The sequence below is a fragment of the Seriola lalandi genome, unplaced genomic scaffold (genome assembly GCF_002814215.2).
Source record: "Seriola lalandi dorsalis isolate HSWRI2012SDOR001 ecotype SW California unplaced genomic scaffold, Sedor1 jcf7180002054959, whole genome shotgun sequence".
Lineage (NCBI taxonomy): Eukaryota > Metazoa > Chordata > Actinopteri > Carangiformes > Carangidae > Seriola > Seriola lalandi.
In genome coordinates this window covers 1,170,660-1,239,453 of record NW_019525510.1, presented here as the reverse complement: position 1 = coordinate 1,239,453, position 68,794 = coordinate 1,170,660, and the positions used below count along the sequence as shown (strand labels likewise).

Here is a 68,794-nt window from a genome sequence, read left to right as displayed (position 1 = left end):
TCCCAGTGTCTGCTGTTTGGACTTTTGTCGTCTTCATGGTCCTCCTCTGGTCTACTTATCGATTCCATAAAGATCACCGTATTGATTTTCCAGTGGCCTCTTGAATATTATGTCTGTATAGTCCATTGTCCATTCTAAAAAGCATTTGAAGAAATTAACAAACTGAACAAATCACAGAATATAATTGCACTGTAACATATTTGTTCATCTAAACTGTTTTACTTATAAAAATACAAGACTTTTTAATTCTATTTTATGTATTTATTTTTTATAGCAGAAAGTTTTTTTTATCAGATAATGTTACTTCCCACGGCTTTAGAGCAAATAATCATAATTCACTAATTTCTGACTGAATCAAACATCTTTACTTTGTCCTACTGTTTATGGTACAACAAAACAAAATTATGAATCCAATTTACACAGACCATGCTATTAAACACAAATACCACATCAAACTCATGTTTTACTGTAAAAATGACATCTCGTCTGCTTTTAAAACGTAAGAATTTTGTTTTTACTTACAGTTTTCACAGCAGACATTTGGACTTGTCACAGGTGTAAGACATAACAGTGTGACTGTGAACCAACACAACCAAGAAAAACTGCAGCAGTTAATTGGAATTCGTCCGTCAGTACTTTTACATCTGTGCTTTCCTCATTCTGAAAAGTCACAATGTGTGAAAAAGACCTAAAGACCTGCACTAGAAATGCATCAGTGCATCAATGTTTGCACATTAAATAAGTAAGTATATAAGAAACTGGCAGATGACCTTAATAACACCTCATTATAAAAACAAATTCAATTCAACCTTACACTGAAACACAGGTGAAAGCACCTCATATATACAGATTCAGGTTTAATCAGCCAGAAAGCCAATGAAGCAATGGAAGTGCATGTTGGGATGTGGGACAGGGTGTTGGAATTAACTATAATTAATAAGTTGATTTGAATGTCATCTCATCTCGGCACACACAGAATGAGGATAAACAGTGCACATATACAGCACAGCACAACAACCGCCGAACGTTTACTTTAACTGAAAATGTTTGTTTCTTTTGGGAGCACAGTGTTACAGAGCATTTATTTATACCTCTTCACATTGACTTAGTACAACCACATACCATCAATTGTTGGCCACAGAGCAGCTCCACCAGAGGAGGTCAAAGGTGACTGCATTTTTCAAGGGCATCTAGACAGAAGTTATTATAGGAGGGGAATTGTTAATTGGTTCATTCATCATATTCTTCCAGGCTTTAAACTTGAGCTGGCAACTCTGGAGTAACGACCCAACATTTTTTGCTGTTTCAGTATTCACAAGCTGTTGCTGTGTACCATGATCTTTATGATCTTCACCATGCATCTGACCCAGTAATCACTGAATCGTTTCACAGTCAATTTTTGAAGTGCCTGTGTGATAACAAAAAAATGTAATGGAATTCTGCACTGTGTAATCTGCACATAACCTGGACCACCACAACCCCCACCTCCACCTGCAAGCAAAAATAAATCTACCTATAAAATCAGCTTCAACAGAAAAATGTCTGAGTTTGTATTCGATTCATTTAACCTAGCAGCAGAGAGCAATTTTATCACAGCAATGCAGATTTTTAAGCAGTGATTTCATAAAGCCACATTCTGCACTGAGTGTCACAGAGCAGCTGAAATGGCTGTAGATTTTTTTTAATACAGTGAAATGTTCTGTTTTGTACCTTAAAGCCAATGTTGTGTATTGATAGTGGGAGCATAAGTTTACACTTTATATGGCACGGGAAAGGAAATTATTGCTCTCCTAAAATTGATCTGGGCTATTTATAATGATTTATTTTACCTACTTGACCTTTTTAATTTTCAAGCTCATTGGTTCATGATCTTGGAACCCAAACAGAGTCGATATAGTTTGTCTCCTGGGGCCCAGTGTCATTCCAAAAAATAAACTCTTCATTTGAGGACTCACCAGAAAACTGCCTGAAACAATAAACTTCCTTACTGCTCGACCATTTCAATTACTGCAAAGGTACCGGAGAAACAGCTATAGTGAGGGTCCACGGTGTTTACTGCATATTTACCTTCGTAAAGCAACGCTGATGATTATTGTTGTGGACCCTCTGTTTGTTGTTGCATCTCAGACTCAATCTATTCTTACTGTTTGTTTATTGAGTGTTGTCGTCGGTGTTAAATGCCAGCATCAGATTAGACTGATTATAAGACCGATAAATGAGGCGCACATGATATTGGTTGTCATGATGTGGTGCTTTGGTTGATACATTCAAAACAGTGGGTTTGTTTGGTCTGCCCTGAAGAATGAATGTCTAATTTCTCCACAGTCACAGTGGGAGGAGTATATAAATGTGGTGTATGAATTCATGCCACGGTCCACTAGATTTTTCTGATGTGGTATGTAGCCTATACATGGATGTGTTGGAACTGACTGAAATTATTCACATCTGTTCACTGCTAAGAGGTATAAAGAGGAAAGAGTAGCATCAGAAACCTGTGAGTTAATGTCTGTATGTGAAAAAAAGCCACCTGGCTCTAAAGATTCCCCCCTTCGCCTGCGTTCCCGCCGCTGCCCACACTGAATGATTAGGTTAGTTTGTTTCCTTGTGCAGGGCTAAATGTCAGCATCAGACCAGACACGGGGCTATGTATCAGAGTAATAAATGACCAGCGTCCTCCCACACATTATTGGACACAGTGACACAATGTAGGTGTGTATGTGTGAGAGAGGGTGTGTGTGTCTATAAAGTGTGAAGAGTAGAGAATATATCTGTGCAAGTGTGTAAGAAGCTGAATGCTCCATGATTTCTGATTTCCTACATATTTATAGTTAGAGCACACAAACATTTATGATTAATTTTAAATGTTTACACGAACATCTCCAAGTTTTAACCTCCTAATATTTTACTAGCTAAAATTTGGGGTAATTTTGTAAAATTTCTACAGGTTATTAGTTGGGTTTCAGCAATTCAGTAAGCCTAACCCTAACCATTAAATGGTTCAACTATCTGTTAATTGAATATTTGTATATATATTGTTGAACATTAGTTTAACAATCAAAATGTTTAAAAAAAATTAATGAAATATTACAATTACTCTGTAAACCCTCTGCAGGTAGACATTACTATTTTCGTCCTTGACCACCACCATGTGGATATCTTTCTCAGGGTTTCGTTGGTTAGGGTTAGTGGATAAGTTTAATTTAATGTGTGCAGAGATTTGTCATGTCAGGGAGTAACATTGCACATTCCACATCAGTAACAGCTGTGACTCACTTATACTGCCTTACGTATACAAAAAATGATGAATGATAAAGATGTGTTACGTTATGTTGGTTGTTATGTTTGTGTTTTGCCTTAGATTTGTTTTATTTCATATAGACGGATATGACCACATTTAAACAAGCAATCGACAATGGTTGCCAAAACTGAATTACATTACATTGTTTTGCATTAACTGAAATGTGATATTACTGAGCTCCATGTTTGATTGATAATGACTGATTGTGACGTATCAGATATGGTGTGCAGTGCTTCATTCCCAGTCCACTGGCTCTAATTTGAATAGACTGTATTGGCTTTGTCAACCAGAGCATGCTTTTAATTTAACAATTTTGTAGCTGTGTTGGGACCATTAACTTCTTAGAAGAAGTCCATTAGTAGAGGCCGGATGGGTGTGTCTGTGTGTGTGTGTGTGTGTGTGTGTGTTGATAAATTTGGTGGTCAAAGTATCCCCAGAAGAATATAAAACATGATGTTGTCAGTTTTCTGTATGTTCGCTTAAAGTTTGACAGTGATGGTAAATAACTGCAGGAGAATTTAAGTTGCACGTGTAAGCCGGTGGAGTGAAGGCTTGTAGTGTACTTAAAGTGGATTTATACTTTTAACTCTGTGTTATGGTGCTCCTGCTTCAGGAGCCTCCCAAGTAATATAAACTGATTCATACTTCAGTTTGTACACAACTACACCATAGCTGATTGACATACTTTCAAGTCACAAAATGTGCCTAGTATTATTGAATAGTATGATTACAGAACCTTTCATCAACATGCTTGATGATATTGAATGAAATTTCAGAATGAAATAGCAGGAAAATCTGAATTAAAGCAGTGCAGTAACCATGTCGTGCACAGTCATGTGAGGCTGGCTGTCTGCCCGACTCTCTTCTGCTCTCTGTACATCTGTTTCCTCATGTGGTTCAGTGAGAACAGCTGAAGAGGAGAAGTGAAAGTCAGGGGAAAAACAGCAAGATGGAGATGGACAGAGATGACGGACAGTCACACAGATCATCTCAAACTTTATACCAGGAAAAAGAGATAGAGGGAAACACAACTGTCAGCAAAGACCGTGAGAGTCTATAAAGTAGTTGATGGAGAGGCAGAGCGTCTCAAATTTGTATTTACGATCAGCAACACACACACACACACACATACACACACTTTATACTTTATAAGAGGAGGCTGAGTTAATGTGAATGAAATAGGCGGAAGACAAACAATAAGACAGTATTTGCTTTGAACTTTCATTAAAGTAAATATTTCTTTGCATGAATTTTAATGTCAAGACACATTTTCTTAATGTCACCCAAATCTTTAGTTGCATAACCTTAATGACATAATCCCAAAGGATTATTCACACTGCAGCTAACTGTTGATGGGTGACACTGTTAGAAAGGTTCTGTGCAGTGTGAGAAACTGATAGCATCTATAGTCAAAGTATTAGTGATGACAGCATTTGAAATGTCCATTACTGTGGAAAATAGGGGATGATGCTTCATGCACAGATCTTATAATGTGATCATAACTGTTAGGAATGACCAACAACACTAGACCAGTCCAGTGTCTATAGGAATTAACATTATATTGGATAATAATAATATATATATATTTTTTCTGACTGTGGAGTAGTAGCAAGAATAAGAGCTGGTGGGGAGAAACCAAACAAGTTATTTTAAGCTGTGTGTTGGTGGAACAGAGCAACATGAGCACTACATCCAGACCATTCGCAACAGCTTCTTCCTTCCTTGTTGGTGATGTAGGAAAATAATTTTCTCCTCTGTTGAGGTGGTAGGAGTAAAATATTAATAGGTTCTATTCAGCAGGAAGTCCTCGAAGCAGCAGGAGAAGCAGGAGTAAGAGCAGGAAAAAGAAAACAACAAAGAAACACCAAACCACACTGGACACTCCCCGCACATCACCAGGTTTCAGTCTTTTTTGCATCGCTTTCCACACAAGTTCCTCTGAGTAAAGGAGATGAACTTGGTTGAACCAGAGCCACATAATGGTGAAATGACACGCAGATAACCTCTGTGTATGAGAAACAAGTCTTGCTTCCCTCTGTAATGCAGGTTCCTTCAGTTCAAATAATTTGTTTTGCAGTTTTAAAACTGTCACTCACATAATGAGCGACTGAACAAGGTGATCAAACGTGTTCATTTGCGTTTTCATTTGAGGGTAACAATGAAAATTTGTTTTGATTTAAAATCATGATTTTAATGCTGCTCACCAGATTTCATTTCCTACAGGAGTATATTGGTATAAGAACAGATGTTTCTTCCTAACCTTTACCTTTGGCTTTAATTAATTTGAGTTCACTTATTTCTTTTGATTGTAAAAACAATTTTTTTAAAAACAGTATATTAATTAACTTTAAGAAATTAATTTCAGTACAAAAATGAATTCACTTCCCATTGTGTTTTTTTTTTAAATTAATATTATAGTCTTAATTCAATGACTTTGAAAGCCACTACTTTCACTTTCAATTAATTAGCTTGTTTTAAGATAGTAGCAGCAGTAATTTTACAATGTCCTCTGGCGGGTCCTCTCTACTTTTCCCTCTACACTGTAGTCACAGTTAGACCTTTCACAAACTTCATTTGCATACTTTTGCATGAAAAATTTAGACTCTGCTTGTGGCTCAGTGTGAGGCATGCCCTCAAAAACACACAGTGAGATATCAGCCATTATTTATTTAACAGCCCCCCAACCTCTAAAAACTGCTTTACCGGAAGATCCATTCAGAGCTACAGTCAGCTCAAAGATAAACAACTCATCAAACAGCAAATCATTTTATTGTCCACCCTCGAACAGGCAAAACCTTTTGTCAACATACCGTACTTCTTTTAATAACTGTGGTTTTGTGCAACTCCATTGAATTTGAACTTTCCCTTGAACTTTGAATTGGCATCTATATATCATCTTATTCTTTTGAAGAGAAAACACTGGTACTTTAACTAGTCATGGTAGTACCATATATAAAACTTTTTGTCATGTTTAACTAGTCATGGTAGTTATATAAAACTTTTTGTCATGTAATATTTACAACCTCTGACGTGTGGTACACAGTACAGGTAATATGTATGGACTTTCTTTGGTTAGACTATAAGTATGATGCAGTATGCTTAGGATTCATACTATACTATATACATACTATAAAATACAGAGTATATAAAGTAATAGTTATGTTTCTATCCAAGCTGGGTGAATACATTCACGTTTCATAATCAAATTCCCTTGATAACTTGGATTGAAAAGTGTCTCTGCTAAAGGACAGTCCTTTTAACTCATCACCATTAGATATTTGTGGCTTGATGAGGCACAGAAATTAAGTTACCCAAGTGGAAACCAACTGTCTGATCAGACTTTATTTAAAAAAATATATAGTCTCTAAAACTCAGACCTTATATGTTACTCTATGTTGAATCTGACTTATTTCCATGATCACTGACAAAAGAAATGTGTCAAAAAGCCTGAAAATCCGTGTGTGAATGCAGCCTCACTGTAAGAAGCAGGGTTAGTACAAATAAATAAAAAAACTAAACCAAGTGAGTACATTCATATCATGTTTACCTTCAACCCACCAGCTAATGCCTTCACAAGTTACAGTGGAACAAGGACCAAGCTGACACCTCAAAACCCCCTCGCCTATTCAAAGCCAAACAGAACGTATCAGTGTGAGAGACAACCCAACATGTTAGTGACTTTTTTTTGTAAATTGACTGTTCTGCAGCCAGCTGAGCATGAGCTGGACTGAGTGATCAATCCATCATGGAGTTTTATATCTTTGGCCCTGAATTGGAAAATATGCCATAAGTCATGTCAGTGTCTTTCTGATCCTTATGTTCAACGTGGGCTACTATGTAAACCTTGGCAAATCCTGTTTGGCCTTGTATCCTGTTGAATAAACAAATGAACTTCAAAGAACCAACTTGAAATGCTTGAAAATGAAAAAAGCAGTGATGTAAGTAGGTAATGTGCAATCACATGAGCAGACAAAGGCAGAGAGATGTGACATAAAAATCTACTTCCAGAGAGTTCAGGTCTTTGGTCTCAGTTTCCATCTTCACACCAAACCAAACAAAGTTCATCCTACAACAGTTAGTTCTGACCAAATAATTAGATCGGACAAGAGGCATGATGATGAGTGCTGATGTAGAGTACAACAGCACTGGGTCTTTTAACTACATGTATCACTCCGCTTAACCGTTAATTAGCGTTATGTTTACGGTCGGTATCTATCTTGGATTGTAACAAACTTTGCAAAGATGAATATACTTCCAGAAATAAATGATGTATGGTCATCAGAAGAGGATGAAGAGAAGAAGCCTGGATACTTCAGCGTACACTGCAGTGCGATATTGCTTAAGTAGCACATTAACTTCACATTATTCACTCATATCTCTATCATATAAGTGTGTATCTGTAAAATGTAATACTCCACAGGATTATATGTTGTAGGATGTTCTAAGGCAATTCCATCTACTCTACATCTTGGACTATTTTATTTTCAATATTCAGCCCTTTGTCTCACAAAGGATAATGCTTTGCATTTTCTCTTCATTCAGCAGCAGACTTGAGTTCAAACATGGAGACAAAGTTAAAGCTCTGATTAACAAATTAAGAAAATGTCTATAATGAGCATTATAGGCAACACTTCTTTAGCGGGACAGATCATGGCCGTTCAGTGGGCACTTGTGATATATGCAGCATATAAATTCTTATTATTCAGGCTAATATTAGAAAATAATTCATTATGAGTCTCAAACTTCAGAGTATGTCCAGTTCTATATACAACTAAGGCAGACATGTCCTGCTTTCACACAACAGAAATGGTATCCTACAATATCTAGCACTGCAGGTTTTTTGGCAACAGTAGTGGTTGGATGATAAGATCAGAGGTTGTAGAGGAGTACAGAAATGTTTTAATTGGTAGTAGAAAACACACAATGAACACCGGTATGAAAGTAAGTCAGTGCTGTAGATTTGATGTCATATCATAATACCAGAAGCAAAGTGGTTGTGTTTATCACTGTGTGTATCCCTGAGACTGTCTGAGGCACAGTGCAGCTAAAAGCACATATCTGAATGAGCTCTTATTTAACACTTGTACATAAGTACACTGTGGTTAACACATAAAGTGATAATTATTCTATTTCTACAGTAAGTTTATAGGAAAAAATAACAATTGAATAGTAAACTCCATATAATCTGGTTCCTGAAAAATTCCTTCTTCCCAATAAAAAACAAACAAACATTATTTCCCCACAGTGCAGTGAGCTTGTAGTAAACCTGCAGTTCAAAGGCAGATTCCCACAGTGGCTGCAGCAGTATCTTGATTGACTGGAGTGATTTAATCAGCTGTGAGTGTTGGCTGGAGCAGCTGTTCGCTGCTTTCTGTTTATTTATTTTTTTTGTCTCCATCAGTCGATCTCTGGCATACACTTAAACCATTTGGCCATGCGGCCCTGGCTCTTGGCTTGTCTTTCCTGTGGGTGTGAGTCCAGTAACCCATCCATGTAGTGACCGTACTCACTGATGGCATCTTCCACACGAGTGATATACAGCCAGCTGACTATCACACCAAAGAACTAGAGAAAGTGAGAGAGAGACAGAGGCTAAGTATGGGGAGGGGAGAAGGGAAGGTCATCATGGGTGCTTCTCATTTGTCTTAAATGTCTCTTTGTTTCCCTCTCTTGCATCTTACCCTCACGTCTTAGTCCTTTCCACGCAGGATACAAGGAAGATACAAGAAGAGAGGAAACATGATTTCTAAACCGTCATCTGAATCAACATCAATTTCTGATGACTACAGTACAGCCGAATCACTGTCACCCTGCAGGTGTAGTGATGTCCTCGAACATGACAAAAGTGAACGTGAAATACCTCTGCATCTGAACATTCAATACAAACTTGTATTTATATTGTAAACAGATCCATCAAACCACCTTGCTCTGACACTGAAAACACATAAGCCTGATTAACAACAGAAAGTGTAAGAATAATTAGTAGCATATATGCGCGGAAATGCTAAATACACACGATACAGGTTAAAATGGGGAAATTACCAACAATGAAAAGGAAAATCTTTATGATGAATGATGAAAAATTTTGAATTTTGAATTGAATGTTGAATCAATTAACACAGATCCAATACTTTTTAACTAAATGGTGAATCAGAACACAAATTAAAATCTAAACTTGGTGGAGATGTTGCACCAGAACTGCATCTGTTTTGTGTCCCGTTATCAGACTGCAGTGATGTCATATCAGATCGGTCCAATCAGAAAACTTCTGTGAAGGATGTGTCCTCGCACCTCTGAACATAAATAAGGGAACCGAGATGTCCTCCATTATGGTGGACCAGATTAATTCAAGTCAGCCGTAGTGAGATGAGTGAGGAGACATGAAATAGGGCAAATGAGAAGCACCACATGTATGGACTGGATGAGTGACTGACAGCTTCTGCTCACCAAAGCCCATTGTGCTTATTAAAGTCAAGCATCATCTCTATTCATACATTCATAGCTGCCAGTGTGTGTGTGTGTGTGTGTGTGTGTGTGTGTGTGTGTGTGTGTGTGTGAGTGTCTGGATTTTAATGCGTCATGTGAGTTAAAATGAGATGTGAGAAGACAGAAATGACAAAGTGATGAAAAATAGCTCCGTGTCTCTCACACCCACATCCTCTGCTGGATCTGGTAAAAAAGAAAATGGATATGAAGGGAAATGGCAGATGTAGTGTATGAACCTATAATGTGTAGATGTTTTTTTCCCAATGCTGGACAAACAACAAAGTCAGACAATTTCAAAAGGTTTGTGGTTAAAATGTTCACGTAAACTCAGATGTATCATTTGAATAATATTATTTTTGTCATCAGGTTGATGTATCAAGAATTTTGCATTAAAACTTAATGAAATGGACTAACATGCAAAGCATTTTGGGAAAATTGCCCTGCTTATTTTATCACTGCTAATGCAGCTGAGTTGTCAGATGTACCTGGGGTAAAGTAATTTACATTTCCTCCTGCTCATCGGAGCTGCTTGCATTAGACAGGCTGTTGAATATGGATGAATCTTTTATTTCACTGTGCTACTGATATTCACAAACATACTCAAACTAAAGTTGCAATTGTTAATTCCTTCCAGCAGTTTTAGCAAACTTCTTTGAGTATCAAAAAGTTCAGTTAAAAGAAAAGAAAAGAAAACAGGTTAGTAATAATCATAAATCATCATTTACTGAACAATCATGAAATGGACTTCATCTTCAAACTCACTCAAAACACAAAAGTCCACTTTTCTCTTCAGGGAGACCAGTAAACCTGCCTGTGTCTATATAGATAACAGTGCACACACTGAACTTTGACTTGTAGTTCAGTTCTGCTTCACATACAGTGAGGCTCTACACTGTAGGTGTTTCTGTGTGTTTCTGTGTGTGTGTGTGTGTGTGTGTGTGTGTGTGTGTGTGTGTGTGTACCTGAGGCAGGAGGATCCCTAACAGCAGTCCAGCCATAATCTTATAGTTGTCCATCAGCCAGATAAAGAAAGCGTCGGTGCAGCCTCTGATATGAATCTTTTCAATCAATGACAAACGCTATCGGAAACAAAATAAACAGTTATATAATAGTTACAGCCAGTACCTGAGAAAACAATAATCACTTGTTTTACCTGTTTTATATTACCTTTCACAACATTAAACGAATACAAATAACTGTCCCATGTTTTGTATCTGCCAGTTTAATTATCAAAGTGGAAATGGATGCATTTTTTTCTTTAATTTATCATTATGAAGTAAATATTGATTGCACTTGTAATGGCTATAGAATAATGACACCATCTGTGTTTACATTGGTTCCCTAAAAGCCTAATTTATGGGTTTACGGTAGAATAGTCAAAGAAGGTGAAGACTGAGAGTGGTAGAAACTGAATCAAAAATCAACCTCGGATGGACATTCACTTGATGGAGAATGCCATGGTCGCACTGGGACAGAAATTCAACCCCAGCCCTCCCCCTGCCAGGAGCAGCAGGAGGGCAGGTTAAGAGACTGACCGGGCCGGTAAAAACTTTATGGATTTTTTTTTTACAGTCCACTGGCCCACCGAGATTCATCCTTCTAATCTTGATGATGGCCAGTCCAACTATGGACAGAGCTCCAAACTTCAGCTGAGCCTTATTTCTACTAGATGCATAAGGAACAAAACCTGCATATTGACTAATACAACCAGGTGTTTTTCTCAGCCTTTATCAGAGCATTGAGGTCTGGGTTTCTGGTTCAAATTGGGATTCTTGCTTTGGACAGTAGCCCTGTTGAAAAGTTGTTCTTGTAAATGTTTAAATTGTAGCTTGTGAGGGTAAAAAGACATCTGTCATATAAGTCAGTCTTCATTATCTTACCTCTTCTGCTAGCACCATGTAGCCACACAAAGTGTTGGCCACTTCATTAGGCTGGAGGCGAGAGAAGCAGAGAGAAACAGGAGATAAAGTTAAAAGTTAGACCTAAAAGGTAAATGGGAGACAGACAGTAGCCTGCACAAAGCTTTGAGCTTCAAGGGGAGTGAACAGCAGAGAGAGGACGACACGCTTTCAGTCAAAATTTATCCTTAGAGGTGGGATTTGTAAAATTTTTGTAAAAAAAACAGGAGGCAATCTGTAAAAGAGACACACACCAAGACACACACTTCAACTGCCTGAGACTGTTCGAAGAGTGTGTGTGTGTGTGTGTGTGTGTGTGTGTGTGTGTGTGTGTGTGTGTGTGCATGAGCATGTGAACAAGCCATTTCCACTTTCAAATATTGAAATATATTCATGTATTCAAATAAGATAAAATAAACTGCCAGTCTCTCATGACTGTCTGGCACAGGTAGAAGAGGAGGGAAGGAGTGATCACCGTTTTTAAGTCATTGTTTCAATTACTTTATTTTGGAGATTTTTAATTCATTACTATGGAATTGGTACGTTTACAATGTGAGGAAAACTCACAATACCGTCACCATATTTCCCCATGAGTCATCTATGAAATATCACAATTCCTTATTACTGAAGAATCTACAAGAATCGGTGTACAGCTATGAGCTTGATACATAGCAGGCGATGCTGACGCTGCTGCATTCATTTCATTGGAGTCCTCCATCCAAAAAGAAACACCATGCTCAATCAAGTGTAGTTAATTGCTGCTTCATGTTAATTTAAACATGCAGCCTTGAAATTCAAGCATAATTACAAAGATTACACTGGAGCTACACCTCATGGACTGTCATTGATAATGCATAATGTATGGATGTGAACCTAAATATGGAAATCATATATCATCTAAATATGAATGATAAACCTTTTATCTGAATGATTAACAATTGACCTATAAGAAAGACATCAGCTGTATCTATTTCACATTCGTACCAATGGACAACATTTTGAAGAATGGAGTGCACATGCATTTAATAATTATATATGCTGTCTCTAACTTTAACTGGCACTTGGTACTTGCTACTTCTCACATAATACTTAAGTATTTTAAATAAAGTTGTCAGTCAAGTGTAATATGATATGCATTCTGCTTCTGAGCTTCTGTTGCCTATTATGTGTTGTCTGCCACACAGGGTTGTGTTCGTCATTTTTTCTATCCATCAGCTACTGTGTGTCACGAACAAATGTGTTGTTTGAGCAACGCGACCTATGAACCATATTATCTCAATGTAAGAATTTTGTCTTGGTATATTCACACAGAGAGAAGATGAATCCTGGTGGCAGTGGCTCTGCCTGTTTTAATAGTTACTGACAAATATGGGAAAGTGAATAACAAGAGAATTAATTATTGGTCTGTCACTGTTCCATATCTTAACCCGATGAAAACAGCAGGACTGAGTGCAGTAAAAATATTACACTGGCTGCCTTTAGGCAGTTTAACAATGTTTCCTCTTCAGTTAACACAAGTGAGCCACACAGCTACAACATTTATAGAGCAAATACTAAATACTAAAACAGTGGAATGAAGAATAAATTACAACCACAGAAAAAAGGAAATGAACCAGGAAAAGGAAACGAGACATCACATGCTATCCCTTAATAGGAAAATAAATAGTTGACATTTTTCTCACCTTGTTATCAGAACTGGCTCACAACAATGCAAACTTGTGGAATAAGAAAATCTTAACTGTATGTGGACTGTAGGTAACTGAATTGAATATTTACTAAGGGTGAAGGACTGGTGGTGTCACCTTCATGAGTTCAGCCTGGGGAAGTGTAATCTTGTTCATCAAACTGTTGTCAGAATAAAAGTCTTGTTTGTTCTCTCTTTATAAACTCAGGGAGAGTGTAGGTGTATAAATTGAAGGTAGCAACTGTGATGTTTTGCGTGGGAGAAAATTGCCTGTGAGTGTGTCTGGCATGGAACAGGCTTAATCACCATTATAAGGATGATGAGATGCATTTTAAATGCAACTCTTTATTATTACAGCTATTACTATAATGACATACAAACTGAGCTGACTGTTCAGGGCTTCACAGACCTGTAATAAATAAATAAATAGAGACAAGAATGACTCTATCCATAATGTTAAAGATACTAATATCTAACACTGACCTTCTAAACTGGTTAACACACATATACAGTATCAACAGTAGTAATATTACCTACCACAAGAAACGCAGACAGTAACAACAGTATATGCTATTGTATGACAGCAACATCAGATATTGTAGCAGATAGCGTTGTAATGACACTAACAGTAAAAGTGATAGTGATACCGACCTTAGTAGTAACGCAGCAGGTATATGGGACACCGCAGGCCAATGGACCAGGTGCAGAACAATTGTGGTACATGTTGACCGCCCAGTCTTTATACTCCTGACCTCCACAGCACTTAAACTGCCAGAGATGAGAAAAGTGGAGAGGAGAAAAGAGGAGACACAAGTGCAGAAATTGGAAGGAGAAAGAGAGTGAAAAATAGAGACAAAAAACAAAGAAAGAGATGGAAGAAGATGTATAAGGTGAATGAGAGATAGAGAGAGGGTAGGCAGGAATGAGAGAGAGGGGGGAGATAAAAAAGTAAACGACTAAACATTATCACTGCTGTGCTCATGCAACGCCAGTAACATTTTGCTATGAAATGAACCATAATTAAAAACAATCTGCATGTAATTATGAGTCTGTTTTTATAGTGTGTGTTTCTCTCTCTTTTACTTTGGCAAAAATCTGTGTACAGGTGGTGGTAAGGCTGGGCCACATGGTTTAAATCAATCATCAAATCAATTATTACAATATCAATATTATTTGCTCTGAATCATTAATTTGGACATTAGAAATTTGTAAATAATATATGATCAATACAATTGGTACAGTAAAGAAAACAGTGAAGTTAACAACTGAAAATAAAACCCAATGCAGTACAACAACCCTGAAATGAACCCTTTCCCTGGTCTTGTGGTAAATTTGAATTATAGGGTGTACCTCACATTTTACCATGGATGAAATAATAAAAAACACAGATGTTATCCAAACAAAGACCCCAAAGCTCCATGTGTCCTCTTGCTCACATTAAAGAAAACTAAAATCCAAATTCAATATAAAGTCTCTCTCACATTTCCTACACACTCAGCCAGCATTTGAAAGCAGCAGCCTTACAGACTGAAGTGTTTCCCCTTGAGCCAATAACACTTGCAGCCGCATACAACAACTGATACCTGACAACCTCGTGCTGTTGGTTCACAGGCACAAAATACTGTGACACCAATTATTTTTTATTGCCCTCTATTTCAGCCATTACTGACAAACCCTCAAAAAACATTATTACTTCATAGGAACAACAAATGAGGTTTGTTAAGGTATGATTATTGCTTTTGGCAGAGCGCTTTTGAGTCACATTGAAACAGCTTCATTATTTGGTTTGATTGAGTGTTTCTATGTAACACTGTTTGAATGCTGTTTAGATTACTGCTCTGTCCAGCAACCATGATAATGTAAAACAGCATCATCTGATGCAAACAACAGAGCATTTGTCATAGAGGACATTTTGACTTCTCATGGCAGTAAAGGCATAACATTCATGGGATGCAGCTGTTATTAGTTTTTAGTGTCTGTTTATAGGATAGACATGACAACCACCTGAGACCAAATGCTTTTCAGTATTTGAATTAAAAACACACACGCACATACGCACACGGATACGCACACAGCCTCAAATTATAACACTCAATCCAAATTACACCAACCCCCTAATGTTTCAGTAATCTGTAATCAGTAATTTCTATTTGATTTTTTACTTTCACTGGGTAGATAGCAGCTGCACAGTTGCCTTGGAGAGTAAAAACTCTGAATAACCCAGGAGCTTTAGCTGTGCTTTGTAGTCATTTACTAAGGCAAATATTTTATGAGCAAGGAGAAAGTGAGTGAGAAAGGCAGTAAGAGAGAAATAGAGGACAAACAGGATGACAGTAAGGGGATGAGACAAGAAATAGAGAGAGAAGATGAATAAATGAATAAAAATGAGGCTGCTCTTTGCCAGGCAGCGTGATCAGTATGCTGACATGATGCCAGTATGCCAGGAAGTTACTCCTTCTTCTCACTGGCATGACACTACAGAAAGCCAGCACTGGGTCAGGACCCAAACAAGACTCACAGGACGGCAAAGCAGTTATGATGTGATTAATGTCTGCAAATAAATCTGAAAACATTACAAGTTGAGACTAAGTTTCCAATTTAGCAGGCGCAGCTGTACGGTATAAAGCAATCTAACAGTCCTGCAGTAAATCCTTTCTTCGGGAAACTTGATGTTGAGTGCAGTTCAGCGGACCAACCTGAAGCACCAGTCTCTCAAAACACTTGAGACTGCAGCAGAAGAGTGAAGGCCCTCCATCCTCTAGGACCATAAAGAGACTCTCCTTGCAGTCACTTTCAAAGTGATGACTGGATTACAGAACAGTTCACTCAGTATTGTTATAGCAAAACACAGAGTCAAGTGAAATGTATTCTCCTCTGTTTTCATCCCTGTCTCAATCAAACACTGTTTCTATTAGACCCTGAAACAAAGACTGCTCTGCTGGTTTCACAGATGGACCTTTATTGACCATTTTCTCTTTTCTTTTTGCATATTTCCTGTGGTTTTCTACCGTCTTCTTCACTGTTGGATGGCAAATATTCTTCATATGTCAATTAATGGGAGAAAATCCTCAGAGTAAGTCATGTCTCGCAGAATTAGCAGAAGGAATGACTGATTTTGTAGTCAACTGCCTGAGTGACTGATGATCGGCTGTTCACTGGCAGACTGGCTGAATGAGTAACTAACTGGATGGCTAATTGGCTGCTCAGATTGTGGGCTGTATTAGACACAAGTCAGTCCATCCTGTGCTCCCTGCCATGGCACCCATGTAGCAACACTGTGGCATGCATGAGGCTGAAAATTAAAAGATGTTTTTTAAATAATTTTGCTAAACTTGCCGGCTCATTCTCTCCCCTTCCACCTCAAATTGTTTTTAGTGGCACCATAAGGTATTAGAAAAACTCACACCTCAGAGTTTATATTAGTGAGAGCTGATTCTGTCTAAATTAACAGTAATCAAGACAACGACCAAAGGATTTGCATGAAATGTAAAATAACTTTCAAGGCCGAGTTCAATGAAAGTTCAATATGTTTTTCTGGATATATCAACATTTGTGAGCTTTAACTTATTGTGTGTTCTTTATGTCACACGCTGTGTTACTATTGTTGGCTGGAGCGCAACAGCCGGGACAACGACTGTCAGTGACTGACTGACTGACTGACTGACTGACTGACTGACTGACTGACACCGGGAACCCACTGCCTTAGATACTTACAAAAACAGTCTAAGTGTCAACACCCACTCATCCACAGAGTTGATGAATGCCCAAATGTAGCACTCATCACTGGCACAGTAGCAGCTCAACGGGTAAAGCATTTTCTTTGTCACTTTAATAAACACTGGAACGTCATAAAAATAATCTCCCCTACATCTATATGTAATATGAGGACTGGTTAGCTTACATATAGCCTCCTGCTTACAGATGCAAAACTTAGTGATGCTTTATGAAAAACCAGGCAGAGTACCACTGCTACATAATAAGAAGGAGGAACTCATATCTTACAGTGATGCTCCTCTTGAGCAGCAGAGGATCTACAGTAACACGACCTGAACAAACAATCTATCGCTCTACATAAATAATGGACTGTTCCTGCCAGTGTCAAGCCAGCATCCTATCTAATGGATGGACATAGTCTGTAGACCAAACTGATCAATCAGGGCTTCTCCAGGTCTAATAGATGAGGCCAGGTATCAATAATAGATAAGTGGAGTTATTGATTGGTTCTTCAGAGAGAACTGACCTATAGATTTTAAATAATGTAAATATTATAACACTTTGATTCTCTTCATTTTATTTTTGTTTATTGTCAGTTTTTCCCTTTGGTTACATCATTCCACCAATTGGTGTTTAATACTCATTAACATGCATGAACAAGTATGAATGAAGCAGGTTTTTCTCTATGACTCATATTATTTCAGGAGCCACGGTGGCAAACTCTGTATTTCTTTTTTAAACAATGTGTTGATATTATCAAATGTATAATATGTAACTTTTCTGCATTATAACAACTAGACCTATGTCGGCTATAGATTTTGTTGAGTTACATTATTCCAAATGTCTCCATCAATTTTCAAACCAAGATAAATCGGTAATTTTAATCAAGGTAATGGTTAGTTTAATTTAGTCGCCTACCAATTGCATCATTTAAGCCACATTCTGGTTGTTTTTAAGAATATATTTTAACCAGATGAAGGATTTTAGTCATTGGATGTAGCTGGATCTTAAGTTATCGGAGAAACAAGCCGAGCACACGTTAGTGACAATCCTGTCAAACTGTTCTATTCAGTGTTTTTACCGGTTTTCATCACCTGCTCCATTTGTTCTGGAGAGGAGGAGGCGAACTCTGCGAATCATTCGGCTCCGGGGAAAAACAAACGGTGGACATAAAATTTCATATTGTGCTTAGAAAAATACTTGACAAAGTCGCATACAAATAACTGGATGATACAAGTCCTGTATATGACGTGTCAACTTGGGTTTAAGAGCTAATCTCCAAAACAGCCCCTGCAGGACAATTAATGACATCTAGATCAATAGTGACTCAAAAAGCATTTCCATTATTTTCCTAAAAAGTGTCTTGATTCTAATAATCCACTAAACACACATGAAAAAAATCTTTCAATAAAAACTGTTGATAAAAGCCAAGTCCTCTGTCCTTCTCACTGACTCCAAGCCAAGGGTCTAAGGATAGAGGCTGCTGTGTGCTGTGCAGATTGTAAAACCCTTTGAGGCAAATTTTTGATTTGTGATATTGGGCTATATAAATAAAATGGACTGGCCTTGAGTTAGATCTCTCAGGTCTCAGGTCATGCAGTGGTTTTATAACTGCATAAGGTTGTTGTGTACACAGTGTAGACATCTGCTTCAAAGCATTGATAGTTAGATGTCAGGCTTTTATGAATCATATTGGAGAGTGACAGAAGAACCAACCGGTCGAGGCAGATGGCCACCCACCAGGAGTCCAGTTCTGCTCGAGGTTTCTGCCTCTTAAAAGGAAGTTTTTCCTCGCCACTGTTGCCTCGCGCTTGCAGTTGGTGGGGAATTGTTGGATCTCTGTAAATAATATTATATAAGGACTAGACCTGCTCTATTCGGAAAGTACCTTGCGATAACTTCTGTTGTGAATTGGCGCTATACAAATAAAAATTGCCTGACTTGACCAACAAGACTAAGATACGATGAGTCTGTGTGTGTGTTTGTGTGCATGTGTGTAAGGTTTACTAACACACACACACACGCACACACACACACACACACACACACACACACACACACACACACACACGTGTATGTATGTATGTAAAAGGATACCGGGTTCAAATATTAAAATTTACATGGTACAGTTTAAAGTGTGTTTTGTAAATAAAATTGCCTTGGCTTGCTTTGCCAAAATGCCAATAATGCTGCCTGTGATGAATCAAAAATGAACTTATAAATATGCATGACCATTTTTATGTCAAACAACCACATGCCAATGGGGAAATGAAGTCAGTGTCTGTCTGAATGACTGAATAGCTCTGTTGTTTGCGGTGCCGTAAGACTTCTTGATATGAACCACAAAATCCTACTGCAGCAGCTGTGAGAACACTCATAGCTGTGACTCCAATATAAATTTTGAATAAAAAATGGTCTGAACTATTTGAGTTGCATGGTGGACGGGTGTCTGGAGTTGCTAAGGTTTTCTCTAATGATGAAAATGAAAAATGTCAGCTTATTGCAATAAAACATTGCAATACTCAACATTAAGATTAGTGTTATGATTAACTAGAATGTAATTGTGTGGGGAAAAGGGCCGTCACTGCCTCCCCCAGTGTTGAAGATACAGACGGCCATTTCTGGTCAAACAAATGACACATTTCCATTAGAATAGCGAGGCGCAGTGGATATAGAAAGGCCATCTATAAATGAACTCATCTCAGGATATGATATGACCTGCCACTAATCTATAGATTTGTGTGTTGGATCCAAGATGAGATTTTTCTCATTTCCCGTTGTTGCAGACCTGATACAATTTACACGTCCTGTCCAAAGAGCTCTGGACCAAAGAGCACACAGGTGGGGGTTGTCACAGGACACACTGGGTTAAAGGGATCAGTAACCATCACGTGTTTCTGAAGCCCAAGGTGATGTCATCCAGTCCAAAACAGTCCAATTTACAATCACTGAAGACGAAGACGAGCACCAAATCCTCACAAACGAAAAGCTGGAACCTGAGGATGTTCAACATTTTTGCTTGAAAAAAATGACAAAGTACTGATTATGAGACTAGCTATCAGCAAATCAATTAATCATTTCAGCTCTACACTCATTCATATGAAATGTTATCTGAACACATCTAAAACCAAACCTGGTCTGAACACATGAGATAACAGTGACAAGTCTGATTCAAACACTGAAATACCTGGCAGGAAATCTGATGGATAAAACAACAGCAGCTGTACAAAAACATCTCACCCTTGATGATAGGATATAACTTGAAATTATATTTTTAGTTTTCACTGAACTTGGTATTTTCCAGGAAAGACTCATGTGACCTGGTCAAATCATAGTTGTCATTCCTAAACTGAAATTACAAGCACTAGAAAATGTTCTACTGCCTGGAAATAAGGCTGTCAATAACTGACAGGAACACAGAATAACAACACAATAAAACATTAAAACAAAAGTACTTGGTCAGGGAATATGATCTACCTCTTAAAAAGAACAGGGCAAAAACAAAACAAAAAGTGCAGGTTCACTCTGACTGCTCGCACACACACACCCAAAATATCTATGCAGTCACCAACCCACACACAACAAAGGGATTTTCAGCAACAGTAGTAACTGATGTGTCACCATCATAGTCTATGATCACCATTGTCTGTTTTACTCAACACAAACACACAAGCAAGGCAGAATTCAGACCATTGTCGTCACAAATAAATCCACAAGCCCCATTTGCTTGTGGAAACGGCCTCAGTCCGCACAAAGGTTTTCTGATTGTCCAAGTCCTCCAGGAAAACACTTAAATCTCTCCTGCTGCAGGACATTTGAGCACACCATCAGCTTTACACCACGACAGGAAAAATACAGAAGTAGCTTTACACCACTGCTGCCAAATGGTTCTCCACCATCACTGAAGCGCTGTTTGTTGTTAACAGAGCGAGCAGATCACAGCACAGGTAAGTTAAGCTCTTCAAAGAGCACATCACAGGATAAACATGAAAAATCTGCCGCCAAAGGAAGCTGGCCTCCGTTTATTTGGATTGATAATGAAGTGGAACAGTTTTTGAAGTGAACAACCAAGGTTAACCGACGCTGTGGAGTTGTGTCAAAATTTAAAATGCCAAAGTCATATTTTGACCGATACTTTGAACTGCACAGCCGTCATGTTCTGAAGTCTCTCCAGCAACAACAACTATTCCTGGCAGCACTGATACGACTGGCACAGAGTCTCTTAATCAACTGAGACATTCATGAATGTCTTAATCTTGCAATAAATGCCCTTAGTGTGGTGAAGCTCTGAACACATCATTGGCATGATATCACATTATATGTAGAACCTGTTAGCAAACAGTTGCCTAATCAACATTATCATCATGGAGTCATTGTGATTGGCAACGTGGAGAATTTTAGCATAATATTTACTCTCTTCTAGCTCTTTTTTTGGTCTCCTCCTCCATCCTGAAGGAAATATCTGTCTCTTTAGCTGCTAGATGCTCCACTGTGTTCACCAGTTAGTCGCCAACATTGTGTGTCTGCTGTTAGGTGCCGAGCGGTTTGTGTACAGTGGGTTTTTAGATCTTCTTCAATGAAAACGGCTGAAAGTTGTGGGCCAGACAGACAAACAATAAGTTTAAACTCAGTATAAAGGCTCAGAGGAGCTGCAGATTCTGGTGATAATTGTGTCGGTTCTTCAATTGTCACATTGTTTTCATATTGACACATTGTTATTATAAAATACTGATTATAGTCACTTTAAGTAAGAGTTTAATGCTAAAGTAAAACTCATCAGAAGTGTGTCAGTGTGGTTTGATCAGATCTGACTCACATCTCTATAACTGTCATTACATTCAGATTTAAATGTTGAACATTTCCAACTGAGCACAGTTCTACAAACCAGTGAGAGAAAACCTCCACAAATCCAGAAATCTTTCATGTGAAATGGCCGTAACTGCCCTGACTTCGTCAGAAACAATAGTGTGTTCTTGTAGGCTCATTGGTCATAGTAAATAACCAATATGAACGGTAGAATTAAATCGCCTTAGCACACTGGACATTATGGGAAGGTGCCTGACGAGTCTGCCAATCTACAAATGTGAGAAAGTTAATGCTTTTGGATTCAAGTATTGAAAAGCTGACCAGGTCCCCAGCAGGTGCTTCAGCTTCCATTTGCTTAACCACCAAATTAGCTGCCACACAACCATCTAAGTAACTACTTCTGAGCCTTCAAGCATCTTGAATATCATTTAATAAAGTCACAATCTCGCTCCGCTGGTGACTGTTGCGCTGGTTACCCACATATTCCCTTATAATTCAAGGTGTGAAGCCTGCAGACTGAAGGAGCATTTTACTTTTCTCTTCTGTTAACGAGTGGAGTTTGTTCAGGCTGCTTGTGAATTTCAATGAGTGATCATTCTCCTGCCCCCAGACCCAGCATCCCCATGTGTTTGACAAAAGTTGGTAATGAGAGCCTCAGCTTTAGGCTGTGTTTGTGGCTGTTTGATGTACTCTGGGAGCAGGTGCACCGTGATGGCTCGGCACAGTTCTCTCATTATTTTGGACACGACTTGCTGTGATCATCTTAGTTCACTCGTGGTTCTTTCTACTCACACAGACCTTAAATCAGCTGTCTGTACTGTCTGCACTGCATTTGCATTGTAGCACATTTATAAAGCTAATACACACCTTTCTGTCGTGTCTTTTGTGGACAGGAATGTTCCTCTGTGTGAGTGACATAACCTTACCTTCCTCTGAACAAAGTCCATGATATTTTTGAAGTCCAGGTCATCATAGTAGTTCACTATGCCCCTTCGGATGTTCTTGTTCAGTAATTCCAGCGTCTATAAGGGGGAAAATAAACAGTTTTGGTGGCGTTAATGATAATGGAGGGCTGTCATGTGACCATGTTCCTTTTGTCAGCGACACAGCTGATCTACCATTAATGTGTCAGACAGGCAGCTCCGCTCTGGAGAGGAAATGCTGTAATTAGTCAAGGTGACTGATCCAATGAACTGGAATATTAAAATATGACAGTCTGACAGCTCACATCTGTCAGTCACAATCTGGTGCAGCAGGGTCACATTAGGTTAATGTATCAATCTATCCACTGTCTGAGAATAAATATTTGAAACTTGGAACTCCGCTATGTATACACTCATGGAGAGCTTTTCATTGAATGTTTTCATTAAGTGAGCCGTTCATTTATTCCACTAATTTCACTTCACTGCACTCTGTTTCTAATGTATTAGTTTTATTTATAGTTTAGGCTTTGGGCTTTTTTTCCCCTCATTCTTGTTCCCACTAATAATAATGAATTGAGACCGCTTCCCTCATGAGAGTCAGAGATTTAAGGGACTGAGCTTTTCATTTAATTTCTTTCCTTCGTTCTCAGAATATATCACGTCTTCACAGTGAATCTATAGGGGCAAGGCAGCCACGTTTAAACCACATTACAATGAGCAGATTTATAGACTTGGAGTTCATCTACTGAGGCATTTCCCTGCGAGAAAGATGAAACTGGACCATTATTAAAGAGCTCACTATTAGCTCACATGGCATTATCATCTTAAACATGGTGTTACTGGAAATGAGATAGCAAAGAAAAATCCATCTTTATAAAAATCTGCTTATACATCTGAAATGTTATTAATATGCACACATTTCTCATTCACTGCTATATTATTTAAATCTCAATGTAAATGAGATGACAGTAAAATAAAATAAAAAATGACATCAGTAGCTGGGACATTATTGCATTTAAAAAAAAACTGCCATTAATAACCTGGAATGAACAAATACAATGTGGATAATTTAGCTTTTCTTTTGTCAAACAGACACAAATATTAAAATGCATTACATGGCACTGTTAAAAAAGTTAATTGACAACAGGCCATTATTATGTTTAATGTCACAGTCATGTAAGTGAGATGATTGAAGGCATTAAAAAGACACAAACCCAGAAACTCAAGCTGGTCCCCACAGAGCCACATTAAAACATTCATGAATGAGAGAGCGTTTTATCAAGAAAACTGATGCAATGAATATCTCAGTAGAGGACTGTCGGTATCATACCACTTTGCCTCTGGGAATCCCGGGCACATTAGCTGTAATCCTCCACCAATATCTGTTACATAAAACCTCAGTTCTCAAGGAGTGATTTTTGACCCAACAAATTCATTCATAATTTTGATTTTAACCACGAATTTCAACATGTTTTTCATTTTCAGTGTTATTCAGCACACTGTAGTAATTCCTACACCAACAGCAGCTCTCCTCCTAGTCTGGATGTAAATTCAAAGCCATGTCATGCAGGTGTGAGTAAGAGAGTTATGACAAGAAACCATTTCCTAATTCCACTCTAATAATCTACTTTGGACTGGGTTTACACTGGTTTGGCCACTATGTACATTTTGGCCACTACAGGCAAAAGCTTTAGGCAGTTTTATTCATATAGCTCATTCTCATTAGCATACAGTAAGCACAGTTTGTATTTTTCCAGTGTGCCAACAGTTAATTCGTGTTGTTCGCTATATATAATAAACATATTATACTGTATAAAAATGATCTAATAGTTTTGGTCAGAATTGTTAAGTATAAAACAGTGAGTTAAAGCACAGAACACTGTTTCCTTTACATTCAAACTTAAATCAACAAAGGTGGGAGTGTAAAGACTGTATTTGTTATAAATTAATTTTCATAACATTCACCAATGATGCGTTGAATTTTTGTACCATGGGTAAACATGGTCTGAGCCTCTGCTGTGGACACTGTAGGTTTCCAATCATCTCAGCATGGTTACCGTGTTGTTTACTTTGAGGATCCGATGGAGGTTCACCTAAACTGAAACAAGCTCCTGCCTCCTGCAGCTCCGCATCCTACAGCTTTCTGTTTCTGAAACCATTCCTGCTTTTCAATATTTAAACTGATCCTGTATGAAAAAAAAAAAAAACACCGAAAAATATCTCAATGCCTTTGATGACCAGAGACTTAACACCGTCACTAAACCTCATGATTAGGATTCACTCTCTGCAACTGCCTTCAAGTTCCTACCATGAAGGGCTTTTAATCTGAGGCAATAGCTAGAATTGTTTTGTGCACATTGATGGCAGATTAATCAGATACAAGTTCATTATAGCGCCAGTAGCAAATGAGAGGTTCAAGTCATGTTGTGCGATGGGGATTCACTGGGAGGTGGTCTAGACTCCATGGCTGGTTGCCTCAGTGGCAGAGAAAACACTGCATTTTGAATCATCCTCCTGCAGTGCATCACTGAACAACCACAGTGGTTACTACATTCAATTGAGTAATTTCAAACAGTGAAAATACCCAATTAATAATGTCCAGTCTTTACATGTCGCATTAAAGTTTTTCCTTCAGTCTTGTTTTTTCACAAAAAGTACTGTTCATGATCGCAAACAGAAGCCGCTTGCTGAGTCACCACGACATAAAAACAAGTGATCACACTGTGTTAGCATGCAGAGGAACGTAACTGGATTTTATTGCAAGGAGGGAAATGAGATAAAAAACTGAAGCGCGAGACAAAAGGAGAAACAAAGAAAGGATGCGAGAGAAGGATTAGGAACGATGTATTAAAACTGAGAGACAGACAAAAGAAAGATTGATACAGCAACACGAAGAAGGGTCGGGGAAGCAGAACGTGACATCAACACACTGATATCACACAAATAATAATCCTATCTTCTTTTTGAACAGATTAATTCTGGTTATACTGTCGCAGTAGATTTCCTGAAGAGAAATATGAGCAAATAAGGTTTGACTGTGATGTCAGTGAAGCCTCTGGATATTATACCACTTGCATGGTTTGGCTCATTATTTGTCAACAATACGCCAATTGGTGACTATCAGTTTTGAAAAATGAGAATCATAATGACATTTTCCCACTTAATCATGCTATTGTTTTTATGTAATGGCCGGTCCATATCAGTTTACTGATGTATAAAGCTTTGTTTGTTCTCGTTCCTCCACTGTAAGAGGCACAGTATGGATACAGCATATCTGTCCTCTTTCCAGGTCTTCACGGTGGAGCGGCACCTGGAAGTTGCTTGGCTGAGGTATAGAGGGTCTCTTAAGATGAAGAGATTGTAAAGCCCCTTGATTTGTGATTTGTGATATTAAGCCATATAAATAAAACTGACTTGACTCAAAACCTCACTGACAAATGCTCTGAGGTGGGAGAGTCTAACAGATTATTGATCAGTACCTCGGACAGCTCACCTGGTTGCGGAACATCAGCGCTAAGATTCCTCCCAGCAGCTCCAGGAACAGACACGCTGCCAGGGTGTACATGAACTGTAATCAATCAGACAACAGAGAGAAGAGGCATTATATACTTACATATTTATCTTTATCTTTATAAGAATGTTTTTTTGGAGTTGCCTTACAATGAAGCAACATCTGAAGAACTGGCCATTGATACTAAGTTATTATGGGACACAATTTTAGATAAGCACTATGTTATACTGCAACTATACACCCACCAAGAATTTTAATGGGAACACGTGTACACCTACTTGTTGGCCAGTGTGCTTTGTGCCAGGAGTGCAGTGCATAAAATCATACAGATTCAGATCAGGAGCTTCACTTAATGTTCACATCAAACATCAGAATGCGGAAAAAATGTGATCTCAGTGACTTTCTACTGTGGCGTGATTGTTGATGCCAGACAGGCTGGTTTGAGTATTTTTGAAACTGATGATAACCTGGAATTTTCACACATAACAGTCTCTAGCGTTATTACTCAGAATGGTGCGAAGAACAAAAAACATCCGGTGAGCGGCAGTTCTGTGGATGGAAAGAAAGGTTATAACTCAGATAACCACTGTTTACAAATGTGGTGAGCAGGAAAACATCTCAGAATGCACAACACGTTGAACCTTGAACCTTGGACCACGTCAGGTTCCACTCATTGTCAGCCAAGAACAGAGATCTGATTCTGCAGTGAGCACAGGCTCAACAAATCTGGACAGTTGAAGACTGGGAAAACGTAGCCTGGTCTGATGAATCTGGATTTCTGCTGAGGCTGCAGATGGTAGGGTCAGAATTTAACATCGACAGGATAGCATCAGTGGTGGTATACTGGTGTGAGGAATGTTTTCTTGGCGCACTTTGGGCCCTTTAATTCCAATCAATCATGGTTTGAATGGTTTATCTGAGTATTGTTGCTGACCATGTGCATCCCTTTATGACCACAATTTAACCATCTTCTAGTCACTGTTTTCAGCATGATAATGCAACATGTCACAAAGCAAGTTTCAAACTGGTTTCATGAACATGACAATGAGTTCACTGTACTGCAGTGGCGTCCCCCAGTCACCAGATCTGAATCCAGTAGAAAACCTTTGGGATGTGATAGAACAGGAGTTTGGCAGCAGGAATGTGAAAATGAAATAACTGCAGAAATGAAGATTGGACCAGAATCTCAAAGGAATATCTCCAGCATCTTGTGGAATCAATGCCACAAAGAACTTAGGCAGCTTGAGAGCGAATGGAGACCCTACTGAGTATTAGTACGGCATGTTTCTAATAAAGTGCTTTCCGAGTGTATGTTTATCTATATTTTTGGCAGGTTTTATAGTTTTTTCAAACTGATTCATGGGTACAAATCAAGGTGAAAGTCAACACACTGGTTTATAAGTAAAGCAGCTTTAAGACCAGAAATCACACAATGAATACACAGTGAAAGTATTGCTCTTATGGTGTGCCACTATAAAAACAAAACAGAAACAAAGAATAAATAGAACATTTACAGACTAAGGATCCTAGCAGGTACTTTATTGTTTAGAAAATACATTTTTTGGCTGTAAGGACAACACTCACCACTTTCAATAGAGTTAGATTATCCCTGAGTGAAGCCAAGACTCCGATGAATGAAACAATAAACATTATGATTCCCAGGAGGATCAGGATTATAGCTGGAGCCAAAAACACCCCCTCCAGTGTCTTGTAGCGTTGTCTCTCCACCTCAGCATATATGCCAATAGCCAGGATAAATCCACCAATTAACTGGAAACACAAAGGTGAAGTAGACAGCATGGGTCAGTCATCAGCTTGAACATAAGTGGAAACAGGTAGTATTTCTGAATTCATATAATTTCAGTAGCTTTAAATATGACTAAAAGAAGAAAGCATGTGGTGGGCCAAAGACAAAGGCTCAAAACTGTCTCCACACATATACAATATAGACAAATGAAAAACAGATTATGAATAAAGAAGCATTGGCGGAGGACAGTCATGGTGTCACCAGGTTGCAAGATACAATGACAGAGGCAGATTCTGTAAACTAGTGTTGGTGTTTGGTCAAATACAGAACTAACATAGAACATTTATGTAGTACTTATGTAAATACTTATATGGCTACTGCACATATTATGAGTAATATATATAATGAACAAGAGATGTCGAATACTGGAAAACATGTTTATCTTGTTGCCTTACTGGAATAAATAATGCAATTATTTAAGTGTCATGTGAAGAATCCTGTATAGATGACCATATGTCATTACTCACTGGCAGTTGTGCCAGTTTTATTATTAATTCCATTATTGTAATGTTTTATAAAACCAAAATAAAGGCACTGCACAACATGCAACAAGGTTGATACAAGCAGCAAGCATGGACACTGCATGGACATTGTATATGATCCAGTGAAAGTTTATGCTGGTAACAATAGACTTTAATGAGATGTGAACAGTTATAAGCAAGACTCAACGCCTACTCCCTCTGTTGTAGCACGCAGCCAACGAGGTATTTGTTTTGTTTGTCTTTATTTTACTTTGTTAAACTGTCATTCTAAAAGCCACACGCTGCGCTTGCTAATGTTTATGTTGAGCTAATATGATTATACTGTGTATTTTCATGGTACATTTGGTGAGAGATATACTCTCTCAGTAGCAAGAAAGCAACTTGTGTCTGCCTGTGCTTCAAGGGAATTATACTAATTATAACCTGCATTTTCATCAGACCGGAGTGGACTGCAGTAACAGACAATTCACTGCTGTTATTGTAAATGACAGCTTTCTTTAATTAGGTTCTCTGAGGCTCTTCAGTTGGGGATACAGTGAATCTGCTGGGAACAATGATGTCTAAAGTACACGCGCGTGCACACACACACTGACACACACACACACACACACACCTCTCAGTTTTGGTGTCCTTCTCTCACTCAATTACTCCACCATAATTCAATAACTAATTCAGGCCTGACTATAGAATTTTGAAGAACTGTCAATGCTGTGAAGCAGATAATCTGTCTAGACTGTGAAAAGAAACACACATACACACTTCTCTCTATCACTGTCTTTGTGATTCTTTCTTTTTCAGTCCTTCAGTGTTCGGTTTTCATGCATCTAACCAGGTATTCTTCTATACAGACCTTCATTGATCAGGTTTCTAAAAGGCTGGGTTTAATCAGATGACAGGTGGGTACAGAGACTCTATCAGTGTATCACAGAATTACTGACTTGGCTCAGGACTTTCCTCCTGTGAGGCCACCGACTCAGACACTAAAATAATATCTCTGTAGCTCAGAAACTTAAAAGGGTCACTGGTTGACGCTTTATGTACACCATGAGAACAAGGCGCCATCATACACCCACTACATCAGTCTTCCGAAAATCAATTTATCAATATCACCACTGAAATGTCTTTTCTTCTGTTCAAATGGCATCACATTTTTTCATTTCAACAATTTAGAGGATCTGACAAGCCTCCAATTAAAGGGGCCAAATATAATTTGTCGCATGGCTTTTGTAGTGTTCAAATAGTAGTGTACACCGATCAACTGCCTGGTTTGTGTTTGTACGACAGAAATAGAAGTGGTCTCAACCAGTACGGTACAGCCATTAATGGATACTAATTGCAGGCTCTCTTCTCAAACATATGTAAACAGGTCAGTCACAAGAGACTCCTCCAAGGGTCCTTAAGAGGTCTGGGCTGCATGGTGAGACATTCAGTTTAAGGCCGCAACTAAAGACTGGAAGAATCCCTCCACTTCTAAGCAGCTGTACAGCACTAGCTACTAAGTGAAGAATATATCAAATCAATGCTCATTTACGTAGAAATTAAAGCTGTTAAATTGATGCTTTTTTAAAAGGTCAATTTCATTAACTTATAAGAAACCTTCTTGTAAACATAATAATTAAAGAGAATCAAGTTGTTTTTGTTTTTAGCTATAACATTATCGAGACATGAAGATGGTTTTGGTTGTTTATGCTAAGTTTCTGAGGTACGACATTTTGATGCTACAAAGGATGTGAGTGGAATAAATGGTAGAAAATAAACTCTCAAAAAATTACATCAATAGCAACAAGCACTTCCAGAGACAATGTCCCAGGTACAATAATTTAAAGACCCCACGGTTCATAGTTTTCATTGGAATCACTTTCAACAGAAGAATTGCTAGTTTGCATGATCTTTGCACTTCAACATCTTTTCAAACAAACATCTCAATAGATCTCAACAGACAGTAACACTCAGACACTAATATTTAATATTTACAAACAAACCTTTTGTTTATTGTTTATTAAAAAACGCAAAATGTCACAGAGACAAATACAGCCCCTGTAGCTAAATGACACTATATTGTCAGTTAATGAAGCAAAAAGTGATTTTTCTCTGAAGACCTAAAACTCAAAATTACACTTACTTGCAATTATTTCCAGGAATGGGAAATCAGGTAGTAAATGAACCACACATTTTAAAAAGCAAAAAATTATATTCAAGTCCTATCAGAGACTAAAGGAAAAGGTAATATAATCTGGAAACAACTAAATAGTTTGATAAAACTGAAGGCCAGTGTTACCCACAAACATGAATTTACAAATGGGGAAGACATCATCTTTCATCATGTACAAGTTGCTAACAGATTTAATGATTTCTTCATTCAGTCTGTCTAAGAAAACTCCCCTCATATCACTTGCGATTGGGGAAGTTGACCCATCAGTTGTCTGGAAATCTTAACGATCTAAATACCACATCCTCAAAGGATAAAGGCCTACATAACCTAGATACGGTATTTCTTCAGCATTCTGGTTCAGCGCTTTATTCATCTTATTAATTAATTCCATCAAAACGGGGCTATTCCCGCATGGATGAAAAAATGCTTTGGTAATGCCCATTTTAAAATCCGGGGACGCTGAAGAGATTAGCAACTACAGACCAATTAGTCTTCTTCCAGTCCTGTCTGGAGAAGACTGTCTCAGAACAACTGCTCCATTACTTGCAGACAAACCATAATTTGCACCCTTTACATTTGAGCCTCAGACATAACCATTCCACAGAGTCGGCCACTTGTTTACTATTAGAAAATATAAGACAGTGACTTGATAAAGGAAATGTAGTTAGGTGCAGTGTTCATAGATTTAAAAAGAGGCATTTCATACCATAAATCACAACACAAAACTCTCAATGTGTAATTTGTCACAACGGTCACGGTCATGGTTTGACTCTTATTTAAAAGGTCATGAACAGTGTGTAGAGACTGATAACATCAAGTCTGTTTTTTACTAAACTGAAACAGGAAGCCACCAAGGAACAGACTTAACTCATGATTTACTCTGATTTTCTGTAGCTGAGTTACTACTAAATGTGTTGTAAATTAGCATCTACAATAAACACTATGATACTTGCACTGGATAATATTATATTATATTATTGAATCTGTCCCTGTCAAATAATAATAATAATAATAATTATTATTATTAAGACACAGACAAAGCACAATCACTTTGAAGCTCAATTGATGACTGATGAAAGTTTCCACTGAAACAATGCAGTTACCGGCAACAAAAATATATAAGCCAGCACTAATATGCTAAAATGCAAGAATACATTTACATACAACTTCACTGTAATCGGTGTTACTACTGTTATTGTTGATCGTGACACAGACTAAAGAGCTACAATGTTCTACGAGCAAATCTAAAATCAAGAAGGCAACTTGCATAGATTCAAGATTCAATTACTGGCAAATTGCACAAGGGCACATGCAGGTCTGCATCAATTATTTTGTTGTCCTTTATGTATGTACCCAACCTTTATGTAAGGGTCAAGTGAGTGTGCTTCCTTGCAATGTTCTGCAACACATGTACATTTTACATTTACCTGTAGGCTGCCAAACACAATAAACACAATACAGTTTTTCACTAAAACTGGAGCTTCTGCTGCACAAGGAACCAGAAAAAGACACCCTGTATTTAAAAAAAAAAAAAAAAATTACTTTTTAAAACTTCAGGTTTGTTTTTGTAGCAAAGGCCAGCCAATTTCACGAGACACAGCTATTGAACCATTTTAAACAATTTTCAGTGGTTTTACAGTTGATTACATTTTTGTTTGTTTTCACACTACACACTTGCTGAGTTGGTTATTACCCCACACCAGTCAGTCAACAGAAAAACTGTTAAAAGGTGGGGCAACCTTTTTGATTCAGAGTCTCAAAACACACACACACACACACACACACACACACACACACACGCACGTACACTCACAGCATGTTGCTACTGAATACTGCTCATTCTTTGACACATTTTTTGCTAATTGCTGTCAGCCTCCCCACAATCTATCTCCAGCCTTTCCAAATTAAGATGGACAACATGTCAGGGAAGAGGTGGAAGCAGAGGAAGGAGGGAAAGAAGGAAAATGAGAACTCATCGGTGCGTTCTGAAGGTCCGAGCAATGTTTATACTCCACCGTGATGTCTTCTCCTTACATGTCCCTGCTTGCTGTCTGTTATGGTATTTTGCTGCTGGCTGGTCACCCACCCCGAAACTCACTTCCATTCAGCTGACAGCATTTTAAACAGAGCAACTTTAAATTTGTGCCAACAATAAAATGTCAACATTCAGGAGTGATATATCTGTACAAAGAGTCTTGTTGGTTTGTGAATCACTCATGGTTCATGTAAACAAATCTTAACTAAAATAGCTGTGATAATATAATAGCACAGGCAGTACTGTGTTTATCCTCATGCACTTAGCAGCAGATGACTTAGTGAAAATATCAGGGCATTAGACCAAGGTTAAGTTGGATTATAAAATCTATTACACTCTGCTAAAACAACTTAACGGTCCTATCAGTGCACTTGACTAACTGCTCTATGGGGGCATACACGGCTGAAACTCAAATGTAGCTTTGAAACCAGGATAAGCTGCAGACAGACGTCTAAAAAAACAATTCATAAATTCAGTGGTCAAAAGTCAAAGAATGACATTAAGCTGGTAAGTCCCAAAGTGTGAAGGTGTTTCCGTGTGTTATCTGTATGAACCAGTGTTAAATAAACCTTCACTGGGTAAATACAAGTTAAGAAAGGCAGATAACCTCATGCAGCAGACTGGAGTGAAGAGAACAAGACGTTCAGAGCTGGGATCACAGTTAGGATGGTTATCTTAAAAAAAACCAACTTCTGTTGTTTTAGAATTACTCTGAGATTAAACTGACAAGAATAAACAGATTATTACAGATAACAATCATAATTGACAACTGACAGAAAAATTCTTTTACATACCTCCAATGATGTCCCAGTAATTAAAATAATAACCTCTGCCTAGCAAATGCTCTGTTTGCATTATGTCTCTACTGTTGTGGAATAACAATTTACCTCAGAGCGGCTTCCAAAGACTGTAAAACACGCCTGCGGTATTCTCGCCCACATGTTTTGGTTTTGGTTTTAGTCTTTGTCAACCGGAACATCTTTGATCACACACAATAAAGCTAAATCACATTAAGCTATTGTCCTTTCATGACTTAAATCATTTTCCACAGTGAGCACAAAATAACTCACCATCTCCTGTGCATTGTTCCTGCAACATATGCTACTTTGCTTGGCTGTTGACAGCCTCAGCAGCTGATCTCCACTACACGGATATCCTGTCCTCTGGGACACAGAGTCAATGTGAAGAACAAGTCATTGAAAAAAACCTGAAAACAAGACAGCTGAGCCAATAATATTCTTCAATAATCTTTTAAATGTTTAAAAGACCAGTTAAGATATGAGAAAGCAAAGGTCTGAGGTCATAAATACGCCACGGAAATTTGTTTGGACAACTTCCTAATAAATCACTATGAGAATACTTGGCCAATGCTTCTCTGCAATGCTGCCTGTTGTTGTATCATAGTCCATAGTTGTATCAGCATTTGTTGTTTCCATCATGACAAGAAATGTGGAAGTGTCACTGAGAGCACCATGCAGCCAGCTAAAAATAAGTCCCACACACCTGCTTCATGAAACATTTTGGCAGGATCTCTGTTGGGGCCCGTTATAATACACCAACACCACTTTTAGCACTCAGTGTGCGACCATTTTCCTACAGGATGTGACAATATGACCTAAACAACTCCTTGTTCTCGACAGTATCATCCCGCACCACATTCCTCAGGAACAGTGTGCTATGAGAATACCTCTTTAATACGACTGAATCAACAAGCTGTCGCAGCAAAGTAAATATAACTTCTTAATCTGTTTCACCGCTTTCTATCAAGGCAGCATTCATTCTACATAATACACCCATTACCGACTCCTTCACCTCTCTCTGCCACACTATCCCTCCCTCTCTCTCTCTCTCTCTCTCTCTCTCTCTGTAAATAAGCATTTCAGAAAAAGTGATTTTCTTCGTGCACCGAGTGTCGTCTCAATCAGCCATCTGTCTGCACAAATATACAATCTGTCATGTTGTCTATGAGAGGGAGTGGTTGTGGGGTTTGGCTAGGCTGCATAAAATCTTTATTCTTAAAAACACTGACATAATGTAAGCCATCAGAACAACTTGTTTTAGTGAGATCAAAGTTGTTTCAAGGCAGAAAAATAAAGTGAAATTATTATCATTAAGGCCTCCCATCCTTGTTTTGACAAATCACTGCATCTTCAGAACAAATTAAAGCACATTGGACAAAGTCCATTGCAGTTGAATATATGATTCGTAGAATCAATAAGTACATAGGTAGGACAAAAAGTCTCGACTGAAAACACTGTCTTAGAGATAAAATGTAGCCTCTTATTGCTGTGTAGGTGTTTGTATTTCTGTCATGCAGACTCCTAATTTCTCCTTGAAGAAAGACACAGCATAATTATCCTAACTGTGGCTTCTGTGGCCTTTCATGGTCCTCGGCCCCTGTACATCTGCCCACTGTCCCTGTGAGTAATCTAGGCATGCGGAGGCAGCACAAAGCCATCAGTTACCCTCCCTGAGCTGTTTGATCAGCAGATCCATTCATATTCTTAGTGACCTTGTTCTGTTCATATACAGTATATTTCTATCAGCAGTTATTGACAACTATTGACAACAAATTAATGGTTTGAACAATTAGGCCAGGCTTTCAGTAACTTATTTACAAAACAGTGGCACTTGAATCATGCATTATTATCATTTCACGTGTGTGAGAGACTCCTATTCCGTCTGATCTAAAAGACACAGTAATGAGTCCCGAATCAGATGATGGGTCTTTTTTTGGCAGCTCTTTCATTTTCATTAAAAATTACATCAAGCACCTGTAGACTGTGGCTTCAACTATTCTAGAGCAAGTGGATGAGCTAAGACGACAGTGCAGGTCCATCAAATGATGGATGTACTGTTTATTACCAGGGACAAGGAGCTGTCTGCCGATAGTAATTGTCTTGCATTTATACTTAGTCCTATCTATTTAAATTTTAGTGTTGCCTCCCTTGTTTAAATTGCACTCAACTACACACTACTTCCACTCTAGTATGTTAATGTTGTTTGTCTACTTCTGTATTAAATTAAATATATTCTCAGAAATATCTTTGAAAACTTTACAAAGATATGCTAATACCTAACTCTAGGCTACCACACACGAAGAATTATATTTGTAAGTAGCCTAAAAGGATGAACCATTACTTGACCAACTTTGTCATTTCAAGCAGTAAAATGCTGTCCCTTTATTTCATTTTCATTTCCTGAAATCACTTTGCTGGTCTGTCAGGTGGTGGCCCACACATGACTCGGGTACAGTTTAGGGTTTCTCTTATAGCCTGAATCTGTTGATCCTCTTTCTTCCTTTTATCTTTTCTCTCCTCTCTCTGTGTATTTATACAGTGTCTATATGAGTCAGATAAGAGTAGGGTAAAGGTGCACAGAGGAGGGTGTGGCTACCTTGGAGCAGGCAGACGGTTATGTTGTATGATTCAACCTTGCAAAATAACATTACAGCAACAGGTACAACACCTGTCGCTTCAAAGCTGTGGAGCACAAAACGCAAAGCTGTAATTTCAAAAGGAGACAAAGTCTTATCTCGATCTTTCCCTTGCCACACCAAGGTCTACTCGTATTTTTCCTATGGAGCTAAACAGCACAAGCTGTCCCAGCTGAAACACACACACCCTGTCTGTCTCACCTCCTCCAGCCGGGATCTGTCCCAACAAAGCGAACGCTCCTCTTTAACAAAAGATAACCATGGCAGTACTCACCCACCAGCTGATGGCATAGGAGAACAGGAGGAACTTGAGACAAATGTAGGAAAACCTGTGACAGTATCGGATCTCGTTGTTGTTGGACATCGTGTCTGCCTGAGGGACAGTTAACTTCCGCGGCTTACTGCGCTGCTGTTGACAGCACACTTCCGCGTTGTCTTCGTCACCACACCTGTAAGCGTGAAGCAGGGATGGAAGGACGGATGAATGGGTGGATGGATGGGAGATCAATGGGCTGAGATGAACTGGGAAAATGGGAGGGACGGGGAGATTTACATTATAACAGTTTTTATGTTTATTGAGAGTTGTTTTTTTAATGAATGATGCCTTCTGTGAAATACAATTGTTTTAGACCGCTGAACCTCGAAATGGATTTCAATACCTATAACCTCCTCTGCTAGGGCGCGTGTCCAAGAATGATTGGCTCATTATATTTCCGCTTCTTTTCCTTTATTTAACCAGGTAAAAGCCTCATTGAGATCAGGTTATAACCCCAAAAACAGTGCTCCTACACACACACACTAATACTCACCCCCCTTCTTTTTTTGACCACTGGTAAATTTGAATTGTGCAACCAGATACCAACTGTCATGTGTTTCCATGAAGTATTAATCATCTACTAATAACAGACATGTATGAGCCTCAGATGGACATGGTGGAGTATAGTATAATCACACAGAAACAGGATTAGTATTACACACTTTCAATAATTTATTTCTGCTTTTTTAAGCATGATTTGATACAGTTTTCAAATACAGCTATTAGTAGCACAGATTTTTAATGGATTAAACAGTCATTTAAAACCATACACGGTCTTTGCTCAAACATGTCATTTTGCCCCCTAGTGGTGAAGTGAAATAGAGAGACACACAGAATGGGACACTACTATTGTGTTGTGTCTCAAACAAGTAAACAGCCAATGAATCCCTCAGATAAACTTGCCCACAACTTTTGATGCATCTTTGTTAAAGCGACACACACTCACCACCACCTCTGTGACTGGCAAATCAAACAAACCACACACTGGATCAATAAAACATATGCAAGCACATTCCGTACACATCATCATTAAAACATTGTAATGTTTGTTGCTAATTGATAGGTGATAACTTGATCTGAATTTAGTGCAAAGTGAAAGCTCATGAATCTAAAATGTTGGTGCATGGTATTTTTGAAAGGGTTTTATATAATATGGCTGCTGTTGAGTTAAATTCTCTGAAGCTCGGATTCAAACCCAGAGCATGCAAAGTACTGATGACTACACAGCCAAGGACCACACAGACATTTTACGCCCAAACGAGAGGCAGCATCACCAACGATTTCCCTTAGTGTATGCAGTGTCTGTATCGGCTCTAGTTGATCCTTATCAGCAGCCGAGAAAATTGTCTGAGTGGCTGTTCAGTCAAGTGAATCACTACTTCTTTCATCCGGTTAGTGCGGTGATTCCTTATTTGTCCCCTCCATCTTTTCTTATCTTTTTCAACAGGCAAAAGACCTTGGCATGACACCAAAGTCAAGTAAAGCAAATCAGACATATTCTTAATTTGTATCCCAAGAATAAAACAAGGCTGTTATATCAGATTCTCTTTAGCAAAAAATATATATTGTTTTTGTTTGTCCTTCAGTGATGTTTTGCAAAATGTTCTTGTGTGTCAGTGTAGTCCTTGTGGTGTGTTCAGGTGCAGCTTTTAACAGAAGACATAAGGAAATGTGAGTTGATGCAGCCGTTTGTCTTTGTTGGTGCTAGTCATGGGTAGACAGGACATGTCATCCCTTCCTCATCAAGCCTCAGATAGTCACCATGGTAACTCCTTCACCCACAACGCCCCGGGCTTCAGATTCACTCAGGAGACGACACTTATTGAATACAGTTACACCAGCTGTGTTGAAACTTTTCATTCCCCTGCCTGAAACCTTCAACACGCCCTGCAGCAGGCCCTGCAGGCCAGTAAGGATCTGTGGGCATGTGAAAGTACACACATGCACTGCATACTGTACACATGCAACAAAAAAATAGAGAGAGTCCAGATGAATGAGATCAGACTCTACGGCTATCTGTTCTTTTTTCTGTGCAAACATATGCAAACACATACAGTTGATTTCCTCTGAGAGGGAGGGAGACTCACACAGAGGGAGGAGAAACACAAAAAGAGCATAAATGTGAGGATAACAGCAAACAAAGTGGTAGGGGGTGAGAGTAAAAGCAACGCAAAGCACGAAGAAAGATAAAACAGGAGGAAAGAGAGGCATAGAAGCTATTACTGAACCGCACTGAACTGTGGAGATGTGAAATGCCGACATTGTGAAAGCGCAGTAAGTGTATGCGTCCTAGTGGCACCTTATGGTTAGTGATAAGTGATAGGATAAAAAGTACATATTTACTCTGTATCAAACACACATAGACACAGTGCATGTGTTTCACACCAGGCCAACAATTGCCCCCTCCACAACACACATACTGTACACAACACCAGAGCACACAGACACCTGTGGACTTAACTTACACACACATATTTTAATACTTTTATTTATGTTTATATTCTTAAAGCAGCAGCACATAAACACTGACTCATTCAGTCTCTGGGGGAAACATTTAAGTGTCTTGTCATGTTTCAGATGCCACAGCTCTAACTAACAGCACAGACAGCAGCAGCTTCTCTAATCATGCGACTGCCAATCTGCAAACACAGCCCTGTAGTTTGCAAGTGTTTCAGCTTTTTTGATCAATCTCCTCATTTTCAACCCTGCAATCACTTCAACTCAGATAAATTCTCATCCCGGAGGAAACACTGCAATTAATTTAGATATCAAGCCATTCAATGGAACACCTCTTCGCTTTTTCACAGCAACAGAGCTCATTAAATGAGAGTGTGATCAACAGAAACATAATGATGAATAATGTCATGTGCTGATTGTGCCGAGCTAAGAGGAACAAAAAGAAAAAAAATATCAAGCACAACCTCAAAAACAGAGGTCTTGTCGGCTGGAGCAGGCAGGAGGATAATCTCACTCGATCCTGGATGATTGCAGATGATGATTACAATGACGATGATTGTGGATTACCGAACCTACAACATACTGGAGGCATGTAGGTTGAACACCACCATCACCACAAGAATGGACCCAAAGAGTTTTTAGCGTAAAAACAAACAAAGAAACAAAAGGTTATGTAGTATAAATGGAATTGATTATAAACTCTAATGAAGAAGCATCTTACTGAGGGAGTGAGTCTGTATTTATTGTGCTTACATCCACATATAATGAAAATATATGAATAGTGAAATCTCCTCTCTATCCGTTCTCAAATCATGCAAAGACACAGAGGTCTAACCCTGTACATGTTGCGCATCAGCCCTCTCTGTGTGTCTCCTGTGTGCTGTGACAAACAGACAAGGAGGAAAACAGATAATGGCTAGTTTAAAGGCAATTTCATTTGAAACCACCACAAAACTGATTCAGATTTCAAGGGAGCTGGGAGCTGATGGCTGCAGAAATTACAGGTATAGCAGTGGAGGTCTCATCACCTTTCTCTCCTCATGTCGCTAATTTAGTCTCTATTCCACTCATATTGTATTCATTTGCCTCTTGTTTTAGATTGGAGTCATAACACACAATGGATCCCATTCTCACCTCTTTCTCTTTCAAGATTTTCTGGTTCATTAACAGCTGCTTTTGCAACATTTTACAGCTGAAAATCAGAGCGAGAACAGGAGCTAAATTTGATTCTTTCTTTCCTTCTCTGTCTCTCTTTCTCTTTCTCTCTCTCTCTCTCTCTCGCTCCAGCTCCACGCGCACAGTCGCGTGCCTGCTTGTCTGTGCGCCTCAGTCACTCTCAGCAGCTTGTGCAGTGATAAGCAACTTACACATTGTACGAGAGAGACAGAGTGCCTGTATATGCGTGTATGTGTGTGTGTGTGTGTGTGTGTGTGTCTATGTGTGTGAGGGAGATAGAGAGAGAGGCGCACATCAAGATGTCTTTGTGGATTATTGGATGGACCTGGTTGTCCATTACGCAGAAGGAGTCTAATCTTCTCACAGGAATAGCGATGGATTGGGCAAACGGATGTTAAAAACTGACCTCTCAACAGCGTAGATAGAGAGGTAAGAAAGATGAAAGTAATAATCTGACAGATATATTGTCTTATTTTTGAGGAGAACATCCCCGGGGTCGTCCAATGCATGAATTTATCACTGCTGTTGCGCTTCTGCAGCCAAATTACCCTGTTATTGTGAGTGTATGTGCCAAATGCCTGGATTATGTACATGTTAGCTCATGAATTCATTTCGCTTTAGTAATAGTTGTTAAAGTCTTTTTTTTCAATCAAATGTGCATAAAAACTAAGTGCGCTCAGCTTTATTTAACGCACAAGGACAATGTTCATTAAAACTAACATATGCTACCGTAAGATTAGGCTATCAGGAGACTGTGAAACTTGCCACCAGAGTGATATGATGCATGATTATTAACTCGACTCTGCTGATGCTCAGCAAACCAAATGCCTTCACAGCGAAACTGAGTAATTAACATGACTAACTCAAATCTGAAATGTATAGTCGTTTTAAAACCTTAAATGAAAATAAATATTAAAGCAACTCTAGTAAAGGTAACGCAGCTCAAAAAGAAAAATGCATTTTAATCTTATAAAGTACAGCTAACATGGTCTAGTTGATGGGTAAATATGTTTTATTATTATTCTAGCCTGTAAATATGTTTTATTATTATTCTAGCCTACTTTAAATACATGAAATATGTTTTATTGTTTGCCACAGAAAAACACACACCACATAGACATCTTTACCCATTTATAAGCCTCCTTCAAGAGAATATAACCAGTCTATACCTCCTTCAGTCTCATTACGCATGGCGCACAACACACCGACAGTTATACATAAAGTTTCTGTCACCAGGTAAACTGGGAGAAAATATGGACGCAGAGAGTCTTATTCAACACGTTGAACGAGACATGGAGGCCACTTCATTGCCCTTATCTGTGACCGCCGACTGGCTGGAGGACGGAAACGAGACGACTGGGAATCAGTTCCAGCAGCCCGACTGGCAGGTGGGAGGATTAGAAATGAAACTGGTGGATGTCAGCGACAGCTCTTTCTCACTGGGAGCGTTACATCCAGCAGAGCCAGCAAGCATTTAGAGGAAAGTCTGATCAAAGACTAGAAAGAACGAGACTCTGGGCCTAAAGTTCTGTAAAAGCTCTGTTCTTAACAAAAAAAGTACGTTTTTAGAAATCAGATGTTTGACAAATGTAGTCTTAGTGAAATAGAAATAGTACTGAATATGTCTAAAAATGTAACTGTCTTGTGATCTAGCTGTGATATTACTAATTAGACACTCAAGGAAAGTGTTGAAATAAATACGATTAGAATTGAATAAAAGTTTTGCGTTAATATTTGAATGGGCAGCGTCTTTGTCTAATGCACTCTTCAAACCCTTTTCACAATTACTTGCAGACTGAGGCCTATTTGTCTTGAAGAGAAAACCAGTGATTTCAAATCCGAAAATGAAGTCTTTTTGGAGATAGTATTTTCTGTTTAATTCAGTATCATTCTCTCCTCTCCTCTCAGGTGGCTCTGTGGGCTATAGCGTACTCCCTCATCATCCTGGTGTCCATCACTGGGAATGTCACAGTGATCTGGATTATCCTCGCTCACAGACGCATGAGGACTGTAACCAACTACTTCATTGTCAACCTGGCCTTCTCTGACGTTTCCATGGCAACATTCAACACTCTTTTCAACTTTGTGTATGCGCTTCACAACGACTGGTACTTTGGCCTGGGCTACTGCCGATTTCAGAACTTCTTCCCCATCACCGCAATGTTTTCATCGATATACTCGATGGCTGCCATCGCAGTGGACAGGTAAGAACAGCTCTCCTGTGCAGAGACCCTATTAGGTCTAACTTGAACCATTTAATGTGTTTCTATTACATTACAGTTAAGCAGGTGCTCTCCTCCAAAATGCCGTTAACATGGACAAGTCAGTGCCTGCGAGACTGTTTTGAACCAGCAATTAGACACTGATGGAATGAGTGATTCTCAACTCCGACAATCCACCATTTAGGAGATGCATTATGCAAACAGTCAAAAAGGGATGGATGACCAGTTCCTGAAACAGTCAACTCAGCAGCACAGAAACCATGTTGTATTAGCGAATAGCCCACTTAACTGCTACTATCTGTGATATATTAATTTTTCTTTCTTTACGGATTATAATTATAACTGTAAATGTGGTTAACAAACTGGTTGATGAATACTAAATATCCTGAAAACGACATGTCATCCCACATACACCGATCAGCCACAACATTAAAACCAGTCACTTGTTTTAACGTTGTGGCTGATCGGTCTATTTTGGTCTTTACTGGCAGACCAGAAGTTACCCCTGACTGGGTTTGTCTTTAGAGATTAAACGGCAACTTCTTATGAAATAAACAGTTGTTCAGACACATGAACATCACTTAATAACATCATCATTGGCAGAAACTGTTCACCCAATACAGATGAAAACACTGCATGAAGGAGATATGGGTCAACAGGCAGCAGAGACACAGATGTCATTAATGCTTACTGGAACATGAATGGCCAGTCTGTTCTTACTATAAAACTGTGCTTCACACAGGATATGTTTAGTCACTACTTTATTAGGTAAACTTGTACAATCCAATGCAATAAAATTAAAACAACAGTGCTATAATGAATATTATATGAAACCTGTGATCATTTTTGAGGCTGTGGTTAGTGGTGGTGTTGCATTAGACTGCGGGTGTTGCCGATGTTTTGCCCACCCCCATTTACATACACAGGAGGGGACTGAATGTAAATACATTTCAGTCCTGTACACCAGTAATTATAGCCTCAAAAATGACCACAGAGTTGACACCACTCCTCTCTCTGGCACAAACTGAACATGAACTTCATAGTGCTGTTGTATGAGACTGCATTTCATAGCACAGGTGCAGCTACTAAACTTGTAACTGTACACTGCAATGCAATTGTTCCAGAGGAGAGTTTCATGCAGCATTTCATTATTCTCTCATATTTGTACATGACATATATGATGCATGGCTCTCTGTGGCTCAGGACAGGTGTAGTGATGAATGAGTCATATGCAGGGATCAGATCAGGTATAAAATCTGCTTATAAATCCATAATTCCTCCTCATTAACTTCCACTTTGTTGAATCATCAGTTAAAGTGACTGTATTCAAGGCACTTCTTTCGTGTAATCACCTGCAGCAGCAAATGGAAAACCAATGACACATTAAACAGATAAGCTGTGAAACACAATCTACATTCATAAACTGGCACAAGGTGTGTGGCTACTTCCACACTGCGGCAACAACTCTCAGAGCACTTTTTTGTCCTGGACAGGACTGACGTAACATGTGCCTATCAAAACAGGTTAAAGAGCGAGCACAGAGGAAGTAAAATGAAAATGAGAAGTGAGAGTTAAGGTTAATGCAAGTAAAAGACCTGAGAGGGGTCATTGTTTTACACAACAGAGCCACAATAACTGATTACATAATATCATGTTCTCCTGTCTTATTGACAGTTTGTTTGTTTAATTTATTATTTATTATTTCTGCTTATGTTTTAGGGTTTAGATGACAAGTTTAAAGATTTTTTTTCTCAATTGTTCTAATAGCAGAATGCTATAAGAAATTATTTTTTAAATTTCATCTTTAATGCAAATCATTTTGATGCAAATCATTTTATGCAAGATCCCACTCTCAGTCCTGAATAATTTAGATTAAATATTCATAGCCATAGCTGATTCATTTAACTATTATGGCGGCAATACTGAGTAATGTTGCTAAATGACTTACTTTTTTGGGTACGATTCACAATGGGTTACCATGGCCACTGGGATTATTGGTATTCAATATTTTTATTTCACCTTTATTAGTATTATTCTACCCTCTCAATGACAAGCTGCCATCAGTGAACTATTCTCAAGGTGATACAGCAGGAGGCACTGTTTCTTTTTAATGTAGGTTTCACCTCATTGAGCATAAAGACTCTTGTTCTTGCACAACAGATATGCAAATACTTACAGTAGACTACCTATTATCCTTGGTCATTTATATTTCATTTAAATTACATGTAAATGGCCAGTGAGTCTCTGCAGTTACTTGATTATTCAGTCTTTCCCTCTTCTCTCTTTCCCTCAATTACTCTACGCTCTGTCAGTACACTGCATTCTGTTCCTATCATACAGACATGTAGGGAGGAATAAAATATTGCGATTATAACTTTGGAAGATGGCCAGGATATAACCACAGACAGATAGAGACAAGCATACAGACAAATAAATAGTAAATAAATATTCCTCATGTTGATACAAATCCAGATCTATAAATGAATACGCCTCTGCCTTTTGTTCATACGACTATTAAAGTCCCTTGAGATAAAACCAAGATAATTCTGAATACCACACAAAATATGGTTCACAAAAGAGCTGGTATTTTTTTGCAGAATGGTTTCTTTCTGTGGAGTAGACCTATTTCATTGTGCTGATCCTCTACTCTAAGAATCAATGTAGTCATTTCATGAACATTTCACAGAGCAAAATATGAGGCTTGTGCTCATGTGAAAGTACTAAATGAATTAAAGGTGAATGGGCGTTCATACATCAGTAGTGGTTTGAATTGAATGATATTTCAAATGTAAAGCTTATTAGGCTGAGAATAACCTGTTCAGGATGATAGCTCATATACTGCATTTTTCTCCTTTCAAAATTTAATTTCATATAAATTCTTATGTTTAATTAAAAAAACAAACAAAAAAACAGCATGAACTTTTAAATTACTTTGAGTGAAGAGATTTTTTATTGTTATTTCACATCTGATGGTGTCATGAATGACAGGGTATATTTTTATGAGTGAAAACAGAACTCAACATTTAAAAAATGTTAAAAATGCACAGATGTGCCACAAGGGTTAAAGGGGGTAAAGGGTTAGAGTCACAGAGAGTTAAACATCAGAATTCTGACTGTGTATCTTTGGGTCAAGATACACACATATAGCCTACATGACTAAACCTTTTCTTCCTTTTTCAGGTACATGGCCATCATCCACCCTCTGAAGCCCCGCCTGTCCTCCACCTCTACAAAGGTTGTGATTGCTGTGATTTGGATTGTAGCCATTTCATTGGCTTTCCCTCAGTGCTACTACAGCGTGACAAGATTTTATTACCCCAGAACTGTGTGCATGGTCGACTGGCCTGATGATTATGGAGGAAAACATCAACTAAGGTGAAAGAACAACATTTATTTAAAAAAAAAAACATGGATATAAAGAGAGACAGTGACATTTACAAAAAGGCAGATCAATAATATAAAACAACAGGTTGTTAATTTTTTTGTGCACACATGAGCATACACTTGCACATACGTACATATATACATTTTGTAAGTTATCACATACTGTCTCCGTGACGTTATACATTTTAGAAAAGGCATACTTACTGTAAAAGTCTTCATAACATGACACCAGTGACTTGCAGATCAGTATACAGCAAATTCTGTGAGCCTACATGTACATGAAGGATATATATATTTGGATGGTTCATGTCCTCTAGTTTCCAAAAGTCTGGATCAAAATCTATTTATTAATGACTTATTAACATTTGTAATTGCAGACTTAAAAGCTCTCAAGGTATGTGGTATCATTAGAAAATCAAATCACTAAGGACAAGTCCCTTGTCTGAATCTAATGTTCGTTATATTTTCTTTTTCAAATCTCCAGGAGTCACCAGCCTCTCTCTCACTTTCTCTTTTTGTGTGTAGTTACCAGTTTGCGGTGATATTGCTGATCTACTTGCTCCCTCTGCTGGTGATGCTGGTGACCTACAGTCTGGTCGGACAGTCGCTGTGGGGTGGACATATCCCCGGAGAGGCGACAGACCATTACCACAGCCAGATAACAGCCAAGAGAAAGGTCACACACCCTTCTACTTTTCTGGCGTCATAAACTACAACTCTGGACTCTAAAAGTTTCTGCATTATCAGAATACTCAGACAAGATGGGCTAAATTTTGCTGATCTGAGCTGAGCTACGTGATATTAAATGTGACTAAATTAAATAGAAAATACAATTGTAACATGGACTTGTACTGCATATTGTTTGTCTGTGATTTCCCATAGGTAGTGAAGATGATGGTTGTCGTGGTGGTGACCTTTGCCCTCTGCTGGCTGCCCTACCACATCTACTTCATATTGGGATCGTTTAACAGAGACATTTATAAACAACATTACATCCAGCAGGTTAGCAGCTGCCTCTCTGCCTGTTATTTATTCCTTTTGGCCTGGATTATCTATTTATTGGGCATCATGTTTCCTTTCCTTGTCAGGTGTACCTGGCCATATTCTGGTTGGCGATGAGTTCGACCATGTACAATCCCATCATCTACTGCTGTCTAAACCAAAGGTAAACAACATCCTGACCTCCACAAGTTTCTGTTTCCCAAAACATGAAGCAGAAAACCACCTCTCCCTTCTTTCTGCAGGTTTCGTGCTGGTTTCCGTCATGCATTTGCTTGGTGTCCCTTCGTCAAAGTGTCAGAGGAGGACAAGATGGAATTGCAGCACACACACACCTTCAGAGTCACCATGACACGCAGTCACCGCAACGACATCTCATACGGACACACCTCAATCAAAACAAACAACACCTATGACTCAAACTTGAGAAACACAGAGCAAGACACTTGCATGCAGCTTAAAGACCCCATGTCGTCAAAAACACACAATGCACATAACGCACATGTGGTGAGGAGGCCGGATGATACAAAATCACCAGCTGCCAAACTTATGGAGCACAACTACTGACAACTTAAACAACTCATGATGAGCATGCTCTCTATGGGAAGGAAACAGGGTTCTTCTATAGCTAAAACAGATGGCGACAAAGATAAACGAGAGGCTGCCAACAGCCAATCCGAGCTGATCAAACCTTCATCCATGTGGAAAGGAAATGTTGATTAGACCTGACTTGGGACCTGGAACCTTCTGTGTTACAGCGGTATATGAATGAATGTGACTATAAAGCTGATGGATGTTTTGCTGTCAATACCAAAGTGGTCAAAGTGAACACGTGAAAATACAGTTCTAAATGGGAGAAAATATATCTGCACACCAAACAATAAGAGTGACTTACTCTGACATCCATATTAGCATTTACTGCTAGTGGGAAAGTCTGAAGATAAATCTTTCCATCTTTCATTTCTTTTACTTGATCTCATTCTCCTTCCCCTATTCTCCATCTTGTAAATCCTTTCTTTGTAGTTTAAGTGTGGAGTTTTTGTCTGTGGTTACTGGTTTTTTTGTGCGTACAATGGATGAACAGTCCAGTGGCATCAGCATTAAGCCTTAATGTTGTTAATGTGTATGTTTTGGGGTTTTTCTTTTTTTTTTTTTGTCTGCCACAGGACACAGCACTTCAAAGGGGCATTTTCATTTTTCTATTTTAATTGTTCTATTTCATTCATTTTCTTCTCCAATCATCATACACAATGTGATGTTTAAAGTCAATCTGTGGTTACTCAGATTATTCAAAAAAGTTTTTTAAACCTTGCCATCATTCAGAATTAGCACCAAAGTGCAGGTTAGCCCCTGTAGTTAGACTGAGATTGGTCATTTTGATGACTTTATAACAAATGCCATGCTACAGAAAGCAGGAAGTGACACATACACTATGACTTGGTAACTCTAGGTGTAGCAGCAGGACCAACCTCAACATGTTCTAACCATAAGAAAGAACAATTTGTGTGAAAGTGGAAGCAGTGAAGGAAGCACCTCCTGTTTCTAACATAAATACACCATTAAAACTGAGTTTAATTTAGTCAGAAGTTACCTTATTTCACACAACTAGCTGAATCGTTCCAACATGAATTATATTGTCAGCATATATCTATTACTGTACAGTATGCTTTTCTTTGAAATGTCAGTCACACAGTGTGCAGTCATGTAGTAGGTTGCTCATATATTGTGATCTCACTGGTTCATACTGTAATATTTTTCATGGTCAGTGTGTACAGTGGAGTCCAGATTAAAATCTGAAAAAAAATTAAAAAGTGCTGCTACTTAGAAGACTCTGATGTGAAATGTAACTTTGACATCTATTGAGTAGATTCATGTAAGATATACTCATGAAGTCCGAATGTAAATAGGCAACTTGTGTGATGGTTGCACATTTACAGTCAAGTCATGATGCTGTAAGTAATGTCGCCTGTCAGCGTAAACATTTCAGAATGTAGTCAAAACCTTTGATTCGTTGTAACAACTTTTTCACTTTTAAAATACACACAGTGACGGTGTGAAACATCTGTATTTGTTAAAATTAGGTAATATGCTTAATAAATGTGAACAGTAACACAATTGCAGTGCAGTAAATACCCACCCATTGAGGTTTTTCTTCATGTATGACTGCTGGAACTACTGTTAACAGGTGTGCAGCTGGTGCAGAGTTAGTGCACTGCTCAACAACACTTGGGACTAATGGTAACACACATTGGGGTTTGAGCTTATGTTTGTATAAAACAGAGACACCATCACCAACCTAAATCTATACATACACAAGTACAAAATCTCTGGTGTAAAGAACTACAACATCAGATTGACACAGGTTTGGTTTTATTTAGTGCCTGGTTGATTGACAGTGTTGGACAGATACAGTCTGGGTTTCGTGAACAGAGGCAAAGAGATTAAGGTTTTTGTGTGATGGGGACGGCTTTTAGACGGACTTCTGAGGGCAGGGTAGCTGAAGACCTGCTGGAGCGGCTGGCCTTCTTTATCTTGGCAGTAGGCGGGAATGGAAATTCAACTAGCTTGCACTTTCATGGCTGTAATTTGTTCTCAGTATTGGCTTCAGGTTGGACTGGTGTGAACTTGTCCCCACAAGCCAGAATTTCAACAGTGGTTCACTATGATGGCAGTAAAATCTTTAGTAACATCTCAAGGGTCCATCCTTGCATTACAACTGCCATTGGATTATGATAGCCTGTCCTGGATACCAAGTGTAAGAATGCATATATCATATATTAAAAACATTTGTCTTCTTATAGTCGAGAATATATTTATGTGAGATTAAAAAAGGCCAGCCTAAATAAAAATTTCTCAGAAAACCGAGTGACCAAATAAACTTTTGTAAATATAAATCCTTCAATGAGTATCATAAGTAGCAGTCATTAATATGATTATTTGTTTTTAATAAAGAGAAAAATAAATATTGAATTTGTAAGAATTGTGCTACTTGACTGGAGCCATACAGTAGTTCACTTAAACACCTTTCTGAGCCGTTAGAAGCACATGGAGAACAGGGAGTGTGGAAAGTAGGAAGGAGCTTTATTTCCAAAAAGTTTAAATTCCCCTTAAAGTTTCAGCTACTGTTACATTCCTCTTATACACAGTTTGGCCATTGTTGTTCTTCTGGCATCTATGTTAGCACCTCATTACTGTTTCATGGCTGTTGCTAGGTGACTGGTAAGCTTCACTGTGGTGATGAGGGAAGTCAGCACTTCTTAAGACGACAACAAATGATCAGCAGCTGTGATCAGTACCAACAGGATTTCTACTTAGTAAAATACAAGTGCTCTTTGGACATATTTTACAGTAGAGTACATTAGAGAAGAATAAGATTGCCGTCTTAAATTAGAACAAATGTGCACATTCAGCGAGCACGTGACACAGCACAGGTACCATGTGAGGGCATTTTGGACGATGGCTTCCTCTGTGTGCATTATTATTGCAATGCCAAAATTTTTCAACATCTCCCAATATAAAAATAAAATAAATAGCAACAATGTATGTATAACATATTGTATTATATCTGGGTAAGATATTAAAAACTTAAAACAAAAATATTCCCATTCATCTCATTACACATTTATATATATATATCACCTCATTCCCTTTTAAAATAAATGAGTAGCCTACAGCAGACACACTTTGGTGACTTTGGACTGAACCAGTGTGTTTCTTTATGTCCCTGCCTCTACTGAACATGTTGCAAGGATCAAGTTTTTAATACTGCAATTTTCTGTTGAAATGGCCCTGCAGCTGCTGTGCTCGTTGTATTGCAACAGACTTCAGTTATCAGAGGAATCCTCCAAATGGCGACATAGGAGCACTGTGTGAAGTCTTTGTTTTTTTCTGCTCTGCACATTTTCTCAGGAGTTGAGTGTGCATGTTTTATCTCTATGATGAGTTTAACCTCGGAAATCAAAAAAATGCAAAGACCTTAAGGATTTGGCTATTGTTACAATGGTTAATCAAAAAATCTAACTACAAGATAGTGCCTTACTCTCTGCTACTACACACAGCAGAGAAAGCTATCTCCTTCTTTTTCTGTCACGCAGACAGACTAAAGCAGCTACTGGAGCGTGATGCATTGACTGGACTGGTTTGATTTAGGAGGAAAAGGAGACAATGGGTGAGCAAATAGTGAAAGACAAGAGTAGAGAGAGAACCCAGAAAAGTGGGGAGATAACAGTGAGACAGAAGAGACATTTACTATTTATTGTTCAGCTCTTGTCTTAGCCGGCAGCCCACGGCTGTGATGAGTGCAGCTCCTTTCCCACTGCCATCCTCTGACAGCAAGAAGTTGACATTACACTGAGGAGCCAGTTCATTGACTGTTTGGTGCATGATCCCAGAGAAACTATACAGAGACAAAAGATTTGACATAATGTTATACAGTGAAGTGAAAAATACTGTACTGAATTAGAAAAACAGAGGCAGTCTAAATGTAAGTTTGAGATGAAGCAGGGTACAACACTAACACCTCAGTGAGTGAGTGAGATCCTGGTTTGCTACAGCTGGACTGAATCAGCCTGCAGGTGGGAGGCCTGCAAACTCGCCTGTTACATGTTTAACAAGTTGAACAACAGTTTGTATATGCAGGTGCCAAACAGCTAGAGCTCTTCCATCTGAACAAGGGACTGCCTCTGCTGGTAAAGTGAGCTTTGCATAAACAGTGGCAAATTCAGGAGAAACTAAAACTCTGGCTGCAAATTGAAAGGGGTTAGGCACTTTAACAATAATGTTTCACTAATGGAGCTTTTGAGCAGATACTGACATTGAAGACAGGAGGTTAAGTGAGAGAATCCATTTAAACTCAGGTATCCCTCTTGTACTGTGCAACTGGCAACACATCTTATATTTGATCACGACATGCCTAAAGCATGATTCAACATGACCTGAATGCAATAAAGCATGAGACATGTCTGTTAAATGAATGTAATCTAACGACTTGTACTCTGCATGCCATGAACTGGCTCAGTGATCACATGGTCATTAGTTTTTTTATGATATGATGTCATTACATTAGCTGTACACCAGTTCAGTGGATCAGACCAGTGTATGTAGTCAGTTGATCAGTACAAGACATTGTGGTTTTCTTTGTGCACCTACTATAAAGCTGGTTAAAAAATGTTGAGTACTTTGTAAAATAGTTATCGTGAGATGACTAAGAAAGAAAACTGCCATGACAAATTTCAGTTATAATAGCCTGCAGCTCTAATCAACAGGTATAACCTGCCTTTGTTTGTATGTGCTCGTCTTCTGCATAGTAATTTCCACCCCAGGGACGAAAGTAACCAAATACTGTTGTCATGTAAATAAGGTGAATGTGTGTGTACTAGTCCTTTAGACGAGTCAGTTCAGGGCATGACTGAAAGGCCTGGTCATCATAGGTTACATCTCACCTTGATTTCTTATGCACTTTAATAGACGGTGAATAATTTTGTATGATCAGTTATTGAAGTATTAAACTCACTGTGGATGTAGTTTGTAGAGTGTCCCATCCACCCCCACAGTGATGTTGAGATGGTCCAGTCCACGGTTCTCTCTGATCTTATCGACCACAGCCGCCATTCCTGCCCCACAAATCTGAGCTGCACGACGTGACACTGCTTCACATACCTAAAGGTGAAAAACGTTATCATTACTGCAGCAGTTAAATGTAAATGACACAGTTTGCCAAGTCAGAACTCCACAAATGCTGAGAATGCTGAGAGTCTGCTCTGTGTTGACTCTCGTATTGTCTCATACACCTGGCTCTTTCACAAGACAAGCCTGATAACAATGTATTATGGGGCTCAGACTTTTTCACAATGTTCTCTGTCCAGTATTTACACTCAGCTGCCATTTTATTAGGTACGAAACTGATGCAGTCTAGTACAACAGCCTTGCAATAAATCCTATATTCTCTCCAAACACCAAGTGTGGTGCAAAAAGGGTCAAGAGTTTGTGTTGATTACTGCTCTTGTTGTATTTTCAAGGGTTGAGCACGAGACTGGATTAGCTACGAAACACGCTACGAGACATGCTTGCATGCTAATGTTTTGATTTGGTACAAATTTGAAAAACTTATTTTAATAATATAATGGTTTCTTATTGTTTCTTACCTCTTTGACTATGATACTATCATCACAGCTGCTGTCCAGTCCTAAGTGTTGCAGGATGGATCTGACCTGCAGCAAAGCCAATCTGTCACTGAAAACACACACACACACACACACACATACACACAGAGAAAAGAGTCAACATCAGAAGGGAAATAAACTCAACCAAAACTGCAAATGCAACTTTAAAAGGATAAGAACATCAAAGGCCTGACAGTGAAATAAATAATGATAATTTAATGCAGATGCCGTTCTACACAGTGCAGTCTACAGGCAGTGATGCTGCCACTTTCACAGGAGATAATGATAATACATAAGCGACAAAAGTACTTTTCACCTCCTCGAGTAATGCATTTTCACTCCACACAAACAAAGAAAAACAAAACATAGTGCCCATTTTTTACCTCTCTATCTGTGAGAGGAACTTTGTTTCAAAGATGCCTCTAGTCTTCAGTGTCTCAGAAATCTGCCCTCTGAACAGGAATCCTCTCCTGGTCATGTCTATGAGGATGTTTCGCACAATTTCACCAAGGTACATGCCGCTGCACATTTTCTCATATCTGTAAAACCCATGCAAGCACAAAGCATACACATAAATAGACATATACACACACAACCACAGATACTGTAGGTCATTTATAAGAATATGTGTGTGTGTGTGTGTGTGTGTGTGTGTGTTTGTGAGGGCGATTTCCACCTTTGTTTGCCTGGATTGAGCGAGAAGTCATCCACAGCACGGTCGTACTCTGTCCTGATGTCGTCAAGGCATCCGTTGTCTCCGAAAGCCCCCCACTCCATGTTGACACACATCCGTCCCTCATCTCCCTCGATCATCTCAATGTTCCTCATCTCCTCCATGTAACATGCATTACTGCCAGTGCCTGGAATCAGACAGACGCATTAGATGGATAGAGGACAGGAAACTGAACATGTATCAAAAAGAGTCATTATCAGGTAAACTAACCAGCGATCAGTCCAATCTCACAGGTGGGTTCTTCGTAGGCACAAGTCATCATGGTTCCCACTGTATCGTTGACTACGGCCACTACATCCAGGTCAAATTCCTAAAGAGGAAACACATGAGGTAATGTTACATCACTATATCACATTTTTGCAGTGTCATGTTTGACTGAATGATGCTGCTTCTCCTACCTCTCTCCTCTTAATGGCCTCCCTCAGCAGTCCCACCACATCTTCTCCTTCACAGTCTGTCGCCTTGAAGCCTTTTGTCCATGTCACCAGGATGCCCTGCAGACAGACACACACACACACACACACACACACACACACACACACACACACACACACACACAGAATTGAAGATTGTCATATCTTGCATATGATGTCTGTCTGTCTTTGGGCTCATGAGACACACTGTTGTTGAGCTAACGACAGAAATGCTGCTTGAAAGTTCACATTTTGCCCAGTAAGAGTAAGTAAGACACATCAGAGTATATCAGAGAGGAAGGAAGGGGACCACACTCACAGCATCCAGGCTGGTCTGTCGGCAGGGGAATGAGAAGGTGAAGCCGAGGGGAAGACGAGCGTTCTTCATCCCCATGTAATCCAGGAAGTCACTGATGCACTGCACAATGTGATCAAACAACTGGAAGGAGAGGGAAGATACGACAATGTGTGATACAAAAGGTCTAATTAGGCAAAACATATGTGTGACATATGACAATAAGACAGAGACAGGCAGAGAAGCGGTAGCAGAGGGGTGAAAAAGCCAAAAGGTGACAGACAGGATTAGCCTAAGCCAGTGCACAAGTTCGAATCAATGTTTTAAAAGGCTGTCAACTCAATGCTAGTCTTAACCAATCAACCTCTCTTTATATCTGTCGGCCTCTAACCTATCAACCTTTCCTGCTTCTACTTAACCTCTTACTTAACTACCCTAATCTTTACAGTACCACCGAGGTAACAGGAGGTTAAGTTCAAAGCTTTTAACTCATCCTTGTTTCTTTCTCTCTCTGGTGCTCTTTCTGTATTCATTTTGTCAGTTTAACACAGATTGACTGATGGACCTCACCTCCTCTCCTGTGCCCTGCATCACTTCTAGAGGAATGGCGTAGATCTTGTTGTGCATCTCCACTGTTCTCCTCTTGCCAGAACGAATCTTGACCAGCAGAACTCTGAAGTTGGTTCCTCCTAAATCCAAGGCCAGGAAATCTCCATTCTCTGGCAGAAAAAGAGACAGAGAAACGGATGGATCAATAAACAGTAACCAAACACACGCACACACACACACACACACAGAGAACTTTTTCTTGACAACAGACAAACATATCCAGTCACAAGTTGACAGTGTGAATATGAATGTATGTATGTGCACGAGTGTGTGTGTGTCACCTGTGCCATCTGGAGTGCTTCGTACAAAGGTTGGCAGCATTTTGACAGTAGCACAGTCCTGAGTGCTCTTCGAAAGGCCATTTTGAATCTCTGCCCTCATTCGCTTCTTTACCTAAAGAAAGAAAAAATATTTGAATTCATGAAGTGAGACACAGTTAAAGATGCATGCATGCACACACACACACACACACACACACACACTACAGTGTCTCTCTGTCCTCACCTCCAGCAGCTGTTCTGTTGTCAGGCGGAATTCGGACAGTGTTTCTGCGATTTGTCGTGATTGGTCAGCGAGTCTATAGGCCACAGCTGTTACCATGGCAGCGCCTTTTCCACTGCCGCTCTCCGATAGGAGGAATCGAACATCAGAGTCCGGGACCAAACGACGGACTGTCTTATGAAGACGACGGGCATACCTGAAATAGGTGAAGAGTTGAAGTGCTGAAATTTTAACAGTTTGAATAGCAAATTTCCTCTTCTTCAGTTCGTGTGTAAACTGATAACACACAACATGGTTTATAACCAACTGAGCCTCTGACAGCAGCTGTCAAAGATTGTAGTGGGAAAGTGAGGAGCAATAATGAGATGCATGATACCAAAAGGGATAAAAACAAAAGAAACCAGTGCTGATATATAATGTTTATATATTACTGTCACTCACTGTGGGTGCATCTTGTAGAGAGAGCCATCGATGCCTACAGTGGTTCGGAGTCGTGAAACACCTTTGTTCTCCTTTAGCCTCATTAGGATGGCAGCCAGGGTGGCAGCTATCAGGTTGGCAGAGCGGAAAGACACAATGGTGCAAACCTGAGGGAAAAGCAGAGGTGAGGGGAGAAAGCCATCAAGCAGCACATCCAAACTTAATGAACTGTAGAACAAGATAAACAAAGCACCTCATTTTATGCAAGTGGTTTTTACAGCACAACGTCAGATATGTTATAAACAATTTATGGCAGTTCATGTTTATGGATGCCAGTTTTATGCATCTAAATAGAAATGCTTTAAACAATTCGTTTGAATTGGAAATACTTTGACCATGTATTGTTTCTGTATTTTAAGTGACTTCTGTGGCAAGAAGATTCACATGATTCAAGCGGTATTTCAGCATCAGTACATACATGCTGCACAGCGATGCAGTCATCAGTCGAGGGCTCCACACCGAGTCTGGTTAAAATCTCTCTGGCTTTGGTCAGTCCTTCCTTACTCCTAAACAGGAGAGTGACACAGAGATAGGGAAGAGACAATATAACTGACTATATAACTAAAATAATATGATTGAATTTAAAATGATTTAGTTTTGTAACTGCTTGATTATGAAAGTGCAGTTGAATCTACAGTTTGTAACCCTGTAGTTTGACTTACTTCTCTATGGCTGAGACGTGCTTGGTCTCAAACTTTCCTTTAGTGAGCAGCTCAGGGGTGATCCTTCCCTCAAACAGCAGGCCCTCTCTGGCCATTTTCACCAGAATGAGACGCACCAGCTCCCCCATGTACATACCACTGACCATCTTCTCAAATCTACGGCACAGTGAAAGAAACAAGTGTGTAAAACAGACGCCCAGAACATCTTGATACCGTACTTTTTCCAAACACATGACTCTTCTACAATAGTTAAAGATGCAACTATTTACTTAATTTTGAGGAAGCTTTAAATGTGCTAATTCAGACGCCACTCGCCTCATGGTGGGGCTATAGTCATCTCAAATTTTTACTGACTCTGCCTCTCTCATGTTGAAAAAACAAGGGCAGAGGGCGAACAAAGAGCACTGCCTCTTTCTCTGCTAGTCATAGTAACACAGTGCAAGACTTCTGTGGCAACCTGCTTAGATCTTAAAGCACAGCATCATCAACCGCGCAGGGTTGGAGGTACATCAGTTATCCTTAAGGTTTTTAGTAACTACTAGATTTTTTTGTTTTAGTATAAATGAATAAACATTTTCCAAATAATCTTATCTTAATTGTTTCTACCTAAAAGACATCAGCAGGCTGAGTAACTGACACATAATCATCAGATGAGTCTGTGTTTCCTGCAGCTTAAAAACGAACTCATTTAGATTCTCTCTGGGATGAATAAGGCTGTGACAGCTTTTCTTTAACATACAGCTGTTTGCCGGGGTTGAGAGAGCCTCGGTCTATCTCTCTGTCAAACTCTGTCCTGATGTCTTCCAGCCTGCCGTCGTCTCCAAAGGCTCCCCACTCAGTGTTCACACACATCCTGCCCTCGTCTCCCTCCACCAGATCAATGTGACGCAGCTCCTCCATGTAGCACGCATTGGTGCCGGTACCTGAACGCACAGAAATACATATCCTTACAGCTTTATCTCATTTCTCTTCTATTTGTTTGATTAATCTTGAGGATTCTTAAATTTCATTTAAGGTGCAACAGTGGCAAACACCCATGAGTATCTAAATACACATACCGATGATGATGCCGACTTCACAGCGTTGATCATCGAAACCACAGGTCATCATCGTTCCAACTGTATCATTTACCACAGCCATGATGTCAGCTTCATAGTCCTGAAATAATGAACACACACACACACACACATGCATAAGGAAAAAATCTCCTGTCATCTGTGCCATTCTGCATCCCAGTCTGAATTAAACCAAATTCATTAGGATAAACCTGTTGATAACCTTCGACTACAGTAGTGAAGTGCAGGATCAAATGAGCACAAATGAGAACGGATAAGACTCACTCCTCGTTTCTTAATAGCTTTGTTGAGCAGCTTGACAACATCCATCCCCTCCACTCCACCAGCCTTGAAACGCTTTGTCCATGTTATCAGATAGCCCTGGAGACAGACAGAAACACAGCCGGAGGGAAAATGAGAAACAGAAGGATTTAATGCTTAATAGAGACTTGGTTTTTGCCGGGCAGAGCTTGGCACATGCATTACTATGGATCAGGCCTCCATCACAGGCGTGGCAACGTGTAATTTAAATGGCCTGTATGGTAATATTCAGATATTTGGATGAAAGATAATAAAGCGTCATGTGTCACAAGGATGTCAACTATACAGCAAACTGTATAAGCAAGAGAGGTTCTGGTTGCTCAGTCTGATTTTTGTTTTACCTCATCTAGTTTGGTCTGCTGGCAGGGGAAGGAGAAGGTAAAACCAACTGGGAGTTTCTTGTCTTTGATGTTGTGTTTTTCCATGAAGTCCCCGAGACACTCTGCCACATGGTCGAACAGCTGGAACACAGGTGGAAAGAGGGAGAGGTTGTCTCAGGTTGAGCTGAAGAGAGACTCTATGTGTGTGCGTTTGTGTATTTCAGTATAAACTTACCCTCGTTCCACCCCCGTGAATTATGTCCTCTGGCGTGTCGTAGATTTGACTCTCCATCTGAACAGTCTGTTTCTTCTCATGGCTCACTCTGACATGGAGAATCCTGAAGTTACTGCCTCCCAGATCCAACGCAATGAAGTCTCCTTTCTCTGTTGAGACAGAAAGAGGAGGGAGAATAATCATTCTGCTGTTAGGTACATGGTTATATACTTATACACTGATCTTTTCATTTGTAGCAGATATATCCCCCTGTAAGAGGGCTAGGTTTCAGCATTAGTCCTTTGGTTTTCTTCATAATTAAAGTGTTGCTGACATTACTGAAGAATGTACAGCTAATAAAGACAGCTCTGGACTAGATCTTTACCCAACAGGAAGACATGCAATATCAGTACAACTTTCTTCTGTTAGCTAAGCAAACAAACACACCTCTCACTATTACTCTACAGTGAATGAATGTCACATGATGTGAAGCCTATAAGCAACATGAGGAAGAAGCAATGTTGCAGATAGCTTTTATCCAAAGCTATGTCGTGTCTTTGGGCAAAAACTGACATCCATCAACTCATATAACAATAAATAAGTAAATAAATACATAGAAAATAAAGTTTGCAGTCTAACACTATGTTTTTATATGCATACTTATGTGTGTATGCTGGTGTATATACTGTAGGTTTGCTTGACTCTCTATTCAGTCTTGCTGCAAGATCAACTTCCGGTTTATTCATTGGTTAACGATTGCCCAACACCAACAAAAGAGTTATGATAGCCATACCACCTGGTCAAGAGCTTATCAGAGATGATGCTTCATGGGTAAATAATGATATGTAAACTGTTATTATCCAGCTGGGAAAAGCAGTAAACCTGGTTTCCTTTCATTCAAACTGATAGGCCTACTGTTGAGCTGTGAGATTATTATTACTGTGAGCAGCTATTTTGCTCAGTAAATATCATCTCCAGGAAATTAAACTAGTGTGTTAAAAATGTAGTTTTTAAAATGAGGTTGGAGAAAGAAAACTATTGAGCTTGATCTTAACCCCCATCCTCACCCCTAAAAATAGGTGTTGATGGCGTCTGTAACATGAGATCAAGAAGAAATCCCATAAGAATCTGGTATACAATTATTAGTTGTCACTTGGGAATAAGCAGTGATGTCAGTTTAGCTTCCTCTTTAGATTAACTGCAATAGTATTTCACTGTTTATCATGAGTGATTAGTAAAAGGACTCAGAGAGCGTACTGACCATTGATAAGAGGTGATAAACCAGGCAGTCCCACCTAACTCATCACAGTTACGGTCTGCTCCCTTCTTGTTATTCCTGTTTCCTTCCAACTATTATTCCTAAGTGTTTCAGTACAAACAAATCAAACTGTAGCCCCTCACCTCAAGCACACATTCAGAAAGTACAAACAAGACGTGCTGCGACTTGTCAGAAAGTTCTTGGTGCTGCTGCAAACACGAGTTTAGAGTAAAAAGCTCATTATTTGGAAGTAGTCCAACTTTAACTGCTTTCAGAAAATACTAGCAATGAAGACTGAAGACAATGATTTAAACATTCTTGCCACATTATGTTGTTTCTGAGAAAAGATTTTAAAATTATATTAGAAAATTTTACCCAGCAGTGTAATTTCACATTATTGCAGTCTTGTGCTGCAACTTTTTGTGCAGATCAGAATGCAAGGTCAGGTCAGCGTAGCTCAGATGGGGGAGAGCAACTGATAATTTGTCAGGAAGGAATGTAAATGCAGAAGAGAAGAGCAGAAACCAGTTTTCAAACTAGGAAACAAGACACCATAGCAGATTGCAATCATAGTTTTAAAATAATGAAAAACATAAATTACTTATTTTATATTCAAGTCTTTAAGCAAGCCATGGAGTAAATCTGTAAACTGTTATTTTTTCATGGCTGTTCAGTGTCATTTGTGCACATTTGACAATATACTAGATTAATTAAACAGAGTGTAGTGGCTGACAGGAAGAAGATGGCGAACCATTAAATGTCTTCACAACACACAGGCTAATTCTTGCTCTCTCTAACCAGACGGAATAATAATCCCATCCCTTCAAATCTCTGCCAAACACTGCTACTGTGGTTCAAAAAAACTAAACTAACACAAAACAAGCATTTATCCATAAATGTGTGCAGCATCATAGAAAAAAGTATTAGTAATACTTCATCCATTCAGAGGAGGCTGCTAGCCTTTGAACAACAGCAACATTTAGCTGTGTGAAGCCAGGTATATATTTAAAAACACATTGTTCTCATAATTCTGTGTGCATGCATGTAACTTTAGGACTTTCACTATCACTGTCTTCACTAACAACGGTGGGAAGATTAGTTCTAATCTTTGCAGTGTGTGTGTGTGTGTGTGTGTGTGTGTGTGTGTGTGTGTGTGTGTGTGTGTGGACAGACACACTCTTCCCCAAGTACATCACGTACATGATTCTGACTCACATTCACGTGAATTACCAGGGCAGAAGTACTGCAGTAAATTAGGATTAGACAGCATGCAGCAGACAGTGATGTAATGACAGAGAGAGAGGGAGGAGCACGTGTAGCAAGAGGAAACAGTTTCGATCTCAAATTCATGTTAGATTAAGGTACGCAAAAGGAGTTTTGTCATCCATTTCTTACAAGAGGAAAACTTCTCTGTGTAACACAATTACCCATCAGCATCAGGTCTCAGGATTGTATTGTTCTCCAACCAGATAAACACGTTCAATTTTCGTCATCAGCAACTGTCGCAAGTGGTTCTGCTACTAATCTAATCTGACTGCAAACACTGTAGTGGTTAGCACTGTTGACTCTCAGCTAAAAGAACCTGGGCTTACATCACAGCACCAGAGCTGTCTCCATAAGGCTTACGTTTTACTGTGGTTACAACTTGTTTCCTCCCACATGCAGGTGGATCAAGTCACCTGGACACACTTCATGAATGTCAGACCTTTTCTATCCATCTCTCCATTACAACACACTGTCCTGGTGACGGCATCACTGTAACTCTACAGACGTGAATTGTATTGGTAAAAATGCATTTTAGTTAGCTTCTCTTACAAAATAGTCCTTCCTGTCTATTTTGTATCAATACCTTTAATATTTGGATGAAGTAGAGTTAGACTACATGCCATGACAGGCTAAGCAAAGAGGAGATAAAAAATATGATTTTGCTATTTTAGTAGATCCTTTTCTCTTTATAGGATTCTCCAAATTTGACCTAGGTTGCAGGGCTCCATGTTCACAAACACTGGTTTTATTCTTTAGCAGGAACAACAATGTTCAGCAGCTGACCTTCGTGGACACTCATTCATTCAGTGATAAAAGAGTCAAACTGGTTTTGATATTGATTTCATCACAGAAAGTGCTTGACTCGTGAGGTTCAGAAAAGCCAACAATGGTCACAATGAGGGTTAGAGATACTCACCTGAGCCATCTGGGATTGATCGCACAAACGTTGGCAGCATCTTTAGAGCAGCAGTGGGGTTAGTGTCCCGACCCAGTCCTTTGGACAGCTCCCTCCGAAAGCGCTGCATGATGTCCAGTAACGTCTCATCAGAGAAACGCATGGAGTACAGGTACTTATCGATCTGAAATGAAACATTAAAACAAAAGAAAACAAAGCATCAGTCTTCTTAATCTTGACCATTAATCATCCAGAAATACAGTATACGCATCACCTTCCTGTTACACTTCCCCTAATTCACTTTTAGTTTATAACTAAAGTAACAGAGATTTACTGGATTTGCTAATGACATTTTCCATAAGCATAATGATGCAGTGAACATGACCAACTCCCCATCCATTAATGTTTCAGTCATCCATGAAGATAATCCACTTCCTGATTGACTGAAATACAACTTCATTGATCCCAGCCTGCTTCGCCCAGATATGAATCACAGCCATATAACATAATAAATACTTTTATATTTCTTTATTGCAGAGTTTGTGAACTAAAGTCTATGAATGCACCCATTACACAGCTGTCATAATGTACAGTCAGTGTATAATAAAAAAGCATCATCCATGTAACACAGAGCAAGACCAGGAAAGACAGGGTGAAAAGTTACAATCTATTCATGTCAGGAAAACCAAATCCAGAGATAGAGCACAGGTCTGGAAATCATATGTATTGATCAATTTATTTGCCCCTCGAAACTTCCCAGTGTGGAAAGAGCTGCAGATACAAAACACAAAGCCTGAGCTGAAGGCTGTGGCCTTCCAGGGAACAGGATGTTAAACAATACTGGTGAAATCTACTGTTGCATCACACAGTTTGATGAAGCAAAGACCTGCTTTATGATCTGACAGTGTGGCAAACCAAGAGCAGAATATCAGTCACACATAACTCTGGTTAAATGTCACATTCATTACGTCCTGCTCTGTAAAAAAGATGGCGAAGCTAAGCAGGATTAACTCTTCCAGTTGTCAGTAGGAATGATAACTGGATTATCATCAGTCTGTTTCATAACGATGACTCCCAGAATCTTTGAGATGTACAGTATATACAGGGGCGAGAGAAAGTAAGTGTAGTTTAGATACTCATCAGTCCAGCATGGAGGAAGTTACAGCTTGCCAAAAAAAACATTCCTGTGCCTGAGGTTTGCCAAAGAGCAGCTTGACTCTCCACAACACTATTAGGGAAATGTGTAATGGACTGAAAAAACTGTGGTTGAATTGTTTGGGAAGAACATGAAGCACAATGTAGGGTCTAAAAAGGCCACTGCATACAAACATGAAAACATCATCCCAAAGGTGAAGTACAGTGGAGGGAGCATCATGATTTGGGGCTTTAGCTGCCTCTGGACCTGTGACAGCTCAACATCATCACAAAGTTTATCAGGGTCTCTTACAGGATAATGTCAGGGTGGCTGCCCACCTGATGAAGCTCAGTAGATGTTGGGTGATGCAGCAGGACAATGACCCCAAACATCAAAGTAAATGTACTACAGAATTACTTCAAAGACAATCCACATTTTGGAGTGATCTAGTAGAGATGCTGTGGAGTGACCTGAAGAGAGCCACTCACACCAGACAGCTGAAGAATATGACTGAGCTGAAGCAGCTCTGTTGGCAGAATGGCCCCAAATCCTCCTGAACATTGTGGCGGTCTGATCAGCAGCTACTAGAGGAGTTTCACCCAGTCATTAAATCCAAAGGTTCACTTGCTTTTCCACCAGCACTGTGAATGTTTAGTGGCTGTGTTCAATGAAGACACAAGACATTTTAATCGTTTGTGTGATATTAATATTTGTGACTTTGATGAAGATCAGATCACATCTTATGACTTAATGCATCTTATGACCAATTAATGCAGAAAACCAGGTGATTCCAGAGAGTTTGTATAATTTTTCTTGCCACTGTATGTGTATATGAAATACATTACACTCACAGGGTCAGAGTAGTTCACACACATGCTCACATGATTCAGTATTCAAATACTAACTATTCCTGTATATACTGTGACGTTTATTGTGGCCCCATGTGATAATTTACTAGTGTTACTCATTGTACCAGATATCAGATAGAAATTGTGCAACTTCCTGTGTTACGAGTCACGCATTAACTGTATTTCCTGTATAGCTCTGGTCTTTGGTAACTGCTCCAGTACAATGCCAGTTTTGGGTGTGAGACGACTTACAGGAAGGAATGTGTCTGCTGGCCACAGAAGTGGACTTTATAGTATAAAACATATGTGTGGGCAAATCCAGTGTTTTTGACATACAGGCTACAATCAGCAGATATTTACCTTAATGTACATAAAACTATAGTTTGATTTTCTTACCAGACAGACAATCAAAGAGAGCGTACAGGGTGAAATGGAATATGACTACAGAATCGGTTGTGATGACATGTGAGATTTTAGCTACTGTAAGTGTTCTGTCTCACTTTTATCATACAATAGATGGGCATTCACAGGTAATTTGAATAATACAACCAGATTGTGAGCCAACATGGCAGGAGAGTCACTTACATGGGAACAGCATTGTCCAACTTTAACGACTCTGTAGGTGTTACATTCCTTATATTCTGTCTAAATGTGGAGTCTCTGGGATGAAAGCTCATTAGCACATGCTCCTGTCAGACAGGAGCCCACAGCTGAGAAAATGTAACCTCTCAACTTCATAAGCTCAGCAAAATACATACGCACCGTGAATCTTCTGGACGGCTCTATAAACCGGCCCACATCCCACCCTGAGTTGTGTTTTACACTGAGGTCTGTGCTGTGTTTTGAAGAGACATTTTAACAGCAGTGACATGTTGGTGCCTGACAACGCCCTCCTCTCATGATGCTTCTGCAGGCCCTCAGCATCTGTTATTTCAATTACACAGTAAACAAACCCCCACTCTCTTTCTCTGACTACACACAAATACTACACTCTCTATCTGTCACAACCACAGAAACATTTACAAAAACATGCATGGACACAATGCACATGGAAACCAAATGTCACTACAGTTGGTATATAATAAACAAATATGCATGTGTGATGTACAAGCAGCATTACCAAATCACTCTGTTTTTGTCTTGTCAGCATATGACAAAACAACAATACCACAGAGATGGAACTATTCAAAGCAGAACATTTAAAAGTCAACTACACTAACATCCTGCTGATTTGTCCTGATGTGACAATGTGTATTTACCCCTATATTAAGAAACTAAAACAGCTTAAAAACATCTGTTATTAAGAGGTTGTTGCATGTATTTTTGCATTTGGTCTGGTTGTCCCAGGTCATGTATTGAATGTGAGGAAGTGAAAGCAGATTTGAGAAAGAGCTACTGCACCACAAATGTCAGCAGGTTTTAACAGCAACATCCCATACAGAATGTAAATGTGAAAATAATTTCATTTTATAGAGGAATATGAAGTAAAAATCCACTGTGAAAAAACTTTGGTCCCGTACTGACACATTTGCACTTTAAATGACACCTTGTTAAAGTTCCATTTATTGATAATTGTGATACTTACACTGGAACAAATTAATCCCTGTAATGGTTGCTCACACTGGTAATTCTATTGACAATCAATACTCAGTCTGCAGCGCTGTGCAGTTTGTAGTGGTCCTTGTGGTTGTGTCTATCCAGCTCCTCTGACTGCATTAATTAACAGAAATGTCTGAGAAGCTGACAAACAATGAGGCCTCATGTCAACTGGAGACTTTCAATCAAGGTAATAACACCCTAAATTAATTCACACTGAAAGAGTAAATTGCATTTTTATCAATGCCAACTTCAGTAGTCCAATGACGTGAATGCATCCAATCCAGTCCAGTCCAAACCTTGGACATAACATGGATGTCAACAGGACATAAGTTAGCCAAGTGTTTGTTAACATGTTTGCCATAAAATGTGACTTAAGTCTTGCTGATCTAGAGTTTACTTTGTACTAAAGTGTGGTCGAAAAACACTTTCTTGAAACAGAATTGTTATTGCTCCTGTGAATTAAGAAATTAAGCCTGTACGGGTTTAGTGTAGATCTTGTGATGTCAGCTGATGTAAACAGATCCATTCATGTTTGGCGCTTCAACATGGCGATCTACTGCCAATGCATTCTGCTCATGCCAGCTGCTGCTACAAACTGCTGCTGCCTCTTCGACTTCTAGGTCCTTATTAACCTTTACCAGTGATGGAAACTGTACTGCCAAATACAGAATTGCATAACCATTCATAAATAGTCGTTTACTTCATGACTTCATGAGTGTTATTGAATGTTCTCAGTGAACTTTCGGGTTTATATGCAGTATATGTGCACTCAACTAATTTGGATTCTTATTCAAATGGCCTGGTTAAAATAAGAATGTGTTCCTGATCAGCTAATTGAATGAGAATGCATTCTTAGCCACCCTACGTAAATAACAATGTGTTCCTAGCTGACCTGCCAGGTCCTTGTTGCAAAAGAGAGGATTAAAAGCATTGTCCACGCTGTCTCCACATTAAACTAAGAGAAATCTGTTGAACCACAGGCTGAATTCAGTTCATGCTGCAGGAAAGAAATTAGCACCAGTGTACTATGACTCAGCACTCTGCAGCTGGAAACCATGTCTAAGCACTTTATTTTAGCAGGACATCACCTGATCTCACACAGCTCAGATAAACATCTCTGCTGTGGGCTTTATACCTCACATGAATGAAGAAATTACTGTGCTCAATGAATATGATTCATTGGCATCTTCATCACAATTAACTTCACTTTCTCAGTTTATCGTTTAGATTTTCTGACCAAAAAAGGAGTGTCTAGTTTTTTCCCCTAATGTTGAGCAGTGACACCCCCCCCCCCGTGAGTCGACATGAAGCCTCTGTAGTCTGCACGCATGAGTCTGTAAAGGCCATGTTTGCCCTTAAACACACCTCTGACACACAACTTTCTCTGAGACTGCCTGGACCTTGGTTTAAGTTTCAGGAAGCGATCACACTCTCCGCCTCTCCTGCCCTCCCTTTTTCTTCCCCCCGTCTCGCTCCTTCTGCATCTCCTTTCTGTTTGCATTCCTCTAAACAATGCCCTGTTCTCCTTGTCACCGTGAGGTGATTCAGGGAACCACTGAAACCTGACTCTGTTGTGTATGTACGTGTGCGCGATGTTGTGCACGCATAGCCTCGCCATGTGGAAAAATACTGTCCTCTACACTGCCCTCTCCTGCACCAAACCTTTTTCTACCTTATCTGCACACACACATTAAAACACTGCTTTGGATGCCTGCTAACAGCTGACAGTGTGTCAGGGAGTACAGTCAAGGACAGTGCAGTGGATTGAGTGAAGACACACTGAGCTGATTGAGTCTCTTTGACAACTGCAGATACAACCCAGTCTGTGTGAAAACAGCAGTGGTGAAATTATCTGTCCACTTTCAATTGTGGCTGCTTAAATCCTGAGCTGTTGTCAAGGCCTAGACCATCTCTGCTCTTTGAAAAGCTACACAATAGCTACACACCTGGCACTGTGTGCAAGCGTGTGGGTGTATTTGTGTGTAAGCCTTCTCCTCCTGTCACCTATGGTCACATGGTTCAAAGCTGGCCTATTTTAGGGAGGCAGGGAGAGGAAGAGAGCAGGAGTAAAGAAGGAAGGAGATGTGTTGTATTACATCAGATCCTTGCTGCTGATAAATGTATTTTATCTTAACAGACTGTAATTTGGCGTTGGAGCAGCAGGCACACCTGGGAATGACAGCTTTGTGTTCGTCTCATGCGAATAAATAGTGCACAATTTCACTCGACTGAGAGAGCAGCGAAGGACAGGAGAGGAAAATGGAGGAAGGAAGTGTGACAACCTTTTCCATTTATACAGGAAGAAGACCAGCATTTGGTTTAATGCAGAGCTGTAGTTGGTAAGCACGTGTGACATCATCAGCAGGAGACCTTAAAAGGGACCTTGCGCAATATGTGAATTAAAAAGCACATGTTGAGAAATGGCCATGGAATATTTTCAAATTCAGGCAAAATGTGATGATCTCATTCCCAAAGGCAAATACCATGACAGAAGTGGGTCTGGAAGTATTTTAACCTCCTCCGACTCAGTTTTATGTTACGGGACTACATTTGATTACAGAATACAACTAACTGACAATCAATCAGTATTACTGGCAACTGTTGAAGTCTGAGTGACTGGACAAGCTCAGCTCACACACTCTGTCAGTGTTATCCCAGGAGTCTTGCAGTGGGGGCCGCTCAGCTGAGCAGTTATGAAAGGCACATTCATGGTGCTCACCTCATGTCTTTCTTCTCCTCACTCAAGCTGAACTTTTTCAAATTTAATCATGCTTTAAAACTTGCTGTATTCTTATCAGTTCTTGCTTCATATGGATATTGTGGAAGTGTAGAAATGGTGAAAAGGGAGATTTGTCTCTTTCTACCCCACTGATCTCCAAGGAAGAAAACTATGGACGGCACTATAATGTATCATTTTAACAAGATCAGAAAAGAAAGTCAGTGACCCCTAAAATGACTTTGCTCCTTCATGTCAAGTTCCTTCACCTTCTCATCCTTCGGCTCCTCTGTCTTATCATCCTTTCCTCTGACTTCCTCCTCTCCTCTTTGCCACACCTCTCAAAACTTACATCATGCGACCAGTCACACACTCGTGTGTCGCGTCTCCTTACACATCTTACTACACAAACACTCTCCTGTGCAGTTTGTCACGTTTCACTGAACCAGTTTGATTCAAATCTATGATCTATTACTACTAAGAACGAATCTGAGTGATTTCTTACACTGCTCTCTGACAAATGTTTT

The 68,794-nt window shown here is 39.2% G+C and overlaps 3 protein-coding genes across 3 annotated transcripts in view; 1 reads left to right on the top strand and 2 right to left on the bottom strand.

The window, feature by feature from the left end:
• Window positions 1-8,174: 8,174 nt before the first annotated feature.
• Window positions 8,175-36,657, bottom strand: tspan15 (tetraspanin 15). The gene is made up of 8 exons (XM_023395290.2): window positions 36,507-36,657; window positions 27,905-28,090; window positions 26,303-26,377; window positions 22,813-22,908; window positions 14,018-14,134; window positions 11,665-11,715; window positions 10,747-10,863; window positions 8,175-8,863 (listed from the first exon to the last, which is right to left on the bottom strand). The coding sequence occupies exons 1-8, from the start codon at window positions 36,594-36,596 to the stop codon at window positions 8,696-8,698; spliced, it is 900 nt and encodes a 299-aa protein (XP_023251058.1). The 5' UTR covers window positions 36,597-36,657; the 3' UTR covers window positions 8,175-8,695.
• Window positions 36,658-40,367: 3,710 nt separating this feature from the next.
• tacr2 (tachykinin receptor 2) lies at window positions 40,368-47,654 on the top strand. Its single transcript, XM_023395285.2, has 8 exons — window positions 40,368-40,610; window positions 41,418-41,569; window positions 42,090-42,385; window positions 45,584-45,778; window positions 46,313-46,463; window positions 46,670-46,789; window positions 46,876-46,952; window positions 47,032-47,654. Exons 2-8 carry the CDS (start codon window positions 41,435-41,437, stop codon window positions 47,351-47,353), a joined length of 1,296 nt encoding a protein of 431 aa, XP_023251053.1. The 5' UTR covers window positions 40,368-40,610; window positions 41,418-41,434; the 3' UTR covers window positions 47,354-47,654.
• A 1,485-nt stretch (window positions 47,655-49,139) lies between these two features.
• Window positions 49,140-68,794, bottom strand: part of LOC111645930 (hexokinase-1) — a 20,266-nt gene continuing 611 nt past the window's right edge. The window contains exons 2-21 of the mRNA XM_023395276.2: window positions 61,991-62,153; window positions 58,572-58,720; window positions 58,358-58,477; window positions 57,981-58,076; window positions 57,699-57,798; window positions 57,380-57,563; window positions 56,641-56,796; window positions 56,397-56,484; window positions 55,940-56,085; window positions 55,502-55,694; window positions 55,279-55,390; window positions 54,959-55,107; window positions 54,413-54,532; window positions 54,079-54,174; window positions 53,891-53,990; window positions 53,624-53,807; window positions 53,331-53,486; window positions 52,930-53,017; window positions 52,299-52,444; window positions 49,140-51,182 (exon numbers count right to left, since the gene is read on the bottom strand). Of these exons, the coding sequence (XP_023251044.1) occupies window positions 51,035-51,182; window positions 52,299-52,444; window positions 52,930-53,017; window positions 53,331-53,486; window positions 53,624-53,807; window positions 53,891-53,990; window positions 54,079-54,174; window positions 54,413-54,532; window positions 54,959-55,107; window positions 55,279-55,390; window positions 55,502-55,694; window positions 55,940-56,085; window positions 56,397-56,484; window positions 56,641-56,796; window positions 57,380-57,563; window positions 57,699-57,798; window positions 57,981-58,076; window positions 58,358-58,477; window positions 58,572-58,720; window positions 61,991-62,153 (2,694 nt within the window). The 3' untranslated portion in view covers window positions 49,140-51,034. The remainder of the gene's footprint in view (window positions 51,183-52,298; window positions 52,445-52,929; window positions 53,018-53,330; window positions 53,487-53,623; window positions 53,808-53,890; window positions 53,991-54,078; window positions 54,175-54,412; window positions 54,533-54,958; window positions 55,108-55,278; window positions 55,391-55,501; window positions 55,695-55,939; window positions 56,086-56,396; window positions 56,485-56,640; window positions 56,797-57,379; window positions 57,564-57,698; window positions 57,799-57,980; window positions 58,077-58,357; window positions 58,478-58,571; window positions 58,721-61,990; window positions 62,154-68,794) is intronic.

Coding starts and splice junctions, on each gene's coding strand:
- tacr2 (XM_023395285.2), top strand. CDS start 41,435: ATGGACGCAGAGAGTCTTATTCAACACGTTGAACGAGACATGGAGGCC. Junction 45,779..46,312: donor GGAGGAAAACATCAACTAAG/GTGAAAGAACAA, acceptor TTTTGTGTGTAG/TTACCAGTTTGCGGTGATAT. Junction 46,464..46,669: donor AGATAACAGCCAAGAGAAAG/GTCACACACCCT, acceptor GATTTCCCATAG/GTAGTGAAGATGATGGTTGT.
- tspan15 (XM_023395290.2), bottom strand. CDS start 36,596: ATGTCCAACAACAACGAGATCCGATACTGTCACAGGTTTTCCTACATT. Junction 28,091..36,506: donor CCTATGCCATCAGCTGGTGG/GTGAGTACTGCC, acceptor TTGTGTTTCCAG/TTAATTGGTGGATTTATCCT. Junction 26,378..27,904: donor ATCTAACTCTATTGAAAGTG/GTGAGTGTTGTC, acceptor GATTGATTACAG/TTCATGTACACCCTGGCAGC.